The sequence below is a fragment of the Pagrus pagrus genome, assembly GCF_965226575.1.
Source record: "Pagrus pagrus genome assembly, chromosome: 17".
NCBI classification, from domain to species: domain Eukaryota; kingdom Metazoa; phylum Chordata; class Actinopteri; order Spariformes; family Sparidae; genus Pagrus; species Pagrus pagrus.
Window position 1 is genome coordinate 14,182,262 of NC_140201.1, and position 72,089 is coordinate 14,254,350.

A 72,089-nucleotide genomic window follows, 5' to 3' on the forward strand; every position below is an offset into this window, starting at 1 on the left:
TATTTATTCTATAATGTTATCTTATTCACTTTTTAATTCAGCAAAATACAGCAAAATCTAAGTAGAACAGAAGAAAAATGCATTAAGGCTACAAAAATACGAAACTCAAGGAATGGAACCCAGCTCACGTATTCATCGGTGGCCTAACATACACTGAAGCAGCAAGTGTTGTGAGGGTAATGTGTGCAGTAAATCACAAGGTAGAGGAAAAGTGTGTAGGGAATATGACTCGACAACACCTTGGTCCCAAACTGCAGCTCATTCTGTCAAGTGATGCCTAAAGTGTTTTCTTTGCATATCAAAGGAGAAGAGTTCAGCTTTGCCTTCAGGCCGCTGAAATGACACACAGCACGACGTCAGAACATGACTTACTAAGTAGTTCAGCGGGATGCAATAGTGTGTGTGTGTGTCTGTGTGTGTGTGTGTGTATCCAGAATATCCAAAAAGGCCAACTGCTCATCATTTTGAACCAAAGTCATTAAAAAAGAAAAAAAAAAACTTTCTTGATCCCTCAATTTCACTCAAAAAGTCTTTGAATTCAGAAAATCAACTATGAGTGAAGAAATGCAGCGTTTGTGTGTGGTTGTTTTATGTTAGTGTGTGTGTATTTGCCATTGAAACACAAATCGGTCGACAGTCTTTCCTCCAAATGGTTAATTGACCATTGCACTGTGTGTACAGTATGTGTGTCTGTATCAATAAAGCTTTCCTTACTTACGTATGAAGGTATGTCGTTGTTTCTATTAGTGTTTTTGTTCCTGCCCAGACAAATTTGAAGAAATCATTATGGGCTTTCTGAGCTTGTGATGAGCACTTGTCACTGTCTTTTTTGTTTCACAGGCTAAAGCCATAATATGTTAAATAATAAGTGTTACTTGCAGACCAAGACTAGAAATAATGCCTCATGGTTTTATGCCAACCAATCAAGTTGCAGGTTACATCTATGTCTCCCCAGACTCATATAATATGTGTTCAGGACTTTGGACTAATTTAATAAAATGTAATAAATGTAGTTCGCGACAAAATGGTAGTTATTACTATATTGATATGTATGTTTCCTATTAATAATTTCCCCTGAGAAACATGTCGTCTTCATTTAGAGACTGTTTTACAGAAGATAACAGAGGACAGATAGAGACCTTTGACCGCCAAATTCTGAGCCGTGCATCCAAGTGAATGTTTTATTTGCAAAATTTGAAGAAATTCCCTCAAGACGTTCCTTTAAGGGCTCCGAAAGGTTGGTATATTAATATTTGTGCCTAAGCTGGAGGTGTAACTTCACATGGTACAAAAGATGGTTGCATCTTAAGTATAAAGTGATTTTCATTACGTGTGTGCCTTTACAATCTGTTGACGGTGGTATCGTCCTTCTAAACCACTCAGAAAGCGGTGTCCCTGAAGGGGGGTAGTTTCAGATGTGTCCCCAAAGTGTGCCTAAGCGAGTATGTGTGTGTGTGTGTGTGTGTGTGGGCAGGTAAGTGTACATCCAGGTTATCGCCTTGTAGCAATGCCAGCTACAGTGCATCATTACCTGTGCACTTTGATGGGTGTGACATTCACCTCACACTCCACTGTGGTCATTCACCCACTCAAGACACACACACACACACACGCACAGACACACACACAACCACACAGTCCCTCGGGCAGCCTTTCACACTAACCTGGCATCCTTTTCACAGGGCCCAGTGGAGCGTGCTGGTGTGACTCTACTCTCAGGCTCTACTGACGGAGGAAACTGCTGCAGAGACAGAGAGAGGTAGTGGGTGGTGGTGGAGGTAAAGGTTAGGGGTTGCACATGCACAAGCATTGGCAGGATAGTGATTGCCCATTGGCATTTGTGTTCAGTTAAACATACTGTCATTCAGTTTGAGTTTGATTCCAGCCTGCTTATTTTCTGTACTGAAAATATGAAGTTTGAATATTTATAGTACATTGAGCCACTGACTGAGATTTAATACACTTACTATAAAGATTCATTATTGTCCAAAGTGATGCAACACAGGATCATTTCAGTAATTGTGTGAAAATACAGTTTATACAACTGTCAGACTGTGAGAAAAGATTCAGATATTACATCAATTAGAGAAAGTAATTATCTCACGCCACAAGTTTTGACATCTTGGAATCTGAAATAAGCTCATAAACTTTTTTTTCATGTTCATAAAATAACGGTATTTTATTCTCAAGAGAACAAGATTGTTCACATGATGATGAGGTAAGAATAAGCATTTATTTATTCTTTAGTTCGTCCATTTCAGATTGATAGTTCTTTAACTTACACTTCACTTACAGATGATTAATGTTACATGGATCTGCCCAGACAAATAGTACTTGAGTAAAAGTCTCAACATATCTTGTTAAATGTACTTAGGTATCAATAGTACAAGTAAAAAAGAAATTAGACTTATATTTACATTACTGTATGTGTATACTGTATACTATGGGTCAATCAATTATTGGCTTGGCCGTATATCAAATCCCATATTTAGCATTTTTCAGATTATCCCAATTTGTTTTTTAAAAAAAATTGATTGCATTTAAAATGAATACATTTAAAAATGCATGTATTTGACTCTGATGCAGCATGTGGTCTCCAAGATAACTAGAAACTTAAGTTATCAAATAAATGTAGTGAAGAAAAAGTACAATATTTGTAGCATGAAGTAGCAGAAAATGGAAACAGTACAAGTACAACTACTTGAAAATTTGACTTAAGTACTATACTTGAGTAAATGTACTTAGTTACATTCTATCACTGCACACTCGTTATTCATTTTAAATAAAAGTCATCTCATTGATATTTATTTTCTTTTTTCACATATGTATTGAGGTAATCCAAAAGTAACAGAAAGTAATCAAGTGACATCACTTTGATATTGTGATACTTGGATTAGGCTACTGACTAAATTTCTTAAGAGGAAAAATGTAAACTGTATCAGATTACATTTTTAAGATAACCTTCCCAACCCTGGGAATAACCAAATGCTTTTGAACGCTGCTCCATGAAGGATGACCTCAGACTGTGAAATCACAGAGAGCTGTCCTCGAGCAGAGAAGAAGTCAGGGCCACAGAAAAGAAAAACATTAATCTTGCGTTTTGTCCAAAGCACGCGGCGAAAAGAAAGAATGTGAGAAGTACGTACCACACAGTGAGTGGACATTCACAGTGAAGCGTTTGGACTCAGCTGACTGTAATTATTCTCCCGTCGTTGGCCTCTTGCTGTGCATGACTATCGCAGAGGGGTCAGTGGCAGCTGTAATTATTATACCTCAGACCTTTGTTCGCACTACCATTTAAGATCATTATTGTCACTTTCTGTGGGGGATTGTTCCCATCTCCATGGCTATCTGCACTGTAAGGTTACATTACACTTTACACAAGATTACATGTTGCATGTGAGTGGTGACATAAAAAACATGGGGTCAGATTAATTTCTCATTCAGTTTCTAATATATACTGTATATGTATGCATCCTTGAAAATACATATACGAGACAATAATACATTTTAAAAACTGTAATCAACATAATGAATTCAAGTATTTCAGATTGGATCCAGCAATTTACTGTTTTTTTTAAAGATATTTTCTGACATTGTGGTCAAATTCATGTTCTCCTAGCCCTTACATGTTTGCTTCAAGCACGACTAAATGAGCCTCCGTTTTGGTTAACTGGGCTGAAAACATTCCCCATTAAGGTAAACAAGATTGTACTTTCTCCTATCTCCCACATGACTCTGCCCCTAACCAAATTAAGACACTCATTTGCATAAGCGAGATGGATGAGATAGGAGGAAAATACTTTGCTCTCTGGAAAATAAGTGCACTGTTAGACGGAGTGGGAATCTCAGATGAGATGTCGCAGCCTATTAGAACGGCCATGCTTCATCATTTTTTCATGCGACGTATCGCTGTAATAACTTTTAAGTGTTGGGTGCTTATGATAAAAAGCTCTGACTGACAAAAAAGGCAGCGAGTGTGATTGTGAAAGGCGAGTTAGGAGTGTGCATTTTGTTTCATAATGGATTGTTCGTGAACAAACCGGAGCGGTATGCAGCACTTTCTTTCCCTGCATAATCACATTTCCCATGTATTTGAATATTGTAGTAATTACATATGCATGAATAATGCATTTTGCTAATTTTTCTCTTACCTTAATGTAGATTCACGGAGTTCTAATGCACCCACAATACTAAATAACATAAAGTGTTTTATAACAATATCACACATTCATCCAGTTTATACGCAGCATACCTGACACTACAATGTTCACCATGAGGCTCTTCTGCCTCCCCTATGTCCTCAACAAACCCGCTCAGTGAATGGAGCAGCCAGACACCCAGTAAGGTTTGTTTGTGTACTAAAAACAGCACCACAATTTACTGCAATCAGACACTGTGTATAGGCCGGGGCACCTGGGGCGCTCTGTGTGTGCTCCTACCCTGTGGTGAAATTGCTGTCAACACTTTTCCCCTCCTTTCAGCGACCGTGGTACTGTGGTAAGCAGCCTTGCTCTGTCCACTATCCACCCCTCCCCCACTGAGCGGAACACCACGGTACATTCACAACTCCACATTTACTACCTTCGGCTGTCCGACGCACACGGAGAAAATGGTTGTTGTTTTCTGTATATTGTGCGTTTCCTTCTTCACCTCGCTCTCCTCTCATTTCTGTGTTTATCGCTCGCACTTGGTTGGACTTTGCTGCACAAAACCAGGAGTCCAGGAGCAAATTGGTTTTACAGCTTGCTTTGGTTTGCAGGCGAATTATGCCGAGCGTCTCTGTGAATATGAAATACGATTTCTTTGTTACTGTCTGTGCTGCTGCAGAATGAAAAGTGCTGCTTTACTGCAGGCAGCTAACAACATTAATATGATGAAGGAAAACAAATGTTGGGAGATGTCTGGCATGTAAATCAAATTAAATCAGTGTTTTGACCGCAGTAATATTCAGCTTGTTTGCATCATTCTGCACTGTATTCTGAAGAGACAATTAATTTGCTGCTAACTTTGACTAAACAACCTGTACGATCCTGCGGCTTTGACATGTGTGAGTGACTCATTGGCTCAGACCATTAGTGAGATAATGTAGACAGTTGCCGAGGAGAGAGAGAGATAGATGGATAGAGCGAGAGAGAGAGATCCCCACTTTGCATAAACCCCCGGGGAGAGTGTAGAAGTGGTGTTATGAATAATGCATTAACGCTTAATTTATGGCCAAACTTTAAATAGCGCTGAAACACAGGAGATGCTGCTATATGAAAATCCATCTTGTTACATTATTTGCTTAGCAAGTGTGCTTTGAAATGCACGATCTATGGCGATGTAATTAAACAATATCCTGACAGTGATAAACAGATAGAAAATCCCATCTTGTGTGTGTATTGTTTTGACAACTCATAACTGAGAAATGTTTTTTATTCCTGCATTTCATTTAGCTTCTTATACACCAGCCCCTGTTCACCAACACGTGCACGCACACCAATTTGTTGAATACAACATCCAATGCAGACTGCAGAGGAGTTGCTTTGAAGTCAGTAGCTGCGTTTACATGGAGGGTAATATTCCACTAATAATCAGAACAAACGCTCAATCAGAATAAAAATGCCTAATAATGTAAAACACCTCAATCGGAAGAGACCGATCAGATCCAGCCTGAGCTGGATGAATTTTCAATCTGAACACCCCCCCTGGTGTAAACCTTTGATATTCCGATCAATAGGAAAATATTAACCATGTAATCGCTCTTTCCGAAAGTTTCACTATGATTGGAGCAAAAAAAAAAACTTGTCTGTGGCCGATACAACTTATTTGTTGGAAGTGTTAAAGGAGTGTTAAAGATAGAGGCCCGATACAACAAGTCAAACTGGAAATCCACTGACCAAATTAAGGCAGCCTACTGATTTTACAATGCTAAAAGTCAAAACGACAAAAGTGGTCCCAACACAGACAGACTTATGGATGATCTGAAGAAACAACTGGAGAAAACTTGATACGGTGTGGATGTGGGTTTGGTGGATAACTCTTCTGAGGCTTCTGTTCCTTCTCAAAAGGACGGCAGAATTACTGGTAAATTCAGTCTTGACAGTTAAGGTTAGCTAACATTAACTAATGTCACAGTGTTTGCTAAGGTTAGCTTAATAAACGTGAACGTGACAGACAGTACAAATGACTGAATAAACCGAATATTCTCAGAACAGTTAAAAAAAAACCCCTTCTTCTGATGATTGGATGCTTCACAGCGGGCCGCACCACTGCAACTGCTGCAAATGCCTGGGGCATGTAAACACACATATGTACCACATTACTTTTTTTTAGCGTCCATGCAAATAGTTGAATTGGAATCTCTGATCAGAATGATTTAAATCAGATTGAAGAGATATTGTCCATGTAAGTAAAGCTAGTATGTTGCACGTCTGTGGGCTACAATGATAATCTCTCTTTAGGTCATTGAAAGATGGTAATAACAAAATCAATAATCACCATAAGGCTGGCACTTTTAAATCCAACTCATTAGAAAAGGAAGCTAATACATCACAATAAATGGCATATAATGGCAAATTATGATGGGGATGTGTGCATAACATGACACAGTACCATATAGGTGGTGTTATAGCTGTACTTTTAGTACGTAAAATCAATACCAAGTCATTGACCTGCTAATTCCAGTTCATGTTTCACACCACCATCATCTAACTAACTTGTCAGCTTGTGGTAACTTTTCACACTGGAGGCTCTGCAGCACACGGAAACTGAAATGTGATATGCAATGCGTAAAAAAACAGCAACAGGGAGCTGATTGCAGTCTGTGCAGCCTACCTTCACCCATCCACTGCTCCTCTCCTCCATGGTAATGAGGCGATGAATGGCAGCATGTCTACAGGCAGGGGAAGCAGACGCGCCATGCAGCTGTGGACTCCTACGCATGAGACAAGCACGTTTCTCCCCATCTCCTCTGGCTCCCACCTGAGGGCCTGGTACTTAAATGGCAGAGGGGTGGAGGTGGGTAGGATGGATTGGTGGAGGCTCTGATATCCTACGGTGGCGGCAGGAAGGAAGAGGGAAGGAGGAGGAGGAGGTGTGACCCGAGCGAGGGAGATAATGTGTTATTGTCTTGCATTCTTTTGTCTTCGATGTATGCTCTGCGTTCTGTCTTCGGTGCGTCCATAATGCCTGCTTGCATTTTTTTAATGTATGTGCATGTTTGTGTAAAGGAGCACAAGGAAGGTAGATACCCCGCCACCAAACCAGCATTCGGTTCCTTAATAAGACAGCGTGGTCTTATTTGCCTTACACTTCATCCAATTAAAATGATGGATGCTGTCAGAACTTCAATTAAATTCAGAGTCAAGAAGAGCTGCGCCGAGTGGAGAAAAGTTACAGTCCTTTACCTCGCTGTCATTTGTCATCACATCAATTTCGGCAATTTGCTTTAATTGTTTGACATAGTGGCAAAGTGCTTTGTGTTCAACCTTCTGGAGTGATTTACCTGGAATATGATTTTGATCCTCCACTTCAAACCATGAATCTTCACTCCCCACATCATACTTAAGCACTGCATGGAGTACATGGAGATACCTCGTGTGCTCTCGCTTCTCTGCCACGCAGCAGGGATCCTGTGATCGCCTTCTGTATTTGCGTGGTTAGATGGAGAATGAAGGGATCAGTGTATTACTGTAATGCTACTACCAGGCCTTTACCTGCAGGAGAAACAAGGAAAATTGCATTGATTGGGCAGAGAAGGCTCGGAGAGAGACAAAAGAATAATGAGTTAAACATGAATACGTTAACTTTTTTCAAGTAAACTTTCCTACAGTATTTGAAAGGACATCATTGTTATTATCATACCATAATAACATGTCATATCACATTGACATTACATGTGTATGAGCTGACTGTCATATCGGGAGGCCGAGAGGATGATGCTGGTGTTACAGCTGGACAAGATGGCTGCCAAGCCAGAGACCACTGTTGAAGACAACCCGTCCTTATCAAAATAATCATGTAGGTCAACTATGAAAGTAGCTTATTACAACCCATAACCCTAACCAAGTAGTTTTTTGCCTAAAGCTTAGCAAACAGTGAGTGTACGATGAAGTTTCACTGCACCTGTCGCTGGTACGCTGCAGTGTTCATGATGTTTTATGAATGGTGATATGTCATTTTGGGTGTCATTGGCATTCGACCTCTTCATGATGGCTCGAGGGCTGGTCTATAGGCCGAGTGAAGATTTATCAGGAACTACAGAAGTAGACCTAGCAACAAATCTGTGACTAAAAAACCCAATCCAAGAGATCTGCCTGTGTAAAACGATTGACATCCATTCCAGGCATAAAGGTTTTTATAATCAATGTACGTTCAGACAAAACTCACAGAACAGTTATTATTATTGATTCACTGTGCGTCTCATTCTTTCTGACATCAAACTCCAGACGTGCAGTGTATCACGCTGGTTCGGTTTTGAATGGATAGCGTGTTGTATCTCTCAAATGTCTTCCTCCCAAAAGAGAAAGTTTCTCTCAACAATCTTACCGCAGTTGATAGCTCTGCTCCCAGAACATTGTACAGAGATCAAAAGTGTATCAATCAGCATTCTGGCATCGTCTCCTAGTCTTGTTCCTGCAGTGAGAGGATGTCTGTGGAGGTTATACTCGTGTTGCCCTTTCTAACCCCGAGAGGATCTCAGTATTCCATTTGTTTTTGCCAGCTTGATCAATGCAACAGTATCAGCCAGTATGCAAGTCGACGTCTAGAGCACAAACCTTCTTGAGACAAAGGAAAAGTTTTTTGGCAATGAAAACTAGTTAGGTTGAAAACGTTCACGTTTCTGCAAACTGTGGATACATTCAAAATTGTACGTCAGGCAATAATATCGACAGTTTGACAATATGTGCCATATCCAATCTAAAGCCATCTAGCTATGAGTGTAAGTCATGTAACAAGTGAGATGGTTATCAAGCCAGAGACTGCTGTTCAAAATGGCTTACGTTTGTAGGAACGAAACTAGGGGATATTTTTAATGACCGCAGTGTCTCGACAGTGAAACCACTTGACATTTTTAATGAGATGTCGAGATGTTTTTCAGCCTTGTTTATAGTGCCAAAAAGAGGTATTTTAAACCAAAACATGATCTTTTCCTAATCCTGACCAAGTGATGTTTGTACCTAAACTAACCAGGCCTTAAGCACAACCTTCTGACAACATAAAATTGAAAACTGTACCTGAAGAAAGATGCCAAATAAGAAAGGCAAAGTTTCAGTAAATCCAGTGTACATTGCCAACATTTATCCTGGTGATTGGGTTTGTAAAATGTTCCTTTATATTTACTTTGCAGGGAGTATTGACATAAAAACGAGGGATGAGATGCACGTTCTGAAGACAAACACTGCATCAGCACTACAACAGGGAGTGATAAGATGACAAGCAAATCAAAGGAACAGATGGAAAATCTCACCAGTTCAACAATGAATACATTGATAACAGCATCGCATGACAAACCTGTCAATCAGAACAAAAAAGTCTTCTCTTCTTACAAGTCCTCTTTTAGGTAAATATTGCATCAAAAGATACGCCCACCATAAATCAAACATCTCAGGATTCATCATATTTAATACACGGCTCTTTTTTCCGCCCCTCTGTCTCCCAGTGATGCATTAAAAGCACAAGATTCTCTGAGGGGAAACCTGTGATCTCAAAGAAATATTTATTTTCTCATGCTGTGAAGCAGTTCATCTGAGATGCTTCAGAAAATTGCTCCTATTCCCCCTTAGTGAAAAATGTCTAAAAGACTGCATTCAGCTTTGCTGCCTTTGAAAATGTATCCCCTGCGGGCTTTTTGGCCACTCCTAAATCCCTTAGTTACTTTCATTGTTTGTGTTGGTGTTAATATTTCATAAGGACGTTTCAATATTTATTCATCTTTTTCTCCACGTAGATAACCGTCTCGCTAACTCCCTTGTATCATACATTTTAATGCACTGAGTGATCGCGTCCCGCAAGCGGTGTGTGCGAATTTTTCTACCCCTCCCTCCGTAGTACAAGCATCTTCATTAATAAAACATCCTGCATGCCTCTGCCAAGAATCACTAGCGTACAATATGGCTGGCATAAAAGCTCCTATCCATTCAAATGAAAATGACATTCATCTTCTGGCATTGTGATCAAACAATCAAAAATGCAAATGTCATACTGAAAATGTTGTGTTTAGCTTGTTGAGGACGGTGAAAAGATTTGATTTCCGTCTGCCTGACAAATAAGTGCAATGTTCACTGTTCTTTTAGCTCTGTTTTTGGTCTCCACCAAATCCTGAGAGAAATATATGGCTCTTTATCAGCTAAATGCTCCACTATGTTCACCAGTTAGCTGCTAACGTTGTCCGTTAGCGACTAGCTGGGTGCTTTGCAGGTAGCGCACAGTGGCTTATTAGAAATTTTTACTGGAAGGTGACACTGTGGAGAGCTATGAAAGTTGATCATTTTCACACAGAAATGTAAAACAATATAACAATACTGACTATAGCAGCTTAATTACATTCCATCACTGACATTCACAGTCAATCGCAGAATACATTCTCATCAAAATAAAAGCATGTTTTTGGAAAATAATTCATAATTGCTTTTATTTCCACCTGAATCAAAAATAATCAAAAATAAAATTGTGGCCCAAAAAAAACTACCAGAATGTTTTCAGCTTTACACGTGTTTCAGAAAAGATGCAACATGATGAAGTTGCTGGCTGGACCAGAAGTTACCTGAGGGGGAGGCAGTTTGCTCGGGGCACAGCTGGGGGACTCAAACAGGGCAGATACTTATTTGCACGTTTGCACACGCATAAGTCATCTATCTCCTTCTCTTTCTTTCCTCTCTGTCATTCCCCTTCTCTGGTTGTCTTGCTATTTGTGGATCCCACCATCACAGGAATTACTCATGGTTATTACTTTCTGTAAAACACACCTGGCTGCTGGTAAATAAAACCACTATTCCCTGTTGTTGAAACACAACACAACCCAACACACATCTTCATCTTCAATATTTTAGGTCTTCCCTTCATACATGGCTTGTTGGAGCTGAATTTTTCATATGTGCTCAAAAGCCTAGCAGTGTCTTACACAGGTTTGTCTGAGAACAGCCTGACTGCAGCTATAGCGTGTGATAAATCATTGAAAACTTTTAATATGGTAAAATAGTCTAAAAGTGGTCCCCAATGTACATCTGCTGTACATTTTTTCCACAGGACTTAAAAGGTAAGGAGAAATACCTGCCCTTTTTAATGACTGGTTGTCAGCTTCACTTAAGAACCCCTTTGATCAGTATGCTTATTAAATCTTTTCAAGATATCCGGATCATAATGACAGGCATATTGTTAAGAATTAATCCTTTTAATACCTAAGCACTAGTCATGCAGGAAACTTTTGACACGAATGGTAAGTAGAGAACTCAAAGTGAAGCTAATTGTGAATTATCTGCAGCACCTATGGCTTGAATAAAAAAAAAAGCTGCTCTTAGATACTTTAAATATAACAAATTCTTTGAAATATCACCTACATATTATGATAAACTCAAACTGGAAATTTTCTCCGATATCCAAAGATTGTCTAATCTTAATTGCACAAATTGTTACAAGTTGCAATCTCAAAAGTAGAAATGGACGTTCTTGGTTGTCTGAATTTTCTTTTCTCTGTGATTCCTATGTTCCCACTCGCTTAATACTTGAACAAATTACATTATCTGACTTCTAAATTCATTTAGACCGAAAACGCCTCACGATCTTGTTCTTGAACCTGGAAGCATGCTTGAGATCTGGTGGTACCTGATTTTAAGTCACAACATCGTCCATTTTAGATAAAGCCATTGACAACTTTGTGCAACAAAGAAGATGCTAACACATTGTCCAACCTGTACTAAATGTAGCCAGTTGTTACATATACCTTGATTTTTTCTGGAAATGGCCATCTATATCTAATCACGAGTTTACGGTGGCTAAGTGTCATGACAATACCCTGGAAATACCAGGGTAGACTTAGGAAAAATCATATTTAAAGATTTAAGTGCTGCCAAGAAGACCACCCGAGCCTCCATTGATTAAGAATGGTTGATTAATTTTAGCGATGTTGCTTTGATAGAAAGATCATTAGCTGTAATTCATAAGCATGGGCATCCACTGTTGAGGCTGGTATATCCTCCTTGGTTCCAGTTCAAACCCACATTTTCTTGCACAGATATACAGTAATGTGTCACTTTGTCAGAATGTAAAAAGACCTGCACACATATTATCTACTGTCTGTATTGTTGTTTTGCAAGGTGATAAGTGTTAGATGCTGTTATGGTTGAGAATCCTTGTATGTGGTGGTACCTTGTCTATTTGTGCAGCAAGCACTAACTCCTACTGTCATTAGTACCAAATAAACACTGACCTACTCGATTCTTTAAAAACTTTAGCAAACTGTAGTGTGAACATTCAAGGTGAAACAGAGTTTTCTGCAACATGTCAGAGAAGTTTGAAAAATCTCAGGGAAGGACAGACCCTCGGGGGCTGGCAGCAGCAGTGTTACCCTGCTGCCTCCTCCGAATAATCAGCTGGCAAGGGATTATTTCAGTCTGGTATATATTCTTATTCTTATATGTGTTGTTATTATTTTTATTTTATCTGACTTGTATTCTCTCTTGAGATTGCAATCTCTTTCTTGGAGAGTCTGGCCCAACCTGGCAGCACAAATATGTTACATAAACCAATAGAAACCAGCAGACAAAGAGGAGGGAGGAAAGAGGGAAGAGGGGGAAAAGCCTGAAATCAACACTTGCAAAAATCATGTCCTAAAAACCTATAAAGTAACAACTTTACTGCCTTTTTCAGTAATTAAAATGTCTTTGAAGTGGGATTTCAGTGTTTAAAATCATTAATCGTAATTCTCCTCTGTAGTTCATGTAAAACCTTTCACATGTATGCTCTTTGACCAAGATGTGTATGTTGTTTATAAATATTTTACATATATATGTAAAATAAATGAGAATAATGTAAAACAGTATTTTTGTGATCCGTAATGTTGTCATGGTCTTATTTCTAGTTAAAAGTTGACCCGTCTTATTAAAATCTATAATCTATTCTAATCTATTCTAATGTTTGTGTGATATTCAAAGGTTGTCATTTCAGATAAAACGGTCTGCTACAATGTGCCATAAAATAAAGATTATTAAAAATAGCCACCGATCTTTTACTCTACGTGAGTCCGTAATTAACCAAAGTTCAAACAAATCAAACTGAGACCCAGTGGAAAAAAAGGACATTAATATTTCAATTTTTCTCTTATTAATTTAATCACATTTCATATGCTGATTTGAATTGGCCACGCTCCTCTACTCAGAGTTGACTCTAATCCCAATCTAATTACTAATTATACGGTTGGAGGTTGATTGGACCAATCCTCCCAGCCAAGGCCAATTTGACTCCCTCTGATGTCGAGCACCTTTCATGTGCAATGTCTCCCAGGTTTTGAGGACACAGTGTGTGTGTGTGTGTGTGTGTGTGTGTGTGTGTGTATGAATGTGTGTGTTTTAATCAAATCATTATTCAGCACCCTCAGTCAAGAACAAATGAAAACGTTTTCCCACTGCTTTTAGCTGACTAAAATAATCAAACAACAAACTAAAAGATCTGACCTCAGGTCGTTCCTATTGAATCATCTGAACACCAGAAGGTTCTGGTTTAATAATAATACCAGTTTTTACAATTAAAAAAATAATTCAAATAAATCATTTAACAATTATTTTGGATAATTTGAATAAAGTTGACTACTTTATTGCCACTGTTGTGACAGTTATGGATAGAAAATCCATATACCTCTGATAATTAAACAATTTGTAACTGCCTGCAACAGACAAAGACATCAGGCTGTAGCACAGATGGGAAGACCATCAGGTCTTGACATCGCAGACGAATGGAACAAATGATGCATTTCAGTGTGTGTGTGTTTAAAATGGACTGTCTGCAGGTGTGTGTACAATCCTCCTTTTTCCACTGCTGATCATTCTGTCTCTAACATACTCTTTGCACTCGACGAGGACTTGATCATTTGCCGGATATGTTTGACAACACAGACTGTATTTCAGTCTCCCTCAGTCAAGCTGGGCTTCACTTTTGAATCCTTTAACTGCTCTGCGATGATTGAAGTTCACTGAATGGAAACAGAAAAACACTGTTTCACTGTGGTGATGTTTCACTGCAAGGGGCCTGCTTTAGAGCATTATGTTGGGCAATAAAGAAAATACCTGAGATGTTAAATGTGAACAAATTTAAATGAGTTAGACAACTGATGCAATACTGTTTGTTTAATGTTGTACCGGCTTCTCCGAACAAGAACCAGTACACGGCCTCTTCTTCTGATAGTCCACCCTGTTCTATGACAGGTTAAGGGTTCTTGGAACCTCCGCTTGCTGACTGACACTGACTGACTTTTCCCGGTAAACACCCTAACCTCTTCAACTGTCACAGCTGCTATGTCTCTGGGCTAGTAGGGGAGAACGGACCAGTGGCAGGGCAACCCGACGGACACCCGGCCTGTCCGCACTGGCTAGCCCGGAGACCCTCTGGCAGCAAAGAACACCTCTGGAGGATGAGTGAGAGAAGCAGCAGCAGACCAGGAAGGAGGTCGAAGAGGTTGTAATGTTTTTACTGGGGAAACTACAGCTCATAAACTGCTGAATCAGAACCACAGGAAAAAATAGACATTACCAAATCTACTCTATGAGATCACAATTTGAGTAAAGTATTGATAACAGCCGTGGGATCCAGCATAACACGCCAATGGCATCTATCCTTCCTATTAAAAAGACGGACAGTGTGTATCTAATCAGCAACAATCCTTGACGATAGACCATACCTTCTTTTAATGTAATGCTTTCTATTTGTGGTTGTGATTTCTCTTTTGTTAATATGATTTCTGACTTGCTGTTTTCCCTTTTTGCTGTTGTGATTTGCACTCAGGGCCACTGTAGAAACAAGCCAATGCCCTCAACCTCAAACATGCTTTAATATACATAATACCTTACCTTATGCCTAATAAGATTTGAATCCTAAAAATGTCATTCAGTTTATTGCTTTTCTGTTTTTGGTTTTTGAGTTAAAAGTTTAAAATGATCCTGCTTGTTTTTTATTTTCCGTTTGCAGCAGCACAAGCTAAAAACTGTGTTGTGCGATCACAGTGTGTGGTGTGCCAAACTTCAGTCGGGACTCTGTGTAACTCTGGCTCTGGCAAATCTGAGCGTCCATACATCAGGTATCCTCTGTGTTGTGCAGAGTAGGATGGAGGAAAGCAGTGGCTACTTCATTATGCAAGGGACACAAGAATGTACCCAAAAAGTATAACTAACCCATAGCTATTTAACTTATTTAACTATTTAACAAACAAGCAAACACAAATTTGTGTTTGAACCCAAATTGATTTAATTAATTGTATTAATTTATTGATGTGTCTGCAGGTTACACAAGCAATTAATAAAAATGAATCAACTGTGTAATAATTGAACATTGTCAAAATGTAATTTTGGGAATTTATTAGGAAAATGCGTGCATCAGTGCAATAAAGCTTTACCTAAAAACTTTATGAGCACAACTCAAGTTTGTTCATTTGAAGAAGAAAACAAAGTAAAATTAAAATAAAGTGAATTTTGATTCAGTGAGAATATCCTTTGAGTGGTTTGTTTGTGTTGTGTATGTGTTGTGTTGTATTACATATTGTACATCTGCATTATATTAACGATACGATATTTACAATACATAATTTGTCATCTTTCCCATAAAGCTGATACGTGTTGGGTACAGGTTGAGCTATGGCAGCTGTATTGATGGTGCAATTCTTTTGGAAAATAAATTGATCTCCTGTCCGTGTTTCACTCCTGAATCTTTATTCCCGAGCCTGCTGTCTGAACTTCCATTTCAAAATGCCTTCGAATAGAGAATTTCAAAAAGTTTCAAACATAAAAAGTGCGTTCATTTTTCGAGTGCAGAGGAAAATATTGGAAAAATAGGTCGCACAGCTGCACCAGCAGTCCACTCTGTTGGCATAACCTCAAATAAAGGTTTTATGTCATTGTTTGAGTATATAGGGCTCTATGCCTCAGCTTATGTGTGTGTGTGGCTGTACCCACTCATAGCTCATAGCAGCGAGGGCAGTGTGTGTGTATTTGGAAATGTCATCTCAATTAGTTTTTGAGCCCGGAGTCGTGAGAGCTCTGACAGGGCAGTAATGAATGGCATCACACTGGGACTAAAATACACCCAGCAACTGCGAGGAATGACCAGAATATTCTATTTCCTCTTAACAACTTCTCACCAGTGATTGTGTGCAAGACAGAATGATAACTGTGTGGGCGGCTGCTGTGTATGTCACCGGGAAACAGAAAGGAGTGCAGCTGTTGTTGCCATAAAAACGTACATTACATCTTCATCATCTTTTTTTCTCGGCTGCTGTGTGTTTTGAGGTGCAGGGGCGAGCTCGAACGTTCCCCCCGTCCTTCCAATTTCCAGCTGTGTGGTGGCTATTTTGAATTTCTACCTACACGTCTTTTGTTTTGTCATTGCCGCCCCACAGGCAACATTTACCTCACGTTTTAAGGATGCTATAATATCAGCCATCAGACAAAGACTTCAAATTATCCTCATTCCCCCTCGATGATGGTATAGATCGAAGGCGGCTGTAATGGAGGCTTTGCATGCAGACAATTAGGGTCTCGTGTAATTAAAGCGTCTTTTATCTATCACAGTCATTACATGGGCCACATCTGAAGACAGAATGCGGACATTAGGCAAGTCACATTAAAATGTAATTGACTGGTAAATAAAGTAAACAAATAAATTATCTCCACAGCTGGGCAGCTCCAGTCATAAGAATAAGTAAGAGGAAGACCGTTGCCATGGCCTTGGATGCAGATGTATTACTGTTTAAGTTTGATGCTTGTTTTAGATGCAGCAGTTTGCCTACGTATGTCTGAGAGCTTCTTGTTAAAATGACTGCTACCTCTTCTGACTCTGCTTCTCGTTTTTGCTCATTAAGATGAGTAGTTGGGACCATTAACGGACTTTTAAAACCATCTTGTACACTGACTTCTCTTTGACTTCACCCCTCACAGCGGTGACGTCAGTGTGTGAAAGCAAAGCGGTTGCCAGAGGAAACTGTCAGCAGTGACTTTTGACAGCCTGCGTGATGGAGGTTTCCAACAGAGTCATGGTCTTGTTAATGACTGCACCGCACAATGGGCCTGATTTAAATGCACCAATCAACACTTATCTAAATAGCAACCCTGATTATTAAGTAGCACCATATCAGTAACACTGATTAAAGACATTTTTTTTAAATAATTAATTATTCCAATAAACTTGGCACAGGGAGACATTGTGTTTCAAAATACAGTACCTGGTTTAAAGATGATCACATTGTTGCATTGAATTTAATTAAAGTTTGGTTAATTACCTTTTGGCAAAAAAAGTAACATCACACTGGATAAAGGTCATCAAAAGAAAGTTTTGTGAGCACATATATTACATTTTGAAAAACACATCTTAAATCATTCTTGTCAAATCTACAAAAAAAAATAGTATGGATATATTTTCAAATTTGACAAAAATTGTAGACATTTGTCAAATTTTCGGTACGGTATTTGTAGGAGCACATTGTTAAATTAGTCATTTTACTGGCAATCAGGGGAAAAACCTGATTTCAATAAGAGAAATCATGAATATCAAAGCTGATAATCGGTCAACCAAGTAAATATATGTTTATAATTTACATTTACTTGTACTTTTAATACTTAAGTACATTTAATATCAGATCATTTAAGACTTTTACTCAAGTACTATTTGTAGGAGTGTGTCTCTTCACTTTTACCAAAGTAATATTCACGCACGATATCTTTAGTTTTACTCAAGAATGACATTTGGGTACTTTTTTCAACACTGATAATAAGAGAGGAGCAATTGATTGCAGAGAACTGAGAGAAATAACTGAAAGGCTGGGAAATGTCAGCTCTGGATTCAATATATAACATTTGCAATATCTCAGGAACATCTCAGGCAAGCAAACTAAGTGTACTCTTAAGACTCACTTTTATCTTATGGCTTTTTCTTAAGTTATGGTATTTGTTGTAACTTCTTACTTAACTCTTATTATTTGTTTTAATTGTAAAGCACTTTGTTTGAAAGATGCTATATTCATAAAACTATTATTATCTGCATTATATTTGCTAAAGAGGTCTATGAAAAACCGCCGACTTGTGACTTTATTTTATGTTTACTCTCAAACTATATTTATTCACCCTTCAACATGAGATATCCCAGGTCTGGTGCAGCTGATGAAAACAGCACTGTTATCTGTATATTACCCGTTCCTCCTGTGGTTGTGCTCTGCTCCTCCATACAGTGCTGGCCCCGGCAAAACTGATCTGACATCTCCAAATTGCGTGGCGATGAAACCATATCACAGTGTTCAGATTTCAATTCCACTCCTTGGGGAAATATTGTTTCAAGCCATTACTCTTCATCAAGGGGACGTCATAGCCACTCTCCGCAGCTATTGTCCTCCCTGGCCCGTGTCTTCAGCTGTGCCCCTGAGACAAAAGCATACGTGATGTACAAGCTGCTGAACTCCTGTCATGCAGCCACAAAGGACCATAGTGCAATGATCAAAATCCTTAAATGGTGCTTGCATAGAAATTTCGTCATTATTTTTCAGAGTGAAGTGCATCAAACACCATTCACTTGATGAGATGCTCATATGCTGAAATGGTGTAGCTTACAAAGTACTTATTAAGAGGCAGAGTGTCATGAATCACTTGGATACTGTGATCTTCCCCACTGTCTGTGTTGAATATGCTCGGTTTCATCGCGACTGGCACAGCACCAATGATCCATGCCCGTTCCCATTCATCTTCGCCGCTCGCTCTGTGTATGAAACACCACAAATTACAGCCCTGGTGGATCCATGCTGCTCTAATCCTCAGCAAAACTGTGAGGGGTTATATGGGGAACCCTGCCAGTTACCTTGGGGGGCGAATGATCTCCCCGACCTACCCCTACTAACCCCAGTGGTCGCAACGCAATGGGAAAAGATCTGTCTCTGCTTATTATTACTTCTACCTCCCACCAGTGGCACAGAAGATGAATCATACCTGTCAATCCTTTTCCCTGGTGCAGGGAGGCCATGTTTGTTTATATTGATCGGCAGCATATGTGGCACAGCTGTTGCCGGCAGAGGCTGGCGCTGGCAGAGGTTTGTTCACGCTTTCCCTTGGCAACAGTACAGTTGGCAGGCAAGACAGCAAGCAGTACGCACTCGACTAATCAATACAAACAATGAAGCAGCAAATCAAGAATAATGTCGGAGCAGACAGAAATGAGGGAGAGAATAGAGCTTTTGATTATTTGCTGCTTAGAAATAATTTTGTTTTTGGATCTGGTAAAATGTGTTTTCATGTTGCTTAACTATTCTTTGTGTTATTATTCCTCTGCGTGTGCAAACAATGCATGCGTAGAACATGATATTCACATATTTTTGTCATGCAATTGCCTCATCTGGAAGAAAAACTGATTCCCTTTTTTGTCCTTAAGGCAATAATATCTCCAAAAATTACTCATACAATTTATATATATATATATATATATATATATATATATATATCCTGTATCATATGGCCAAAGTTGGACCTTGAGGTTTGATTATCAAACTAAAGAGAAATTAGCCTTGCAAAAAAAAAAAAAAAAAATCAGAATATAGCTGTGTATATATATGAAACATTACATGCTACGGAAACCTTTGGTGCACAAACGTCCTTGGTTAATAGTCTGTGCGAGGGGTTCAACAAACCATAGAAATCCAGACTCATCTGACTGCGTGAAATTGTAAGTGCAAGTGTAGGAAGTAGGGCAAATTACTCAAGGTGCAGCATCTGGCAATGATTAGTGGCCATTAATTGGTGTTAACTGGTGCTACTAGTGTTTACAGAGTTGAAGGATAATTAGCTGGGGGTCAACTCAGGGCTGAAATTAACATGTCAGAACTCTGCAGCTGTCTCATGACAACTAGGCGAGGTAGTGGTGGGGTGCACCAAATTTGTTGGCAGCATAGTGTAGGATTATGTGGATGTGTGTGTGTGTGTGTGTCGTGTGGATTAGTACGGGTATTTCTCTAAGTCTTGTGAGTGTGTTTGGGTGAAAAAGAGAAGGAATGAGTGTTTGTGTGTCTGTCCTGGTGTGGATCACCACATGACTCAGAGTGACAAAAATTAAGCACCTCAACAATAGCTCTCAGCAGGACCCAGACTCGACTTGCCAGAGTAAACAGTGAAAAGAAATACTCCAGCCCAGTCAGCCAGTCTGCAGTGTGTCCGTGGGGGCACCTATTGCAGAGATCCAGCTGCAGCACCTGCATAAACACTAAAACTCAGTGGGGCCAGCCACCGCACACAGCTGGGGACATACGAAAGCACTGTGTCGGGGAGAATGAAGTCGACGCCGCGCTACAATTGGATGTTTTTGTGGGAAGCTGATGCACCATCCAAAAGGGCGGACATTGTCATTTAACAAACTGGGGTTGAGGGAGACGGGAGTAGCAAGGCAACATATCATCCTTGGTGGTGGGAGCATCCGTCACAGCACATGTGGAGCTGCAGGGGAGCACTTTGTTGAAGCTGATGGGGAAGTTGTAGTTCCTTCAGCCACCAGTTGTTAATTCCAAAATCTTTTCTCTAGCAATACAAGGGTACATTTTTTCACTTCATGTTAACGATCAATAATTTCCCTTTCTCTAGGTCAGCCATTCCCAAACTTAAGAATGACGTGGCCTATTTTGAAATCTGAAAATTGTTTTGGGCCCACCCAAACTTTTGATTACATCTCTGATCCCCTCATTGACATGGGATAAGACACAATATAAGCCCAAATGCTAATGTCAATAATCTTGCCCTCTTGCTAGAACTGTGTTTCCTTAAAGCTGATGTAAGCATTGTCATCTTTTTTGCTAACTCCCTGTCTGTTTTGTCGCTAGGAATCCCCTCCCTCCTCTCTGTACGTCACCACATGAAAATGCAGCAGTGATCGCCAGACAGCAGCAAACAGGAGGATCCTGCTCCCTACGCTCTCACCAGCAGACAGACCGCCTTTTTATGGACAGTTCTCTGTCCATTATTGGATAAAGTGGACAGGGGTACAAGAAAATGTATTTTCTCTGAACACTTCATGAGGAGGAGAAAGATGAGTAACTGACCCATTGTTCTATAACAGTGATTACTGTTGGAATAAAGGGCTATTTCACACTTATTTTGGTCAAAAAGAAAAGAACAAAAATCACTTACAGCAGCGTGAAGGTCGGTGGGCGGCACACATATCAATGGGAAACAGACTTCAACACAACACCGGAAAAAAAATAGGTTAGATAAATGAAGAAAGACATGCAAGCAAATTGAAAGAGTAACTGCTCTAGACTAATAGGCAATAACAGATTTACCACTCAAATGGTTGCTCCATGACCTTGTTTTTAAATGAGACTCTTGAAAAAGGGGACATTAATAGGCCTATGCACTTGATGGGTAAGTAGACGGAGGCTAAGCTGCATGTCCAAACAAAATCTGGTATGCTGTTTTAATTCTTATTGAGACATTTGGTTCGGTGAAACAGCTAACACAATACAGGTTCAGTTAGCATTTTCTGTATTTATTGGTTTTGTATTCATTTTAAACTTTGTTTCCTACCTGCTACTTCCAATGCAAACAATTCTTTTCAAGTCATTGCCACCTGCTGCAGTTGACAAAGGGATGTCTGCTGTGATAGCCCTGACACATCCACACCCTCCCCACACACTGGAGGATAACTCCCAGCCATCAGAGTCGCTATGCTCTGATACAGGATAATGACTGGAGCGAAACGGGACTAAATCCATTGTATGATAACTTATCTCTCCAGGTCTGTGGGACTTTTTTTTTTTCTCTTATATGAGGCCTTGCGTTTTATAAACCCCAAATTCATTTCACTCTGTATCTGTGCCGATACAGTTTCCCCGTCAATGAGAGGGAACTCTGGGGCTGGGAGATAGAGAGGAGGAGAGAATTCACCGCACACTGCAGGCATAGCAGGAAAACTGAGATAAGAATATTAAACAGGAGGAAGAATTCTGTCTTCTCCTCCAAAACCAATAATATGACTGAGGATAGAAATGAAAAGGGTACACTCAACTTCAGTCTCGAAGAATTTTATATGACAAATTTTAGAGTGTGTTTTTGTAAGCATGTGTTGTAGGACAGTGAATTATAAAACATTGTTATACATGATGATATTTTTATTTTATCTGGAACCTCTGTTGATGCGTAATCTGAGTAAACTTAAACAAGAATTCAGACTCTAAATGCACAAACACAATTTTTGAAGGGGGCTGTCCTAGGTGAAAGTTTAACATCGTAAGAGAAAACCAAACCTTTCAGACTTGTGATCCTAGATCACACTGTGAGACATGCCCACTGGAGCTTGGCTTCCAATGACAGATCTGCATCAATATTTCTGATCTGCATTCAGAAATGTATGACAAATTCTGACTAAATCTACAAACCAACCGATCTGAATACAGTTGGAAAACGTTGCAGAGCACCCTGGCTGGAGTATTAATTATTAAAGTGTGAGAGCTGCACAGATGGATGAGCTGTTGAAGTGTCACTGCGTACATATGTCTTTTTCTACACTACAGTTCACAAGGAATTCATTTCATAATCTCACATACGTCTGAAGTGCAGCCAGACAGAGACACTTTGTCATAACTATCTGTCATGCAGTAAATCTGAGATCTTTATTATGATACAGTGTGTAGGGGCCTTAAAGCCCCTTTAAAAAATCTACTATCTGCATTTACAACATCTTCAATAGACGCATTAAGCTCTATATTCATGTGAATGCGTTCTGTTGATTGTTGATCACTAGCTTGCTTTGAAACATTAAAAGTAAGACAGGGAAATGTAGAAAGACAATCTTGCTGTTTACAACTGACACACAGTCAGAAAATTAATCAGTCCCCCTGATGATGACTGCAAATTGCCCGAGATTATGTTGACACGTCTTCATTGCTGCATGTAGGAGGAGGCGATGGCAGCAGAGCTGCCATTTAGCCTGCCAATGGCCCCTGGGGATTCTTCTTCTCTAGCATTCTTTTTAATGTCTGGCAATTAGAGGCCGTCTAACTGCCTGAGAGAAGGGGAGATGGAGAGAGAGGAGTGTAAAAGAGTGAGAGTCTAAGATGGAGACAGAGAAGACAGGCACACACATAAATAGATCTCAAAAACTAGATGATCGTGTTAGGAAAACAGCCAAGCCTTAACTCTGTTTCATGCTGTCTCTGTGGTGCGGTCACTTAAAACATCAGCCATTTGTACAGCTGAAATTCTGTTTAATTTAACAACGGGTTCTCAATCATTGGTGAAATCTTTACCTCTAAGCTAACAGGCCCTGAGGGAATTTGTCTTGTCTCCTCTAAAGCGTTATCTATACATTACAGTGATGTGCACAGTCCACACACTGCAACTGTTCATCAGGCAAATCCATCCTGCCTAGTTTTCATTTGCACTAGCAGTTGATGCTAATGCTTTCCATATCTATCAATGTGACAGGCACAGCACGTTGGTTTGTTTCACTCAACGGGAGAAATTAATCACACACATTTAGTATAACAAGAGAACATTTGAGCTCTGCATTAACTACACTCATGCTGCTTCTGATGGCCATATTAAGATAACCTTCTTATTGAGGCTATTTGTTAACAGCTCTGACTAAACTGTCACCGCTTTTGCTGTTGCACATTTAGGACTCACAAGTGTATAAATAGTATAAAAGTATAGCATGTAAATGTTAAAGTGTAGGTTTTAAGTCTACTTATATGTCATTTGAATGTCACGTCTATGAAAGCACTGTACGTGAATATGCCGCACAATTTCCTGGGTGATATTTCTGTAGTTAAAAATAAGATAATCGTCAAATGTCATTCAAATACGTCTCCCATCAAGGAGTTGTAAGTTCTCACTATCAATGAAAGCTTCAAGTAAAGCAGAATGCAGGCACATTATAAGCAGATTACATCTATTAGTTACTGCTGTGCTGCATGCAAATGGCATGCCCATGGGAGAGCAGAAAATCATTTTAAACTTCAATAAGTTACAAGCGGTGGCAAGTCTACCCGTAATCTGCACAATGCCCCAGGCAGCAATGAGGCTGGATGCAATTAGGGGGGAAATAAAATTCTACACAGTAAACAAAGAAAAAATGTAAAAAGACTGATGAAAGAGAAATGAACATCGCAGAGTGAGATTGCCTCGTCTTTGATGAGGTCGGCTGTTGCTTCCTTTAATTGTCGCAGCATTATGCTTCTCTTTTCAACGAGGATAACTATGCAATTTGTTGTAATCTGACAAGGCAAGAATGACTTAAGGCCAACATGTCAAACTAATGTGACTTTTTAATTAATAGAACATGTGTCTCTGTCGCCCCAAAAACATTCACATGTTCACTCACAACATGTTTCAGTTTTAGGGAGATGCAAGGGTGCAGGCATCCTCTGTGTAACATTCAAGTTTGGACAAGGTCTCTGAGATGATCTTTTGTAATGGTGGAAGAAATGTTAAAATAATTTAAGTGAAAGTAATATGCCAAACAATACAAATATTCAATTGCAAGTAAAATTCCTGCCTTCAAAATTTTATTTGCAAGTGTAAGTGACAAAATGTACTATAAGTATCAAAGGTAATAATACTAATTATGCAGTATTGTTGTATTAAATAATATTTTTTTATTATGATAATGATGTATTCATACTCAATCAATGCTCTAATGTTGTTAGAGCTCATTTTCACTTCTTTACACACGGCTGGTTGTTTGATTGAGAACAATACATCACATGTGATCAACAGTCAGATGTGTTCTATGTAAATTTAGATCTGCAAAGTAACCGCTAACTTCACCTTTCAGATAAAGGTAGTGCTGTGAACATCACAGTACTTCCCTCTGACATGTGGTAAAAGCATAAAAGCCTCATGATAATATATTATTGTAATTAGGGCTTTCACGATACGAGATTTTCACGACACAGTTATGTGGCCTGGAGAATTCACGATAATATTAAATATTACTGTGATATCTATAACATTTGAAAAAAAAGTGCTGTCAGTCAAACTCATCTTAAACTTTGTTTATGATGTGTTTTGTTTAGTAGAAACTAAAAATATGAGTGCATGGGGGTGAAGTGTACAGAAGCCCTAAAGGGCCATGCATTCATACATTTTATTTCCTCCGTTTTCCCGCGATAACAAGTTAATTTCATTTGTTTTCTCAAGATCTTGAGTTATTATCTCAAAATAACAACTGCCGTTTTTCCGAGATAACTGGATCATTTTCTCAAGGTCTCGAGATAACGAAACTTTGTTTCATGACACCTATAAATGTAATATTATAATATTCTGCAGCATTGTATGAGTAAATATACTAATTTATGTTTCACCACTGATCGTCTGTGCCTCACAAGGGGAATACCATTTAAAAAACAAACAAAACAAAAAACAAAGCTGCTTAGGGAAATGTCATGCATTGTACAAATGTGAGGTCCATTTCATACAACTTTATATGTCTGCTTCACATCTCACAGGCAAATATTCTTCTCTGTACTCTACTACATTTATCAGACAGTTTTCTGATAAACAGAACAACTAAATAAACTATTTAAAAAATCCTCTTGGCAAGGGCGTCACTTTGTGGGGACATAAGAGCTCAAATGAAGAGACATAATAATATATAAAGTAGTTACAATGAGCTCAACCTATTTTCACATTTTACTTAAGTAACAGATCTGTGTTCTTCTGCCAACACTTATTATTTGTGTAACTATTTGATTCTTTTCACAACACATCTTCATTTCACTGAAAACTTCACCAGGAGCCACAGCTCTGCTATCCAGGCGGGTTGAGTGAATTGAGTGGGTGTGTCCTCGTCACATGCTCCTCCAGTGTTGTTGTCTCAAAGCCCCGCCCCCGCGCTCGTGCTATTGGTGAACTCGACAAATGTCCGTATCTGATTGGAGGATAGGGCTCTCCGTCTCCATTGTTGACGCGTAAACCAGGAAGTCGACGTTGGAGAAGTGGTGTGTTGGCATTCTGGAGAAATTTGGACCAAAGTACAATAAATCTGTCAACTGTGTCGTCCTCGTGTCCTCGTACAGCAGCCAGGCATCGTGTAATGCAGGGACACCTCTACTGAGCGACGTGTCCTCTCGAGAAACAAGAACAGTAAGTGAGTATGTTCGTGGACGTGTTGAATGAAGGCTGCATGGAGGCAATTCCTCCTCCTTTTCTTAAAGCTAACACAGGAGCTCTGTGTTTTAAGTCTGCAAGCACGAACTTTCCTCTCCGTGTTCGGGACTAGAGAGAAAAACACTGTAAATGCATGATACCAGTGAGACGTAGTGGTCCACAGTGCTGATAGGTGGACATCTATCCTGCTGACTTCCAGGACCCCCCAAAAAAGCTGTTTTATAAAAGCTGCACATACTGATACTCAATTCTAGGGGTGAAAGAAGTATTTCCTTTAAGGTATACTATGCAGGATTGTCCTGAAAAAAATAAAAAAGGATAGATTCATGCAAAAATAATCCCTCTGCGTCAACACTGAAGACCCATGAGAAAATGTGTGTGTGTCTGTCTCTGCAGAGACCCTGCCCTCTGCCTTTTCTCCTCTTCTTATTTTGAGTTCAGGATGTTTCCTGTCACTGTTTCTTTCCATCATTCTTCAGAACGCTTTCCGCACACGTTGTGTTTGCAAACAGCAGCCAGCAAATCCTGCACAGTATGCATTTTAAGTAAAAGTGCTACTTTAAGTAGCTTTACATAGTAAAAGTATGAATTTTACTTCATACTTCATGGACAGTATGAAGTAAAATTCATTAGTCAGTAGTGTCATCACAGTGGTTTTGTCCAACCAGTTCAAAATTATTAATAAAAAATGAAAACAGTCAAAAGTAGCAAATCTTCAGGTGTGAAATGTTTTTGCATCAAAAATTACAAAAGAAAAATGTCAAATTGATTGTCAAGTTTGGAAAGGAAATATTTTATTTAGCCCAATAACATTGATGAGAGTGAAGCTAATTTTTAAGTTGAATCATCATCTCTCTAAAATAGTTTAGACAAAAGGAACAGTGTAACATCAGACTACATTACTTATAGCGAGGTGTACCTAATAAACTAAACCAGCATTACTCCATAACGTTTGCATAACTTCTGGATTCAAGTTATAAGGAAACTGTATAATAGATACTTCATTTTCTTTCAATGAACCGTCTGTTTTGGGGTGCTTTAGATACTCACAGTACTTCCTAATATGAAACTTAACAGTGCAGCCTTGTGCAAAACTTCTTAAACTTAATATGCTTTTTTCATTTTGATGACATTAGCGCTTAAATCAACCAAATTGCACCGTGCACCTTGTTTAAGTTTACTATGGTAGTTTTTTTTATTACCAGGGATGGCACCTTGGCTTTCTGATTAGGGGAACAACTATCACTAAAAGCCATCATTAAACAAGTTTCTTGAGGTAATGAATATGACTAGAATGTAATATCAGCCTTGTCATCAATGCGTATAAGCTTCAAAAATGGACAAGTAAGGATTATTTTATCAGCACCAACAGTGCTCCTCACACTAAGTATTAGGGCTGCACAATTAATAGAAATATTATCGAACTGCAAGCTTTTTTGATAAATGTGTGACAAAACAGCATTATAATGAAGCACTGCAGCGCTGCAGAGATGCCCTGACCGACAAATCTTGTTCTCCAGATGTAAGAAAATGTGTGTTTGGTAAAGACCCCAATAAATGTCACATCATCATGATTTTTAAAGATTTTCTCAGCGAAAATGAAAATTGTGATGCAAAAATGATCGTTCCCACCAATCGTGAATCATATTGCAATCGTAATATCTGTCAAAATAATTGCAGAAGATCGTTCTAACACATCGTTCTGCCTTTGTAAATATGCTGAGATGTTTTCTCTAATAGTGCCCTGATAATATTGCCTTGATCATTTTTTTACACCCCGCTCTTGCAAATGCAAAATAAACTGTGACACATCTGTAGAAATTTGTCTGGTGCACTGACAACAGGGGATGACAGAGGCTTTAAATGTGTTCCCAATTCAGGTACAACATTATGATGTTGCTGCACAGTACAACATAGCCGGCAAATCGGAGAGCCTACTGTGTCCAAGTGTAAACATTACATTTGGACAATTTCCTCTCTTCCTTTTGTTCAGCTCTCCCTTCCTTTAATTTGCTGACTCTGGTTTCCAACCGCTGGAGAACAATAACCGCGCACACATCCTCCTTCTCTGCCGGCACCGACAGTGCTTGAAATGTAGCTGAAAACAGTGTTTTTAGTGTAAGGTAAAACTCAGGTCTCCCAAGGCAGCAGTCTCCCACGAGAAGGTATCAGTCAGCACAAGCAGCCCAGCCACGCTCCTTGAACATGCTAATTCAGTCTCTTTCCTCTATTCCCCCGGCTGCACCTCTAGACTCCTCACCACTCCTGTTCTTCTAGGATGCACATAGATGCTTTTTTGCTTTTCGTGTTCGCCTCTCCGTTCTCCCCTGTGCACACCTGCTTGCACATTTCTCTCCCTCTCACACTTAAACGTGCATAAAAAATGATAATCGGTAATAAAAATGATAATTATCATTATGCTCGCAGGACTTGATGGATTTTGAGTATTATTTGTCAGAGTGTGTCGTGCACGTCTTTCAAATCCTTCAGGCAGAGAGCAGGTCAGAAGCTCTTCAGTGTCATTAGAAAGCACAGGCCTGCCCCTCGACTCATACTTGCTTTTTCCACTATTTTAAACAAAAGGCTACAATATTGATTGATGAAGTGTGTTTGTGAGGGAACCTGTCTGGAATTTAGAGTGCTCGCTGAGAAACAAGTATGTTGGACGAATGCAAGAAACACACACAGTGAGTTTGCACTGGCGTAGTTATTTCTGTCGACTGTACATCCAGGATATACACAAGCGTGTTTTGATGTAAATGCACAGCGCTGTAGACTGGCAATTATTCTGTCACACAAGCACAGCCACACACTCGCGTAGTTACACATTGAGCCTAAGGATACTATTTGTATTATTCCAAGCTCTTTCTCTTTATATATTCCTGTGAGCTGTCAGGGTAATCAAAGAGAGCTCATGGTGCGAAGGGAAATGGTGTTGGACTAAATGAGCTGGATAGGAAGTGCACATACTGTGAACATAACACACATGGAAGGTGGTGAGAATTAATTTAATTATGTCTAGCAGATGTATGTGAAAGATAAACCATCTGCCTGATCAAAACCGACTACTCTCCTCGATATGTGATTGTGTATTAACTTGAATCCTTCCTGCAGATTTCACACGTTATCTCAGGCTGCAGTTACAGGAATGGAGCTTCATCCGCGCTTGATTAAAGTAAATGATCAGGTGTAACATTGAGACCCAGCTGTGAAATTCTTCCACTCAGGAGGCTGTTTTTCTCCTCGCTTCTCCTCAGGCATAGGAAGGATAATGGGGAGGAAGGATGCCAGTGCGACCGGACTACCAGTTGATCAGTACCGGAAACAGATCGGTGAGTCGTCATTTATCCATTAATCGATTTGTTAACTAACAGTAAATTAGTCAGTAAACTGATTTTCTTTGGGTTGGGGACAAAACAAGACATTTGAAGATGTCATTTTTTCACCATTTTCTGACATTTTAAAGACCAAACAACTCGTCTATTAACTGCGGAAATATTCTACAGATTAGTGGACAATGAAAATAATTGTTATTTGCAGCCCTAAAACCAAGTAACATTTGGTATTGTCAGTTAGTGCTGACGGATAAATTGTATTTTCATTGCTATGGTGATATGAACCAATTCAGTAAAACATATCACATATAATAAAACATTACAAAAAAATAACAAAATCTGCCTGAAACACAATGAATAAGAAAAATCATTTTACTTACATGCAGCATGCTTTCAAACTTCGTAGGAAAACATTTTACCTATTAAAACCTTTAACATGTATATATACATGGAAATGCGTTCACATTATTTGGCCAATCAGATGAAGCCCCAGCTAGCTGTCACCTACCCTCAGATCAATTGGTGTCAATTTGGTGGCGACTGCAAGTTTAGCTAGCTCACATATACCCACATGTCAGTCCTATCCTAACAAGGAGGACATACTTGATCTGTCTTTTATGCTCTTGAATAACGTAATACCACAAATGAAAAGATGTTGAAAGCCAGCCCAAAGTGCACTTCAAGGAACAAATGTAATGTGATTACAGTAATGTGTTACTTTGTAATACATTACACCCAACACTGATTGCAAGTCGTATCATCAGTGCAATATTGAACAGGGTTTTCCTCATATTGTGGAGGCCCGTTGTCAGTTGATGTAATATTTTGACATTAGTTGGAAACAGATCTAAAGAAATAATCTGATTGCTTTTCTTTGTTTCATAACATTCAATACATTTGCTGGACTCTAGGGGCTTTTCCCATAACTAAAGCATTTTGCGTACTAAATGATTGATGGTTTAATCAAAAATATAATCAGCGTATGAACTGACAATTAAAACAATAAGTTCTGTTAATTGGTTCATGATGCTTTTTGACAGTTGAGATTGGTCTTGGACTTGTTGTGTAACTCCATTTCAACAAAAATCATAAGTCACTGCTTGATGTGGGCAATTTTACTGCAACACAGTAATCAACTCTGTGTTCTTTCATCGAAACAAGCTAATGTCACACTCAATAAATCACAAAGATACTGCAGCGAGCAGTTCTTCGGTAGTTTCACAAACTGCCTAACAGCCCAATTCTTTTGAAGACTTTTATCAATTTTGCCAAAATTAGCATAATCTCTTTGCACAGGCCTGCAAACTTTTCCAATTTGTGCTAGATTGAAGAACTTTAACCAGACTCACTGGATTAGAACCAGAATACAAGCTGTGGAAGTAATTGCACTTAGAGAAGGAGCGTCTGAGATCACAACGCTGACCGACAGTGAATTCCACGCTTAAAAAACTCCCCCTTTGATATCATGTCAGAAGCTGTTTTGTAAAAGTTTAATACCACTCTAATCCTGCGGTATTTTGTTTCCCCATCTCCCCCCTTACATCACAAAGGCCTAACTAAGGCAATATGGTCGGTATCAATCAAAAGTTTGGTCCCCTTCAGCATGCCAGCTGTGGTTGCTTGAAGATCACAGCTTATATCATGTCTTTTTTTTTTTGCTTTTGTTTTCCTCCTGTGGAGCATACCAAAAGGTCGCCAATGGCAAAGCTGAATAATTGTGAGCAGCTATGACTGACGCAAATAGAAAGGGAAGCTCTGCTCTCCTCATAGGCTTAAAATTTGTCCTTCAAATCCCAGGAGTGGCTTAGTGCGCACATGAAATGCGACTGAGTTGTTTATTAGACACAAAAGGCAACCCCTCTAAGATCCAAGGAGGAGTTTTGCACCAAATGGAGAGCGGCTCTAACTGAAAACCTGATAGTGATCTTGATTTTGATATAAGAATATCTAGGAATGTATATACTGTAAGGGCTGAAATAACTGAGAGGAAAGAGAGAATAAGCTCCTTTATAGAGATGACAACAATCACAGCTATTGAGGATGAGCTGAAGAGAGTGACAGACTCCAGGAGATGGAAGTTGTAAATCTAACATGGCACTTTGTAAAGATTTTTCATTGGCACTTTTCGCCGTGATGGACCCTTTTTGGAGTCCGGGCTGTGTGCTCGACCACATCCGAGTGGCTTGCAGTGACATCAGATGGGCTTTGTGATTTACAATAGCTTTCTCTTCGGCTTCTATATCCTTCTTGTCATCCGGTAGTGGTAGATGCCAAGCAAAATCGTAACAACAGTCTGAAAATCCATGATAATAAGTAGCTGGCTTCCAACAAGCATTGCACAGAGAAATAGTAAATCCCTAAGGAGGGTGCTGCTTTTAAATATCATTGACTTGAGTCAGCGCGCCATCAGGTAAAGACACTTCAAGCAGGTAACCTTATCGTGATGGAGATCTAAATCCCTGCCGCGCTGGGCTGTCTAGTCGTGCCACGCCAGCACATATGTATGGAAAAGAGGGTTTGGACTACCAGGTATGTCCATGGTGTCTCCAAAAAGGAGACCTCTGGCCATGGAAAATAAATAGTAGTCCTTTTCCCAGTCATATTTTATCCTTAGATCACCTGCTGTTTTACATTAGGAGAGCAGGAACAATATGTCCCAGAAGACTTAAAACTGGCAAGAGTCCTTGGATTACGATGTGGCGACTTCATACGTTTTCAGGCCATGGAAGATCTTTTAAGGACAATGCGTCCCATCAGCCACAAGACTGTCACTGTTCAGTGATGAGGTTGGACATACATGAGGAAAACCCAAATGACTCAATATTTAATTGAGTCCTGATCCGAGAAAGTCTCTGCAACGATGGCTGGCTGAGCACATTTCTTGCAGCCTATCGCATCCAATTTCTAATCTTATTCTAAAGATTCTGGCGATTTCTTTGATCAGTCGTCCAAAGTGAACATTAATTCACAGGATTCTGACACCCTACCAGCTACCTTAGATGCGTTATCCTTGAAGTTGTTTTCTTGACGAGAGATGCTGAAAAAAATCCTGCCTTTAAAGAAGTGACTGACTTCTTGTTATACCGTACTTTAATTGCTTTAAAAAATGCCAGTAATGGAATGTCTTCATTTAGTTTGTGACTGGTAAATGAGAGTATATAAAAGTTTTTCTTTGATATAGTTCACAAATGCATGTCAGAAGATACAGTAAATTATCTAACACCATCCTGCCATTAGTCCGCCATAGCAAGGCATTCTCTTCACCCTGTTTCTAGTCTGTCTTTTATTAACTATACCTTTATATTTATCAGATAGCTATAGATCATATATAAGTATTTTGCGCTAATACACATCCCCCCTTCTGAAGATAGTGTCATGCCAGCTATGGCATTGTTCTTGTCCCCTTCCTCTCTGTCGATGATCTTTTGTTGGCCCCTGGTGATTCACATCCTCTGATTATTCCACATTTTAAAATATCCTGGTGTTGCTTTCGTGGTAAGTGGACCCGTGAGAGCTAAATTTTCATTCTCTAAAATGAAAAAAAGTCGTCGTTATTCAGACAGCAATAGCAATACTTGTCTTTCTCTGGCACGTGATAGCCTGTTTTTCAATTTCTCTGTCTTGTTTACTCGACATCGCTATAAGGGCTTGGGTCTCATAAAGCAGCATGATGGTTGTATATATTTTCACCGTGGGACAGAAGAATAGGATTATTTAGCCCACAGGTATCCCTTAACCATCTGCTATTGTGTAAACCCGGTAGGTTCAACAAATGAGAGACAGACATAACATAACAAGCTCATCTCCCACTGTCACATCCCCTACCAGAGCTGCAGAAATCTTTCTTTTTTCCTTCCCATTTAGTGTTTTCTTTCTCAGCACATCTCATCAATTCAAAAATGTGTAACACAGGTGCTCTCTCTGCCTCCTTTCAACCCCTCAATTTCAACCATTTTTCCTTCTTTTTGAGAAGAATGGCCATCAGGCAATTTCCGTGAACCACTGTTTAACAGAAAAGGTGGAAAACAGTGAGACGGGGACGTCAGAGAGGAAAATGAAATCTCCAAAGATAGCATGGGGCTGGGTCTTTTGAGAGCTGCAACGAGCCACACATGGAAATTTGAAATCGTAATAGGGTGGCTTATTCATGGAACATCAGCAGTAGACCAGGCTGGTTGTTGAGCTGTACCATCATCTCTGCTGGAGTGCTTTTGTCATGTCAGATGGCCATCAAGGGGCCACTGTTGACACTCTCTTTAAATACCATTATTAAGCCTGTTATAATTGACTGTGCCAAGCTGCCCTTGGGCCATAGTCAAAGGGCAAGTGGTCACTCTGTTCAAGTAATGATTGCTGTCGCAGTTGTCTACTCGGATAAAGACACCTGAAATTGAATGTGCAGAAGGGGAAATTGGAAATTATTGGCTGTAGAAGGCTGATATGAAAGATGAAAAGATTAAATATGAGAAATTAATATGTAGGAAAACATTTCGCTCACATCGGTATGTTGGCTAAAGTAGGCTATATCATCAAAGTATAGTTGTTTTCCTCTTGTCATCATATTATGGAGTTTTATTTTTTACTCTAAATCTTGCATGGATTGCGAGATTTCACCTCCCCTCTCCTCGACTCACATGATGCACAGGACAGGTCATAAATATCTCCCATGTGTCTGGCATCAGGCCTGCAGTTCCACTACCATGCGTCCTGGCAGATTGCAGCGATCCGCACCATGCGGTCACTGACTATTTGGCCACCGTGCCACATAGACACACGGAAGCAAAGCAGAGTACAAGGAACTGTCAGACACGCTGTCAGTGTTTTGCCTGAATTGTCCCAGCGCTCACAGAGAGTACTGGGCAGTGGTCTGTCTGTCTGTCTGTCCAAATCACCCCATCACTCTGCATGTAGTGCATATGCAAGGTGCATGACTGATCATGACTGTACTGCAGTATTTTACACACATTTCTGGCTGGATTTTATGTAGACTAACAGTGTCATTAACTGTAATACAAACATGTGACACTTCACACAATGAAAGGCTCGGTTCTGTAGAACTATCTTGGTCTGAAGCTACATACACCAGGACCACCAGTCTTTTGCCTTGTCTGTGTTAGACCAACACAGCAAGATAAGTTTTTGCACTATGTGGTATAACTGGGTTGGTAATGCTGCTTTGAGGAACAATTTATTTTTGCAGTAGCCAACTTCGGATTTGCGAAAATTAATTGACATATGGAAACGTCGACAGAGATGCAAACATGAAGGCAGCAACTTGGGAACCTGTTAACGCCAAAGCGGGTGTTTTGTAAATGTTTTACTTTTGGTTTTGCTCTTCCTTTATTAGTGAAAGTAACACATATTTTCAGTTTAAATGATGAAGCAGCAGTCTTCCTATGTGATGCGTGACTGAAGTTTAAATGATGTAAACAGCTGTATAAACTTAGTATCATGAGGTTGCTTCTTTTACCCCAGATTAGGGCTGTTAATGATTAATAATTAATCAACGTTAAGCATTTAACCGATTAAAAATGTACAAAGTGGCCAAAATAAATCAGCAACTCTCTTGTTACAAGTTAAAAATACTGGCTTATCAAATACTGGTATATGAAGATGTATTTGATTGAAACGCAATTAATTTGTTATTTAAGAAATAAAATAAAAATCTACACCTATACAAATTTATAGTATTACATTTTTGCCATTTATTCTCAATATCTCAATCTCAATATAGCCTCAATATGGGCTGGATTTTGTTAGGCAGCAATTTAAAGTCACTATTTTGTGTTATTTAGTTTATCGTTCAAGTAACTAGGTGTTAGTGTTAAGGTGTCTGTTCTTTTAACTCCTAATGTTGCCTGATCTGATTTCACATCGATGTGATCTTGCCCTCTTACTGAAGTTACATAGTGCAGAAACACGTGATAGCGGGGCGGAGTGGCACCATTCATCCTGTTACAAGACACTGTACCATCACAATGATTTGGAAGCTGTTACTTTAAGGTAAAAATGTAACATAACGTTGCCTTAAATGATCGCCCGATAATAGATTGCTAAGGCAGCCGACTGTCAGTTGAAGAAATTGCTTAAAATTGGTATCCCTGACCCCAGATAGATGCATCACTCTGTGCAAGAATCGTGACTTGGCACAAGAGAAGTGATGGTTGATAGTGTCAGAGAGACTTTCCTGCCTGTCAAGCCCGTCAAGAATGTTAGCTATGCGAAAAGGGCTACTTCAATCTTTGTACGGTTTAAGCCAGTAATGCAGGACTTTTTTCTAACACTTGCTGTTGATGAAAAAAAATCAGGTTTCTTTAGGTGGCTGGTATCTATGAGTGAATTTATAATGGGATGTGGATCCTACATTAGGGTTAAGCAGTTTGAATTTAGAGTGATACAGGGCTATTGCGTTTGATATTGGATTAGGCTTGGTTGAATTAAAGGGGATTGTCGGGCTTTGGCGGAGGTATGCGCTCTACTGTACTTATCATGGTTGTTCCTTTCACTTAACTTCCCTTCGTGTACCTTCCCTAAGCGCTTACATTTTATTTTTTAACAAAGATGTAGTCTGCAACTGAACATGCAAATTTTCCTAAAATTTAAAATGTGACTAAATATTTCCTGTTGCAAACACAACACGGACTGCAAACAAGAATCAGATGGGTATGACAACAGTAAGTATTTCATAAGGGCAGCTGAATGTCATCGTTCTGTTTCCAACATCTGTTCCACTCTCGCTGAAAGAAAGCACAAAAGCATTCAGGCAAAAGTCGGTAGTTAACAGAGAAACTAGTTGATCTGTAACAGTGATACTCTTGACTTCATCATCTGTCTCTTCTGCCTGAAGCAGTCGTCCTATACTGCATTTTGTCTACTTACTGCTTCATGTTATTAATGTGAATCTGATTTTAAGATATTGTATCATCCACAGTGTCTCTTCACTTTGCACCACTTTGGCGTATTTCCCCTTCTGCAGTTAAATCTTGACGTAAACTTCATTATTACTGATATTTCAGGTGTCTGGTAAAGATGGCGCTGCTTTAGTGAGTATACACTACACGGGATTAAACACGATTTTTTGTTTACCTTCTTACTACTGATGTTTCTTTCCATTCAGACAGCCTGCCATACTCTTAGATGTCTACCCCTCTTCTCGCCTCACTTTAATGGACAATTTGTGTGGCACACAAATCACATACCTTTCCGCCCCTCCTCCCCTTGAGTGCTCAATCACATGTGGTTAATTTTAGCTAATACCCCCTACCAGCCTCGTTATGCTTAGCAGAACAATAGCTCAAGGAGAAAAAAAGAAACTAATTTCTCCCCAGTCTTAATCAGAAACCATTTATAGGTAAATGCAACGACAAGCGAGCAAGGTAAAACCGCGACACACACATCTAAGGGAATGTACAGTCAGCGGTGTGGGGGGAGAGAGGGCCACTTTCACCTCTCTCTTGTCATCTTGACATGAAATCAGTGATGACTTCAATGAAAGGCACACTCAGGGAAGCCTCTCAGCAGGCACTCTAGGCCGCCTTACAAGGGCTAATGTTCCTCTGAGACACGACATTGTCGTCGCTGTACAGGAGGACAGTGATGCCTTTTCAGTGTGTCAGGCAGAAGCAGGGAGGGATGGGAGGACAGCGTGGAGCCCAGCGAAGGTAGATAATTGGCAACAGAAAGCATCTACAGTGCCGGTGCAGCAAAGGGGAGCAGCGATGACAAATAGGAGTGCTCATAAGCCCAGTGCAATATCATCTGTGTGTATGTGTGCGCTCCAGACCTACGCAAACAAACCACAGGAGAAGGACAACATGAGGCCTTTAGATATGTACCGCTGTAGTACGACTACATTACAATATCTTACACAGCCTGAAGTGATTCTCTGGCATTTCTCCTCAATAGCAACTATTCATTCTCCTACTTAGTGTAATTATTCTGGTTTTGCTCCAATTAAGTATTGATTCTTACCAGATGGCTGTGGGTATATTGGGTTGTGAAGTTGAGCATCATGAGTGAGAAAAAAACAGCACAGGTGTGTTTTGGAAGCACTTTGTGAGAGATTTTGTAAATGCTGGAAAATAAAATTCAGCCTTTTGAAATTTAAACCCCAGCTTGCTTAACTTCTGATATTGTTCTGTCTTTGAGTATCCTTGGCCACGCTGCTGCAGAAAAGCTGCCTTAAGGACACAGGTAGCCAGACAAAGCGGGTAGAATCAAGACAGAAAGTACAGCCTGCTCGGTGGTGGGCTTCAACTTAACATTTTTAAGCAATTTATTTTTATTTTTTTTCATTTTTGCTTACTACAATTTATTCCCTTAAGGTAAACTAGTTTGCATTTCAGTTTTCACTTCTATTAGAGTTGCAGCGATATACTGGTTTCAACTTAAACCTGTGGTATCAAAATTGATGGTTATTGCTTATCCATTGCATTGAAATCTACCATATTTGTGTAAAAAAAACAGGGTTAGGGTTAGAGATGGCGTCTGCGTAACATGTCTGTTGTGACATCTTGCGGAAAAAATGTCAAATTATGGATTTAATGTAGCTACGATCTTAAATGATGACTTTTATGCATTTCTGAGTGGCACGAACCTGTGAATATTATTACCAGACTGTGGACACACCTACATTAACTGAGAAACAGGCTTACACCAGGGCTAACAAAGTAGCTTAGCTCAGGACGTTAAACATGTCGTATATGTTCATGTCTGTTTTCACAATAACAATCCAATTAGTTTAGCTTTAAGGAACATACAGCCTGGTCTTACACGCATGTTACTATGTGAATATTTCTCTGTACATTTTTACACATTTCACATTCTGTCCGGCTCTTTATGCCTCCGTGCTGGCGATAGCCATGGTCACTGTGACCTCATGGCGTCCCATCCTCGTGTTTTTGGGTTGTCCGTCCATCTGCCTGCAGACACAATATCTCAAGAAGACCTTGAGGGAATTTCTTCATATTTGGCACAAGTATCCACTTGGATTCGGGGATGAACTAATTAGATTAAAGGTCAACTTCACTGTGGCATCATAATATTCTACGAAAAATGTTCTGGCTATCATTCGACACAATCATTCAGGAGCAGCCACTTGACTGGTGCGTGGAGGCATACAACCACTAGACGGTAATTTTAGTTTCCCTTTGATATGGAATATTTAGCTTGTGATGTGGCTTTCTGTAGTCTGACATTATCACAGCCAGCCATTTGTTGTCTGAAAGTCCCTGCACAATTTGCCATGAATGGCGAGCAACCTGAGATGCCCTCCAATCAAATTTCTCCCTCTCCACTTTCTGACAAGTGGAGGAGACATCCAGTGGCCTTCCTAATGAATTCCCACTAGTTCACTGTCTGCTACTGGCAACACGCTCCCCATTTTATATGAGCCCTCCACCAGGTCAGAGGGAGGTGAAGGAGGAGTCTGATACTAGGAAGGATGGAGAAAAACAAGTAGATGGAGGCAAATGGGGAGAAAAAGTCAAAGCCGTAATGATCAGCTCCTCTCGCAGCCACGGCTGCCCCTGAAGAACCTCTGCTGCCGAAGAGAAATACCTACTTACAGTAGTGGTCTGCAGCTCTGTCTGTTTGTTTTCAGGATTACAACACCTCCTTACTCCTCCATTCTCACAAGCTCTTTTTCCCTATTTTTCCTCCCACAACCTTTCCAGATGGATGTGGACATTTTTTGTCCTCTCCTTCCTCCTTCTCTTCTTCCTCTTTTGATGTAAATGAGGCTTAATTGGCTGGGTGTAAACACTCAGAGCGGCCTTCACACGTCACGAACTTCGAGAAAGTCTCGAAGCTGACCCGGGGGCTTTTGTCTCACACACGCATATTCCTCTATCTTTATGAGGACCATCCATTTATTCCCCAGCCAATAATTAAACATCTGACCTTCATGCCTGACCTCAGCTATCAACTTTGACCCTGACCTACATCTCTAAATTTACATCTTTAATGACTCGCTAATATGTCCATAAACCGAGGGTATAAATTGGTTCTCACGAATACAGAAGTACAAGGCCACGCACACAGACACACACACTGTTCAGCAAGCTGTTGCCTCTCCACCCTATTGTTAGAAAAGTTCCTTTTCCTGCAGTGTGTTGTTTCTAATTAGACCAAGACAGCCGGCTCTGCCTCATGTGAAGCACGCTCGTGAGCACACTCACACAAACACACACATGCTTTGACAGGTGGCCGGTGTGCCCACAGGACTCACCCTCGAGAGCGGAGCCCATGGGAAGTCAAACAAGCACAGGTGAGCTGTGTGCAGCTCAGGCCAGAAAGTATTCCTAGTATTTTTGACGCATGTAGAAATGGTGATATTTCCACGCTTGATTAAGTCCTTTTTTTTCTCACTGGTTTCATTTTTTTTACATTACTTATGAGTTTCATTATTCTGCATGTTATTTGGTTGATTATTTTGAGTAAATATGGGACTGCTATTGTAGGCTGAGCTGCAGCAGAACTTACAGGAATAGTTTGAAAACGCTGGTCCACTTTGTTGCAGGGAGTTAGATAAGAAGATCAATACTTCTCATGTCTGTCAATGTTGAGCTACAGCCAGAGGATGGCTAGCTTAGCTTAGAATACAGACTGGAAACAGGGAAACAGCTTGCCTGGCTGTGTCTCAGTTTGTGTAAAATTGAAAATAAATGCAGTTTCCTGCAGGTCTAGGTGAGTGACTATTTCTTGGCGAGGTAGTCTCTGCACGCCTGGCGACAATAAATGAAACCTGTCTGAGTTTGATTTGAATGCCCCCATTGTTTTTTCTCTTGCAGGTAAGCAGGACTACAAAAAGACAAAGTCGGTGTTAAAGGCCACGCGGCTGAAAGCTGAAGCAAAGAAGAATTCCACTGGATTCAGGGTGAGACTGTCCTGGACTCCCCGTCTCTTCTGTATCTTTCCGCTTGCCTGTCTTGTCTTGGCCCATCTGTGATTCTGCTCGTTTGTCTGCCTGCCAACCATCTTCTTTCCATTTGTCTGTCTGTCTGCCTGCCTATTCGAGAGCGTGTCTCACTAGATCACTTTTCATATCCCAGACTCTCTTAGCTCTCTTACGACTTACTGTTGGCCTTTCGGGAACGCAACAATATCTATCTACGTGAAGCGATGTGATGTGGCCCCCCGCCTGTCCTTTGAAGATCCATCCAAGTGTCGAAGAGCATCGTTTGGAGAAGGAAGGAACGGGTAGTCCTCATACTCTAAAAAGAAGATATAACACGTCTTTTTAACACATAATGAATTCCTGGAAGGATTGAAATTCAAGGTTTGCGAATTCTTTTAATGGTTGAGGAGCAATGGAGAGGGACAAGGACAGACCGGGAGGAAGACGTGGGGAGCAAGCAGAGAGAGAAAAAGAAAATAAAGTGATAAGATGGAGTTGGCAGCGAAAGTAAAGGGAGGTGAGGGTGTTGCGAGGATGGAAAAGTGCATTTCTCTCCGTTGCTTTGTCACACTGCAGCGATTAGGAGCCGTTCTGCAGGCAAAGATGGATGACACTACATTTATCACTCTGGCAAATGTGGCATCGCTGTTTACGCTTTGCCTCAGTCAGTTGGCTTACCAATAAACAGTTTTACTATTCCAAGGTTTCTCCATATCACAGAGGCAAGCCCTTGCCAATGAAATAGCTCGTGAATCGACCGGCATAGGTTTTTAAATCCTCTTTTGAAACTGCAAATACCATCAGATGAAATCAGGTTCTCAGTGATTCTCATAGCTGTTAAAAAATGTAAATCGGCTGTAAGAAATCTTTAATGTCTTTTTGCGTGTTTGTTTTTCGTCGTGGCGTAGAAAATTGGTTGTGTTTACAGTGCGTCAAATGCCAAAAGGCTTCACTTCCTCATTAAGCTTCAGTTGGCGCGCAGTACACAGAGATGAACAAATCACAGTGAGGATTAAACACTGGGTGAAATGGTCAGGTTTTAAAATATGCATCTCTTAGACACGCAAGGCCTCATTAAGCACGTCTTTAATCCAATTAGATTAGTCCATATCTTGAAATATTGATATTGCTTATGAATAATTCAGGTTTTTCACGCCCAAGACGAGGGGAATTTTCAGAGGTCGGATTAAAAATACCTCTGGGACGAGCATATTAAACTGACTGAGACCCTTTGGCCCCCCGAGTTCGATTGAAATTCAGCCCAAATGTAATGGATATTTGGTCACGCTTGCTTTCCCATCGAGTTCTCTTAGCGTTGTATGAAGTTGTGATTTTTACGCAGCTCTGTGATGACAGTAGAAAGCCTTCCTATCTGTCTCTGAACCTTCAGCTGACTCTTCTCTTCTCTTCTCTTCTCTTCTCTTCTCTTCTCTTCTTCCTCTCCTCTTCCTCTCTTAACATGTCCCTGGTTGAGATGCTGCTCTCAGATGCAGCTGGCATCTCAGAAGGGCCAGCAGACATGCGGGCACAGAGAATCTGGCAGCTGCCAGGGCAGGCTGTCTTGGGGCTGTCCTAGTAGCAGGGCAGTCTGGGTAAGTTGGCAGAGGAAAGGATGGAGAGACTCGGAGAGAGAGGGAGAACTTCTGTTCCCACAACAGTGATCAGTTGTCGGGCTGCACGAAAGTTGACCTCAGAAGTGGCAGGAACCAGCTACTTGTTGTATCCACGCGTGCTTTTACACTCACATTGAGTCATGGAGTAGCTTCTTGCCGCCTGAATGCATGCAGGACATGTTTCCTTTCCAGCTGCTTCAAAGTCTGGATGGCATGGAGTCACGGCAGCAGAGATGAAGAGACTGGCAGGAAGTGGGCTGCAGTCTCTCCTCAGTTTGCCCACAGAAGAAGAAGAAGAAGAGGTGCCTTCGAAGAAGCTCCAGCACACTAGCTCTCAGCACAGGAAATAAGCCTGCTGCCTTGTCTAATTGGCACACTAGCCTTCTGTTCAGTTCTGCACTGTTTTCCCTCGGTCTTATTTAGCCGCTGAGCCTGGAAAATTGGGAAAAGATTGCTTATGGAATTGGCAGAGGATGGAGGCTACAGATAATGAGTCTGGGTATCTTCCAGCTGTCGTTTGTGGATGTATGTAGTGTTTACATTTTTCATTGTCGTCGTTGCATTGAGCTAGAGACATGTTTTGACATCTTTTTGTGATTCCACGCAATTTCTTCTATTCAGTTTTTGGTAGCGATATCTTATTATGTTGATACAAATATCCCTTCAGTAATAAAGCTCTGACTGTAGCAGACCTAAGAGATGTTTTATCTGGGCTGGCCATTTGGTTTATGAGGCTCATTTACACTTTCAAGTAGGTTAGGAGCGTTGACAGATAGCACATGGGAATGTGTAGCTTTTATGGCCTCTTATGACATTTAATTAAAGACTCGATGCATTGTGATCAGTACTGGTATGACTTTTTTCTATTCCTGGAGATGTTCAGTCCCAAAAAAGTAATGTAAAAAATGTAAAAGGCAGATTTAGGTTTGTGAAAGGTCTATTTGTGTGACTTAAGACCGTCAAATTTTTTTTTATTTGGTCGTACTTTCTGTATGATATGATGCAAAAGATCAGTGCTGAATCGATTCTTATAGTCAATTATTTGATTGGTCAATTGAAAGACACATTAAATCATCATTAAAAGTATTTTTTATGCAAATATAGCAAACATTTGCAACCATTTAATATCTGCAGGGTTGCAGGGGCTTGGAGTCAATCCAAGCTAACATTGAGCGATTGGCGGGGTACGCCAGTCTCATGCCCAGATCGTCAAATACCAATCAAAATCAAACACCAAATTGGGTCTTTGGCGTTGGACCCGAACCATTAATCCAGCATTGGTTTTTGACAATCTTGGAATGAAACTCAACAATCAACTAGATTTCTCTGGAATGACTTTAAAGTTACATTGTGTTGCTTCAGCTTGAACGTCTTTCTGCTTTTGACCACTGACTTCTGTCTGTGGGAAAATTAAGCGTTTTCTAATGGAGACATCATTAGGCAATTTATCTGGACAAAGAAAAAAATAAGAGTCATTGAAAATAATTACTTGCAGATCTTGAAGGATATAAATGGTTGAGTTTGAGAGGTATAAAGGATACGAGAGGCGTCTGCTGCTGATTCCTGGACAAGTATAATGATAACAAGGTAGAAAGTCACCTTTTACAATCTATGCAAATTTAAAAGAAGATTTTATTCAAACAGTCATGAAATATAGCCTAATGACTGGTTATTTGTCGCTGTGTCTTTCACAGATGAGACTTGCTTACCAAACCGCAGCCCAAATGCACCAACAGTTGTTAGTAGCTGATGTCTGCCACCCATACACAGCCACAAACACACCGCATGTGTCTTGCTTAGCACGTAGGCACACACAGACTGACGTGTACACACACACACACACACACACACACACACACGCACAAACAAACCCAGGAGGAGAATAAAAGGACCAGATGAGGAGACGTCTGCTGAGCTGTGGCTTGTCGCCAGGGTGACAGGGACCCAGCTCCCAGCATGCCGAGTGTGCTGCAGCTGCCGCCGGTGCTGAGAGAGCCACATGATGAAGATGATGATGTGCTTGGGCCCCATCCAGGGGTCTCCATCAGAATGTGGGCAAAGAGGCTGTGTGTGTGTGTGTGTGTGTGGGCGTACACAAATGTGTTTGCGAGACAAGGCAAGAGTCAACGCAGTGGGCCACTCTCCTCGAAAACAATGATCTCAATCAAGTGCAGGTGCTTCGTAAAACTCCAGTGTTTTCATCAAAACCCCTCCAGCTTGTTTTCATAGACAAGTCACTGTAACCAGCTGTTCTATTTCTCTCTGAAACCTGAAGCAAAGAAAGGGGGGAAAAAAAACACTAAAAGCCTGGATTTCTTTTGTTTCAGCAGCAATTCCACGAAATGCTTACCTTCGTCAGAAGCATGAAATTTTTTTCCTCTGCGATGTTGTCGGCAGAATTACAAACGCTTTTCTCTGTCATGTTTTTCAAAGCTACCAGAGAACACAGGAAAAAGCAGAAAACAATCAAGCCACCGTGATTTGATAACAGTTCTCTTTTCTCAGAGGCCCAGGCAAAATAGAAAAGTAAATCAAGCGGTGGGAGCCTGGCGGTTAATATATGAAACTAAAGTGCATGAAATTTAAAAGTTTTCCAATTAAGCAAGGACTTAAAGCTGTTTGGAGGCTGCCGGGATGTAGATAAATGTGGGCTGAGGCTAATGAAGACCAATGCCGCTGATGACTAGGCACTACAACGTGTACACAGATAGCTGTGGATGCTGTGACGCCTTTTAATTGTCAATCCCCCCCCACCACCCCTCTTCCACCCCCACCCCCTCCGTCAGAGAGGAATTATTATTAGCCCCCCCACCACTCCTCGTTTGTGCCGAGCCTTATCTCTCACTTGTTTTCTCTCTCGTTCTCACTCTTGTTTTTCATTTCTGTCTTTTTCTCTCTTCAGTTTGGCCAGTGGGTTGAATTTACATTCCTCTTTGTGTGTGCATGCTACGTATTGCAATTACTGAACTGATGTTTTCTCAAATTGTCATTCATATTTTTTTTCCGCATCTGTTTTTTAATATCTGTCAAGGTACTCTCTGTTTACTCTTTCGCTTTCCTGTTTGTCGTTTCCTTTCGGTGTAACCTTGAACCGCCTCAGCGTGTCACTCATGAATATATATGTAGCATAACGGGACATTTAAGGCTGATTAAATTGAAATGCTTCACATAGTTTTTCCACCAAGTGCCTTAAAGAATCCACAAATAGATGAATGAGATTATAGATATCCGCAAAAATTGGAATCGCGTGTTATGAAGGAGTTTGTGTCGGATGAAAGTCGCATGTTTTTTGAATCCACTTCAGTCGTGTCACCTTTGTTGTTGTGGCCCAGTTTGGATGTAAAAAACGAATTTCCATGTTCAAATCAAATATTTCTTTTTGAATAACCCCCCAATCAGACTGCGCTCGGCTCTCTTTTAAAGCTCTCCAAGCCCTCCAAGTGTTGATTAGAAAGTTTGCTGCTAATGAGTTCTCTTGATAAAGAATAACTGGCATTGTTCAATACTCTGAGTGGCCCTAATGAAACTCCAGCTGATGAAGATTGTAATCGAGTGAGCACCACATAATGAACGAGCGCTCCAAATTCCCATTTTCAAGTTGAATGCCACTCCTCTGGAAAGCCTCAATTTGTTTGACAATTAACCAATAGACAATCTAAAAAAGAAAAAAAAAAAAGAAAAATAGGTCATTTTGTTGAAGAAAGTTTAACTTCTCAGGAGAAATGGCAGCAGAACTGTGGAGACTGATTGCAGATAGATTACAGTACTGTGGTCACTCAGCGGTTGCTTTCTGAAATGGTAGACTACATTTTTTTACACGTTGTTTTTTTTTTTGGATGGTGGTCTCTGAAGAGCCATTGTGAAGGTCAGTTTGGTCGCCATCTTGGCTAATCCCAAAGCTGGGGCAAAGAAGGTGGAGCCACTGATGTATGTTTGTAAAGATAGGTCAACTGGATTAACAGATGACAGCTCCTCTGGAGGGAAGCCAGAATATCTTGATCGCCCCCTGGTGGCTGGGGACATATAGGTCGTAAACCGCGCCCCTTCCGTATTAGCATATCATCACCTGACAAGGTGCCAAAATGAACGTTTCCACTGTGTTGTGTTTTCTATAGCTAATCTCATTACATCGAAAACAAATCTCGACTGTCAGTGGTCGCTTGTTTTTTTCATGTTAAATGTACAATATGTAAAATTCTCTGTCTGTGAAGTGGCTGCATAAGTATTATAATATTAGGATTTGATTAAAGGAGGCTTGATTGGTCTTAATGCAGCAATTAAAGAATTAAAGTACAGAATAGTGCTAATAAAAATAAGTGACCGTAAACAGATGCAAAAGAACGACGTACCCTCAAGAACAAGCAGTGTCAAAAGTTTTATTTGAACAGTTTACATCTTTGAATGAAAACAGGTTTTTACATAAATGGCTGATATGAAAGTGTGATGATTGACGGTCCTATAATTACATTAGTCTTTTAAAGCACATTCACGGATTGCTGTTTAAATATTTTAGATTGTTTTTACTTTTCAAAACAAGCCAATAAACAGTATATACTTACATGCAAAGTCAGGCTGGTATGAAGTCCATTAGGAATGCAGCGAATTTAGATGAAAAGAAAGACATTAGGGACTTGGCAAATATAGACATAACAGCTCTGATAAATAAGCACAATAATTACACAGCCTTGCAAACACATTCAAACGAAGTAGAGCTGCTCCTGTGCGTGAAGACAGACAAGGGATCAGACAGATGTATAAATAGTTCTTTATTCTTTTATTAAAACCTCTTTTTTCTTCTCAGGATGCGTTCCTGGTCATTGCTGCGATCCTCTTCTTTGTCCTCTGTGTCTACGCCTTCTTCTACCTCAACCTGAGCACCGAGATCAACCTGGATGTGGATGTGGATTAAAAATAAGAGACGAGAACGACAGTGTGTCTCCACACGTATCGCACAAGATCGAGAAGCGGATTCAGAATGAGGACTTGGATTCAGATGGCTTTGTCTTAATGGACATATATATAGAACCAAAACACACAGAACTGTGGCAGTGGTGGCACAGTGGTGATAAACCGCCTCTTCAGGAGAAATTATGTTATGTTTCAGGCTGTTTTCGACATTTGCATTGTTTTATAACTACACATTAAAATTAGACAGTTAAGTTCTTCTGTCCCTTTATTTTTTCTACATGGGATGAAACTGTAATCATTATTATACTGACGCTTAAACGTAGTACAAGGAACATTTAATTGGTTATGAAACAGCCTCAATTTAATGCTGATGCCTCCGTATGACCTATGTGAACAAATGAGATCATCCCCAAAATCAAAACGCTGGAGTGCTGAGGATGAATTGAGGAGTCTGGCAGCCTGAGGGAAGAAGCTGCTCTGTAGTCTGGCGGTAGGCAGCGGATACCTCTGTTATTGCCAGACAGGCGTAGGACAACTGCCTTATGATACATGATTTTCTGTTGGCCTTGACCAAGCTATATCTTGCTGTTGGCTTATTATTGTGCAGAAATCACATTCATAGGGAATGTTTATATCTTCAGGTTTAGCTTGAATGTGTTATTGGTAACATTCAGTCACTAAATGTAGCATCCTAGCTGCCCACCTCCACTGCATTCTCGTCACAACGCCGCTGTTGTTCAAATCCTCTGCCCCCTCAATTGGTTGCCAGTTTGTCGCACTAGCTAATGTTGCTAGCAACGTTAACGTCGCTAATGCTGCCTAGCAAATGTTAATATGCTAACGCCAGCTTGCAAACGTAAACACTAGCTAACGTTAACATTACTAATTCTAGCTAGCTATCCTGGGTGCACAGTGTAGAAATCAGCCCTTTTTTCACAAACTGGCAACTACAAAGACTGCTGATAGCTGACAAAACAGAGATACCTCGTGGTACCAACAGCGTTATACTATTGGCTGACAAACCTTGTTAAAAGCTAGAGATAAACAAAACAATAATTTTGGACCCGACAAACATTTTGAATTATTATTCTGCACCTTTCCACAAGCTTAATAGATTTTTTTTTAATGATTAGTCTACATGAAGATGTTATCAATATGACCTTAAACAAAATGACTATTACCAAGCAACCGAGTCTGTTGTAGGATTACATGTAACCTCGGTCTATAAACTTTGCTGAAACAAAGTTAACATCGTTTCACCAACTTCATACAGTTATTAAGCCACAAATAGATACATCACCTTGAGTCTTTCTTTTCACTCGCCTTTAAAGCAAATGCACTTAACTAGATGAAGATCCTGCCAGGATTGGTCTTATAGCTTTTGTCTACAGCGGTCACAGAATCAACAAGACAAGATAGTTCCTTGTAGCTGCTTTAAAAGTTTACATTTCTTATTTCTCTGAGCATAAATCTGAGAGCGTAGCTTTGATTCCCATTCCCATAAACAAGTCAGTGACCTCTTGTAAAACATCCTGGCAAATAAAATCTACATTCAGTGAAGCAAATGAGCCTCTTTTTACACAAGCCTCCCAAATTACAGTCGAGACTGAGCTCCGTTAATCATATTCTGCCGAGTCACGTCCCACTGTTGTCTCCACTAATAGAAAAATGTAAATCTCCCGCTGAACCTCTCGTCACATCGAGACAAACACTCGCCTCACATTCCAGTGCACAAACCTCTCCTCCCGGATATCTGGAGATCACAAAGTGTGAGATTAGAATCCACAAAGCCCCCGTCCTGATTGAACATGTGTGCAGAATACAGAACAACACATTGTACCTGCCGCACATACAGCGCAGGGACAGACATCCACAGGATTAGCATTACAAATATGATCCTGTGCTTTCATTTGAATGGAAATTACAGAGATGAATGATGACTGAATATATGTGAGCCTGTATGTTTCTCATAAGGAGCACATTGATAATTCTTTCTTCTTGTAAAATGTATGTATTGTTGTGATGTGACACTCGAGAAAGGAATATGAAGGATTGTCGAAGCCTTTTAATCCCGCAGCATAAAGCTTCGTGCACTAGCAGTGCTAGTTTTGAGGACTGACCTTCCATTAACCATTACAGTCCAAGTGCTTCCACTGTGTGAGATTCTGTGTTAGCAGAGGAGTGCAGGCAGGGCTTTGTTGCTTTTAGTCCATTTATGTTCTTTTTTTCATCTAATACTTTTTATTGTATGTTTTTCGCAGCACGCCTCAATTCTAACAATAGCAATAGCAATACTTTTTTCTAAAAAGCAACTGATGCATGTTTTGGATATGACTTTTTTATATAAATGCAAATACCAAACACAGAAGCGTGTGTTGTGACAAGGGCTGCACGATTAATCGAAATATGATCAAAATCGCAAAATGGCTAAGAGCAAAATGCAGTAAAACTCAGTCTCATGTCTTTCCTTGGCTGTGATTTGTGACATGTTTTTACGAAATCTGAGATTTTGAGGTTTCAGTTTCTAGCTCTTTTCCCCCTCTTTTCTCCCATGACCCCCCGACCTCTAGTCAAAAGACTACATATGCAAGAAACCATTATGATAAGCGTGCACCCATACCCCCACCCAGTGGCTTTTATCTGGCCTTGGTGCATCCAGGCCCCCTCCTCCACCACCGAGTGAGTCACTCGCATGTGTAACAATAGATAGCCTGGCCTAAAAGACCTTCACACATGACACCTGTTATCTAAAAGGTTGCCATTACCAACTAGAAGAGCTCTGACATCAGCACAATGAAAAAGGATCTGGCAGCACGAGCTATTTAGTCAGACCCATGGCAAGATGAGATGCAAGCTTTATTTCACAATACTGTGATGGTTCGTGCTGTTATTGAATTGGCTTTTTACAGTTTGCTTTGTCATTATGATTCACTTACTGGATGTGTGATGTCTTATGAATTATTATTTTGTATTTCTTTTGTTCAATTGCTTTTAAAATCATGTATCTTTATACGGAATATATAATTGTGCGTTGAAGATTAAAAAGACCTTTTGATGAATTTATTTGAATGAATGTTTTCAGATCTGATGTGTTTAGCTTCTGGCTTTCATGACATAAGAAAAAAAAAATAGCATGTTGTATAAATGTCTTGGTTTTCAACTCTTAAATGTAAGAAATTTAGTTGATAACCTCCAAAAGTTTACAAAAATGATCAATGAACAGAATGCAAAAAAATACCAGAGTTGATTTTGATTTAGCATGCTAACCAGCTAGCCCAGGTAAACACTAACACTCCCCCAGGCTCCCAGTCCAAACTGCTAGCTAACTAATAACTAATACAACGAATAACTGCGGACAGAAAAGGTGCCATGAGCATGAAGACGGCTGCAGCTCACAATTATTTTCATTTTCAGTTAATTTGACAATCATTTTCAATCAATTCATGTTTTTTTCCCCCAGGTTTCTTCTTTTGTCCAACCAACTGTCCAAAACCCAGACTCATAATTTACAATAATAAATGACAAAGAAAAGCAGCAAATGAATTGATTGAATTTAATAAGCTGGAAACAGCAAATGTTCAACATTTGTCCTTGAAAAGTGACTGAAGCGATGACTAGATTATCAAACTAGTTGGCAGTTCATTTTCTTCGATTGTTTGATAACTGACTGATGAATAATTAATTAATCTTGGCAGCTCCATCAGCAGCATCACTTCTCCTCACATGCATTTCAAATGTTAATCCATTTATGTTGTAAGGTTATTACTGTACCTGCAAACGTGAATTAATGTAGAGCAGGGTAGCATTAAAAACACAATGGCAGCTGATCAGGCAGTACATACACCTTGACATTATCTTAACTACCAGTAATGTTTTATCCTTTTTTATCCCTGGAGGTTTATATTTAGCTGTTAAATGCAGGTGTAGTCGTTACGGAGTCTTAAAAGTTAATGAATAAAAAAATGCTAGTGTCGATTTACTTTTATGGGGTGTAAGCTCGCCATTATTTAGTGTGGATCGCCTCAATGCCAGGCTATAAACAACAGTGCTCCATCAGTAATGGGTTATTAAATTGTATTGGCTACAGTAATGTCTTCATTGGCCTACATGTCACGTCATGTCCTTCCCCTTAATAAGAGCCACGCTGCTTGTGTGTGTCAACAAGTAACCTGGAGCATGTTGACGCAGGATTCCCTCAGTGAGATTTTACAGCAGGCTGGAGATAGTCATTGTTAATCCGCAACAATAGCTGCGGTTACGTGGACAATACTTCTTCAACCGCACTGAAAACATTCTGATCGGAGATTCCAGCATAAATGCTTTCATGGACGCTAAATAAACTGATTGGATAAGACACCTCCAGCATTTCATCAGAATATTATTATTATTTTTTTATTTTTGGAATGCACACATATAATAAGCGATTACACACACAGTTCTTGTAAATTTTGCATATGCTATTGATAAAGCAACAATAATTTGAATAAAACTTACCAGTGAGAGCCTCTCAGAGGAATGTCTTTTGGGAGAAACTGACAACAGACGAACTGATTATAAAAGTAAATATTGTATGTATTGTTGTAAATAATACTACCTCAATGGGATTTATGCTTATCTTACATACATCTGTAGGTTAAAAGGAAAAAAAGTGTTTTTACATTTTACATTCACCATGTTTCTGCCCCTCTGGGAAACAGTTTGACGATTACAAAATTAAATTACATGACAGCATGACTGGAAGCCTGTTTACTCTGCATGAAAACAGTTAAGACCATCAGCTGACCTAATTAAATAAACAACTGGGCAAACTCTTCTTATACAACCCGATTTGAACACAGCATTCCTCTGCTGAGGAAGTTCAAACTTCTCCTTATTGTACAAATATGGTAATTATCATATATATGGCAACACTGGTGACAATTATAACTGTGTTGTATTGTATTCACTTGGAGAAGTAGTTGGTTTGCCTATTTCCTCATCCCTTGCGTCAGACTAGCTCATATCAGTCTCTTCCAGTTGAGGTGGTTACATGAGGCATTTTTACTCTGATTGGGTCATTATTCCACTTATTAGTGGAATATTGGGGTCAATGTAAATACAGATGGTGGCAAAAGGACCCGGGTATGACATCAGTACATGTCACCTGACATATCTCTGCTAATTGACGCCGTTTCCCCGACTTCTGTGCCTTGCAAGTCAAACAGATGAAATTAATCAGGCAGCAGCGCTGTATGAGCGTTTAGCTCGACCTTAGCAGCCGAAGCGCTGAAGCTTTACCTACCATCCTGTGACAAATGAGCTAGACGCCGTGCGCCCAAATCCTGCTCATTAGTCATGTGAGGTATGTCACCAAGAGTAATTACACTTAGACCCAAACTTGCATATGCAACAACACACACGCTTACACACAATATGTAATGTTGCTTCACTTTCCCACGTTTTAGGCGGTAGGAAACGTTCTCATACATGTATGGCATGAATCATGATTATGACCGCTGGTGAACCCGACACTGCACATTTGCAGCACGCTCGGCTCGGCTCGGCTCTCGTGGTATTTGCTTTAGACATAAACAAACACATGCATTTTGTCACGTTTTCTCTCGGCACCATGACGTCATGTGAACAGAAATGCTCACTGACCTCGGTGTTTTCTGTTTAGTTTCTAAGATGGCGTTTACCTCTGTTTTGGTGCCATTTTGTGTGTGTGTGTGTGTGTGTGTATGTGAGCATACAGAGGGCTTGTGCAGCTGCCTTTCTCCTGAGTGTGTTCATCTATGTGTGTATGTATTTTCAGTATTCAGCGCCGCGCCTGTGGCCATGCTCCAGTGGAGCGCTCAGTCTCTCTGACGGACCGGTGAGAAGTGAGGAGGGTCAGTCCCGCCAGGAGCTCATTTAGTCCCTATCTCTATCTCACACACACACACACAGGCACACACACACACACACACTCCACAAGTCTCTCTGACAGGGAGACTCATCGCTCACTCTCTCTCTCTCACACACACACACGTGCACACAAACACACACTGCTGTGCTCCCATTAGGGAGATATAGTGAGAAGACGGGACTGATGATGCATGTCACAAAGTACTACTGCTAGTCTCGCACATAATGTCTCCTCCCTTTTTCTACCTCGCCCACCTTCCCCCCTCTTCTCGTTGATTTGCCACTTTATTGGATTTATTTCACTGTTTCTGCAGCGCTGCTTGAAGATTAAAATATGTAGATTGATATCATGTAAGGGACTTCGGTGCGTACATCCAGAATCAGAGGATCATAATGAATAATTGAGCTACAATTGTGGAAGGATACATATTTCAAAGCTGTAACTCATGACCTTTAATTGCTGTATTATTCTTGACGTTACATGTGATGTAGAATATTGTGCATTTGTGTCTTCGTCCTTCAGATGATCTTCCTCCCTAACGCACGTACCAGAACGCGTGAAAAACAAACATGACCATGTCAACGCCGAACTTGACAGTAATACTTTGGTGTTTAATTCTCTGCCGACCTCTGTTTCCTGTGCGTCTGATATGAATGCATTAGCAGGATTGCGCTGTGCGGTGGATTAGAAACTCCCCTGTGCTTTGTGAGGTGTGTGGTAATGCCAGACTTAGCGGATTCTGCTGCGAATCACATCCTCCCATCGCCGTCTTAATCCCTGATGCGCTGCCTAATGACACAGAGACCGAGGAACTCAGCGGGAGAGCGGGGAAAGGCGGGGAGGGCAGGGAGAAAGTGACAGGAAAGTTGCAAAGACTCAGAAGTAGTTAGAGGTCTGATCTGAGAGACAAAACTAGAAGACATCGCAGATCTGTCTTTAATGGGTTGTATTTTCGGTGATTGGAAGGAAATGTGTGTGCGCACGTTTTGGATTTGTGTGTGCGTGTGTGTGTCACTTGCTGCATCCGTAATCAGTGTGTCATGAGCGGATAGGGCAGGTGCTCAACAGGTGTGCTCTCTGATACCAATCCCTCTCCATTTGCCTGTCTGTCCCTCCATGTTTGCACACGCTCATTGTGTTCTTCATAGAGGAACACCTGGGCTCTGCTGTACCTGGGCTCGTTGCCCAGTCCTCTGTCTGACAACACACTCGCACACAAACACACACACACAGGAACACACTGGAATTCAGCCAGTTCCTGTTACTGGCTAAAGCAGGAAGCAGCAGCTGACATCCTATCCCTCAGTTCCCAGGAGACTCGACACCCTGAGTAAACCATCCAAGTCGGACCCACTTGAGTCTGACTCACCTGAGAGTCCTCTTGTACACATCAGTTAAACAGAAAAGCAGAGCGCTGAGGACTCTCTTAGCGCATTACGCTAATAAGTATCGGGTACTTCTGTTGGATTCTCTAAGGCTGATTGTTTTGGGCATCTATTTGTTTTGCCTTTCAAGTGTGGTTCATCATGCCAACAAAAGCTGCAGTATGCATCAGAGATTTCTGAGCTAAATTTCAGTGAATAAGCCTCAGTGGCAGATGCCAAACTTGGCTATGGCTCGTCTGTTTAGATCAGCAACACAGACAACTATGTTTAAATCATCAAAAAAGATGAGCAACCCTTTGCTCGCAATGTCTTGACTAAGACGAACAAATGTGAGCAAAATGAAGCCTTCGAGGAGACGCAGTGGAGTTGCTGTGTTTCTCACAATGGTCTGCTTGGCCATGCACTAGTGAGCGTGGGATTACCTGAGGGAATAACACAAACAGGTTGTCTCCTGGTTCTCTTGGTTCTCGATGGTTTCTACTGGAATGGATCTCAGCTCCCCCCCCCCTCCTCTGTGAGTCACTCTTCCAGAGAGTAGGCAGGCACTGAGGAGTGCATTCAAGTAGCACAGTGGCTCACTTGATTGTTTCTCAACCATCAGGCTCTTCAGTCGCTGCTCAGTTTAAAAAAAGTTAAGCAGCTTGAGCATTTGAGCGATAGAGGGGTCGCCTTACTTGTTTTGTGATTAAAAAGAAATTAATTTCATTGTTTGCACTTGTTATTTTAAAGGCAGCAAAATGAAATGTATACAGAATATTGACATATTATCAACTTATAAAGTTGATATGGCCTATGTGCTACAAATGGATCTCCAATACGCTCTCTCTTTTAGCTCTGTTTTTGTTCTCCACCCACCCCTGAGAGAATTATCTGGCTCTTTAGCTGCTATATGCTCCGCTACATTCAGCAGCTAGTCACTAACTTTGCCAATTTGTCGTTTGGTGCTGAGCAGGTATCATACAGCGGGTGTATATCAGCTTTTTCACTGGAAACAAGATTGATGAGAGTGGTGAGACTGAACCAAAACAATAAAGTTGAGGGCCATAAAAGCAAAACAACATGCTGAAGGACTCTAAACTCTTTAGACTAGAGTCTAATAACTCATTCTCTTATTTTTTACAACTTATTAAATCAATCAAATGCTTATATAACATTTATTAGGCTGCAAATTACATATTTAAAAAAACGTACAGATCATTTACACTGAAATGCAATTCAGCAGTATGTTTTTTTTACTCTCTACCCCAGCCCTAAAAGCAGATGATGAACAATTAGCCATTGTTCCGTCTTCACGTTTTACAGACAGGAGGTCGACCTGGGCAGGATACCAAACCCCATAGGACCAACACATTAGTTACATTAGCGCCGTAACCCACATCATTAGCGGTGACATTTTAACGGGCTGAAGCAGCAGCGTCTGTGTTTTGGCAACAACGACAATGGCAGATGATACATGGTCCGAAAATATGGTGGCTATCAATCTTTCTGCTCACCTCTCCATCGTGTTCACTTGTTCCCTCTTTGTGGGTGAAACAAACCCGAACAGCTATCACATGACACAGGGCTAACGAGCCAGAACGCAGTCTCAGTATTTCAGGGAACGTGTGCACAGAGAGGCGGAATGTGTCTGCGTCTTTCTGTGAGTGTTGGTCCATTTTGATATGTGATTTTTTTTACCTGAGCGAGGACTCTCAGTGGAGTTATTTCTTTAGGGACTGTGGCAATTTTTGAAAGACAGAGCATCTCATTTTCAAGGTGGCAAGAGGGTGTTTCAAAGATCATGGTTGTGCAACTGTCTTTGATTTAGAAGAGTCAGAGCCACGGGACTCATACCCCAGGGGCAAAAACGAGATCAGGCACACACACACACACGGTCTTTCTTTTCTTCTTTCTGTGTCCCACAAATGCACACACTGCCCTCTCTATCTGCACACCACTGTCCACTCTCCACTTAAGCCAGAGGTCACTACAGGTCAGGGCAGATATCATTCAGTCAGAGGGACTTTAGAGGAAGAAAGACTCCCATTCAGAGAGAACGTTCCTCTTGTTATTGATATTGATACTTGATATTTGACACCAGAATGTCCCCTGTCAGAGGGTAGTAAGACAACATGCAATGGTCAGTGTTCAAAGGTGTTTCCATGGCCGCCAGATGCTGGATTTATTGTGACTTGGGTTTTGCTCTGCCATTACACTTTTATATTCTATCATTTTTGTGCTGCTGTGCTGTTTGTGAGTACCTTTTAAGCAGACCTGTATAATTGATATGTAGGAAGTACTGGGGGGATTGTCAATAGATTTTTGGCAGACATTCAAGATCCCAAGAGGATAACACCTAAAGACTTTAATGGTCCCTTGACTTTCCATTTACCTCCATGAGGTTGATATTCATGTTTTTGACTGAACTGTCTCGATACTATTGGATGGATTGCCATGAGACTTGGTGCAACTGTCCATATTCCCCTTGGGAGGACTTGTTATGACTCTGGTGATCCCTCAGTGTCACGTCTAGCCCCATCATCAAGTCGAACAATCTTTGTCTTTACTGCCAATTCACAAATGTAAGCAAGCTAACACACTAAACTAAGATGGTGAACATGGTAAATATCATGCCTGCTAAAGATCTGCATTGTCATTAGAAGCACTTTGACATGCTGACGTTGAGAGTCAAGTTGAAAAAGTTTTGAAATTGAAGTTTTGTGTGTTCATCAGTGGGCTTTTTGTATTGACTGCATGAATGGACGATAAAGGGTGCAGACTGGAACAGAAAGAACTGGACACAAAGGCTCCCATTTCCAATTTTTACGCCTACCCAAGTGCCCCCAGAACAGAATAACAAGGGGAAGTGGTTGAAATCTCCCCCTATGAAATGAGACAACCCTTCAAGATCCACATCCATTGTCAGTTGTCATCGATGGTGTAAATGTAAAGATTCAGACATTTCCAAAATGTTGTCTTCAGCTGTGGCCATTTGCCAGTAATCTGATGGAGATAGAGAAGCACAGACTCTCACAATTCACTTAAGGAAGTCATCAAATGAAAAAGAAGACTGCTTCACTACCTGACCACAAGCTCTGCTTTATAGGCTAACATTAGCAACCTGTGCTCCTAACCTGCCTGTCCGCACTGATATTAGAGGAGCAGTACCAAGTTAAATTTGGGGCGTCATTTGCCATCAAATGGGGAGAATGCAATATTGAAGGACATCGACATGTGTGACTGTCTTGCACAGATCAGCAATTACAATGTAACATTAGCTAGCTAGCTTATTATTACAGCATCAAGAGTTTATTGTCATCCTTTAGAGATTATAAATTCAGAAATATCACTGGCGGGACACGTGGGGCCCCAATAAAGCTAAACTCTACAAAGCTGCTTCCCTCGTCACGATGTGCCTTGAAGTCAGTGTGTACCAGAAGCTTGAAGTTATCACTGAATCAACATCACCTGACAGGAGGCTGTCTGGGCTGTCTGCACACACAGTGGCGCAGCGAGTGACATGGCAGTTTACACAGGTGTCCACTCACTAAAGGAGAAAAAAAACTTCCCGTGATATTTGCATTTGACTTCTAAATATCCTCCCCTAAAGACACACACAGAATCACACACACACACACACACACACACACAAAAACACACACACCTTTTGAGTGAGTGAAAGAGAAGGAGACAGCGAGCTGACAGGCCTTTGGGCTAAAGTGGCATTTACACAGACAGGCCTAATACCAATACCTTTGTGAAGGACAACTCTTAAACCACAGTGGGTCTGTATCATTAAATATAATACACATCTGAGGGCATTGTGTGTGTGTGTGTTTGTCTTTGCATGTGTGTGTCTGTATGTGACAACTATCTGTACCAGACCTGTTTTTAATGATGGGATTATGGCACACACACCTGTGGCCTTCTCATTATTTACACATACACACACACACACCCCTATGGCTGGCCGTTGAGCTGATCGTGTGCTTTCCTCCACACCTCAGACGATCCGCCCCGCCTGACCTCAGCCCGTCTGCCACCACAGAATCGTTGATCACATTCACATTATGCAGGATCACACACCGGATGTTTGGATGTGACTTTCTCAGCTGTTAAAACTACAGTATGCAAACTGTTTGGTTCGCTCCCAAACAATGTACTCATCTTTATTGTCTCCCTACCAAGAGTGAGGCAGCTGGCTTCTATAACGAGCCCTCAACAGACTCAGACTGTTCCTGAATCCCAATGTGACATTATGTTAGGGGCAAGTAATGTGTTTGTATAAATATTACTTATCCGAGAATCTGATAATAAATGTTTGTATCTGAATGCCTCCGAGGAAAGTTACAGTCCACTGCAAATCAAATTTGCCTTGATTTTCAGACTAAACCCATATTTTTCCCAGCAGCCGATGGTTTCCATTATTTATATGGTATGAAACTCATCTGGCGTGATGAATAAACTGCCTTGAAAAAAGTGGTGAATGCATCTCTTTTTTTGTTGTTGTCAACCCACATAAACAATACAGATCAACTTCAGATGACAAACAAGGAGCGAACATGAATGCCATTAAATGGAAAATGTGAGTTTGACAGCTCTGAGTTAAAGATAGCTTTTGTTTACGTGTCTGTTGTTGTATGATGTTTTTAATGCATCAATATCCAAACAGTACCATTGTCAACTGACAAAAACAACCGGAACAAAACAACAAACATGTATTACTCCAGATTCAGCTGAATACAAATAAGTTACCTTTTTCACAACAGATTAAATTTGCAAATTTGATTTGATTGGATTTCATAAGGCTGCATATTACTGTTTTAAACAGAGAGTCAAAAGTCAATTTACTTACAGATTGGACCTTTGAGAGTTTATCACAAAGTCTTAAGGGTTTCCAACAATTACTTTTAACTCCTTAAACATGTAACCATATGTCAATCATCCTAATATTTGGCACCAAAAGTGCTCATTACAGCTTAGCAGGCTGAAGCATTCAAAATATTTCCCTCCAAACCGACTGACAGCTTGGTTTCACTGTCACCCCTACACTCTCCTTCCCAAAAACAAGCAAAGCTGCGAGAGTTTCATAAATCACTATGTCCAAGCCAGCCAGTGTTTTACGATCAAACATGTCCCATCCCACCTCCCCAACTACAGACATGTATGAGCTAAAGAATGGCCTTCCTCACACCCTGTCCTCATCATTCCATCACCTTGACCAGAGAGAAAGAAAGAGCATAAGGGTCCCCTTTAAATCATTTACAGGCGCTGACTAGGTGTCTAAATAGACTTAGTGTGTGTGTGTATGTGTGTGTGTGTGTGTGTGTGTGTGTGTGCGTATGTGTGTGTGTGTGTGTGTGTGTGTGTGTGTGTGTGTGTGTGTGTGTGTGTGTGTGTGTGTGTGTGTGTGTGCCACCTGTGACTTATTAAGACAGGATCGTGAGTTTTTTTTCTCTTTGTGTCTGTCTGTTCCTGCTTCAGTCAGAGTTTCCCAGGTCATCTCTCCTGCCTCAGCCCTGCCCTGCTGCACATACATACTGTTTACCATCATATTCCCTTTCCTTAGAAGAGCACCCCGCCCCCACAGCCCTCAGTCCTAACACAAACTGCCCCCGTGTACACAAAGGAGCACACACACACACACACACACACCTAGCCCTGACCCAATCTCTCCTCCCTCAACCACAGATAGTGTAAAATATGGGTGAGCCAGATGGATCCCAGGCCTCGACACAAGCCAGTACCAGGGTGAATCAGGGAGCATCCCCTGCATACTTGCCCCCTGACTCACCCGCGAGCCTGGGGTGAGCTCATCCACCTCCCCCTCCGCCGTCTCCCACGCACCCTGTCCTTCCATGCTCGCCCGCTGTCTCACCTTTAAGTGTCTCTCCTTTTTCCCTTTTGTTTTCTGTGTTTTTCAGCCATTTCCCCCGTGAACACAACACACTACAGCCCCTTTTTGTCACGGTTGTATTAGCTTTCACATTTATTCTTGTCATAACATCTTTTATTCATTCATTCATTTTTGATCTATTTCTATTTTTCCCTATGGATGTCTTTTTTTATCATAAATGAAGAGAGAAAAAAACTGCAAACAAATCTAATATCAGAACATATGGAGGTGCATTTTAATCAGCACGCACAGTTAATTTGCAGGTTTGACGCTTCTTCTCTTTTCTTTTTATCAGTACCGTCTCTGTAGTGTCACTCGGCCTGCATAGAATTAATAGCTCACACTTTGTCATAATTTGATCTGAAACATATTTTCTAATTTTGTTCACTTTGTTCTGTGAGTGGCAACAGATTCTGCTCTTGTCCAGTCAATTCATAAACACATCTCGAGTTGTAATGCTCAGTGTCGCAGCTTCAGAAGCTCAGAGAGTTGTTGCATCCTGAAATGACCCCCGCATTACTAATAGCATTACTAAAGGGAACTCTAATAGCTTTTTAGATGTGCGATACATATTGTGCAAAATCACCATCATGTGTTTGGTCTTTAAAATGTATTAATCTTTAAACAAACACAAATGTTCGACACATTTTTTTCAGCGTTGACCTTTTCCAGGCTCTTGCCCGACACTTTGTAGAAAAATAGCTGAGCTGCCAGCTGACCGTGTCATGTCCAATCAGATACACCCCTCTGTTGCTCTGATTGATGGTAACTGGCAATTCTGGCAACAGTAGTGATGGAGAAAACAAAGAGCAGACAGTGGATGTTTTCACGCTTGCCTTTCATGGATGTCTTTCTGGATTCAGCCAGTTTATCGCCATTCAGACATGAGCTGTTACGGAGTTTCACAGGTATTCGTATTCTTTATTTTAAAGGACGCAGGACTTATGACAAGTAAAATAATCGTAGCAATCGTAGTAAGCGTTGCTGCGAGTGAGTTGGTGCTTGTTGTTAAGGAATTCAACTTTTAAAATGGGAAATTAGTGACTTGATTCTTGATTTTTTTGTATTTGTAATTAGCGTTTTATGGTACGGAAGTTTACTGGAAATGTATTAAAGGTGCAATATGTAAGAATTGACCACCCGTTGGATTCATACTCCATACAAATAGGGGGCAGCATATCACCAGAGTAACCCCTAACTATTATTAAATATTATTATCAAACCATATCTGGGTAATTTTACATACATTTTAAGGTAACAATTGAGGTAAATTGGGGCTAATTTCAAGTAATTTTCAAATATGTTGCTTGTTATAACTGCCTACTTACCATGAAATTTGCAGACCTGTGTTACCCCATGACCTACTGTTGAAGCATAAACAGTATGAAGAGCAGATCAAGCTTGGTTGATCATGTTAACTCTGATTTTCAGAGTAGGACGTTGCTATAACAACATCTGGGAACCACACACAGATATAAATGGTTCCTGCAGAGCTCCAGTGGTTTCTTTGCAAAGCTATGATCCAATTCATCCGCTGCCCATTGCTATCGTATTGTGAAAGATCAACTGAACATGAAAAAAAATCTCTGAATTTGCCTCTTTGTTAGAATAATATAAGTGCATACTATAGAGAACCTAAGAGGAGACGGAGAATATAAACTATTTTTAGACTAGTTTCACTTTGGTATAATTTTCAACTGGCATGATCTGCCCTCCGCTGCAAATTTTCTGTGGCACAATTGATGGCCTATTCATCTCATTTAATGTCGTTACTGTGAGAGGCTGAATTGAATTTGTGAAAAGGAATGGATTACGACGCATTCACACATGTTGCACAGACACAAAGCGCACTTAAGAGGACCCCTGGAACTGCGGCTGGGGGAGAAGACAAAATGATTACACCCACTGTTCCCATTATTTCCCCATGACCCGCGCATGAGAGTCTGACACCCAGATTACTTCTTACAAATCGGTTTAATCTGCAGCCGAAGTAACATAGATTTATATTCACAGATGCAGCCAGCACTGCTTAACTAGTAATTGTGTTCCCTTGCACATTGTTGCTCCCTCGGGAACTGGTAGATCAACATTCGTCCTTTCAGGCGTCACATGAAAAAAACTACTCATTATGACTCTGAATCAAATTCACTTTCCTACACTGAAATAGAAATGCACAGCTGCAGTAGGACTAAAAGGCATGATAACTTACACTCTGCGTCGACGTTTAAAATACTGGTGAGGTCGCTTCCCCTGAAATAGACATGAGATATCTGTAGGGTTTTTTTTTTATATATACATTTTATATATTTTTTTCTTGAAATAGATAATAGGGTAATAATAAAGTATTTGTGTTTACACAATGCTGTCGATTCCTGCTGTAGCCCTCCGTACCGGGGGAAGCTCTCACACAGTTACACACTGTACATTGTCTTCTGGCTAACAAGCAAATATTACAGCGAGGGCCATGTGAGAGAAAAACATCACAACAATGGATCATTTTTCTGCTTTCTTTGGCATCCCTGACTGCATATTCTTTGCATGAACTGAGACGTATTGATAACAGTGTTAACATATAGATTGTGAATATTTCAAACAGTTTTGATGCTCATTTTCGCCACAACTCTACACATCAGGGTTTCCACCAGTGTATTGCAAGTCCATCTGCCCACGGGGCCTAAGCATTGTGGAATTAAAAAAAGAGAAGAAGCAATTTTACGTTATTTTTTAAACTAAAATCAACAAACTCCTCCTCATTGTGTAGGTTGTGTGCATAACATTAGCAAGTGCGGAGTCGAGAGAGGTGAAAGAAAAAGAGAGTGCAAGTGTGATGGTGAGTATAAAGTTTACATTAACATTACAGCTGTGAACGTAGCAGAGCAGTATATGTGTTGGGTTAGCCACGGAGTTAGTGACAGCTTAGAGCCAGGCTCTAAAGAGCCGTACATGGTGTGCAAATTTTATTTACTGCATTTATTGTCTTGCAGATATAGTTTATTATCTCTACAACAACAACATTTGCCAATGTATAGTTTATTGTGGAAGAAAATTAGGTGTATTTGACTGAAACATGCAAGGAGCTTCACAAATGACTGACTCTAATCTTGGTGTGAAGCAGTTTGGTTGATGTGAATAAGGCAACAAGCCAAATCAGGCAATGAGATATTCAGTCGTCATGCATCCCATCATCTTTTACTGTCCCCTCACGTCTTGGAGGGAGTCAGCCAAATGGGCCACAGTACTTGTTAAACATATGTTTGAGGCAGAGAGGGAGGCGAGTTGATGCGAAGCTGCACGGCTGCGTAGGAGTCTCAGGTCCTTTATGGATGTGCACGCTGGCTTCTCTGTGAGGGTGACTGTGGCGTGTGTGTTGTTTTTAAATTGTGTGTGATTGTATGATTTGTATTAGCTGCAGACAAGCACTCAGCACTGTGTGGGTCCTTCACCTGTGACTACACCGTCTTTCACAGGTGTCTTTGCATTCGTGCAAGTGATGGTGTTTAAACACTTCTGTGCATGTGTTTGTGTGAGTGTGAGTGTGTGTGTGGCTCTGCACACGTTGCCAGATATAATTACGACTTCCCAGGGCTACTTCCCACTGTCTGGGCTGGCTTTCCCAGCAGGGGTAGATTGGGAGAAAATAAGGGCTTATTCACTGGACTATAAAAAGAGCTGTAAACAATCCCACATAGTAGCTACTGGGAGGAGGCAGAGAGCTGGCACCATGGAGGAGACACTCGGCTGCATTGGCTGGCTGACTGGCTGGTTGGCTCAGAGGTCGGCTACTTGACTGACTATCTGGTTAGTTGGGTTTTTGGGGAATCGCCGAACTGTTTGGCTGTCCAGCGCTCTCTACATGCCTCTGGACAGCTCTGCCGGCACTTTTCTGTTAGCTGTCACTCAGTGGCTAAATTGCATTGTGGGTAATGTAGGTGCTGATTTATAAGGAAGAAGAATGAGCAGAATAAAAGGTGATATCTCTGGTTCTGCGGTATTGATTTTGAATATTTGTTTTTAAACTGTCCATAATGAGTCCAACAGTGCGCCTACATTTCCCACAATGCAATTTAGCCACTGGGTGACATCACTGGAGGCAGTTTATCAGATATACATGCTTCCTATGGAGCCACAAAAGGCTTTATACTACTTTGTAGTAGTACTACCCAAGACCTGTAAACACACTGTAATCTATAACATTGGTGCAGTTACCCTTAAATGCATTTAAGGTAATACATTTAAAGAGACTGCATACTGTGAGCAACTCGATGGACAATGCAGGAAGTTGGAGACTAAGCCTCGCAGATGACACAATTTGTCAATAACATAACTTTGAACTTCTTAGTCGATCAAGGATTGTAGTTTCAGAATGCACTGAAGAGGAAATGTTTCAGAGGATCATCTGTTCCACAGATTGCTATCAGCTGGTGGTTCTGTATTTTGGACTAACATACAGACTGGAGCATTTGCAGGGCCAAGACCTGGTATTCTCTGTCGTCTCTTTCCTAGTGATAGCAGCATCTTTTATTTAAACAGAAACAGCCTGGCCTGCTCAGTATCAACAATGGTTTGATTGCGTACAATCTCCAATCCTCTGAATATTCAACTGTTAAATTATGAAGCTGATGATCCTGACATTTTTGTTGTGTTCACGCCATTGCATGACGTAAACACGTTCGGTAATATTCTTCGGTTAATCAGCGCTACAAAGAGATATGTAATATAGAAAGATAGACAGAAAAAGACAGTAAATACGGCATCCCCTGCCCATCAGCAGCCTGAATTCCCTGCAAGTATATGGGCACATTGAATCAATGCATCAATATGCATGCACAGTATGAATGGGACATTTATATAATGGTTTGTAACCACGTCCGGCACGTAATAATTACGCAAAAGGCATTTGCCTGGTAATGGCACATAATTTCCCCCATCAAGATTCCTCTCAGAGGTGTCCCATTCTGTGGCATATTGATTCAGCTCTAATGAGAGTCTGGGCAGCAAGAAGTTTCACAAAGGTTACCGGCAGCAGTGTTGTGTGTGTACTATCTGTGCATCAGTAATGATGAGAAAATAAAGGTCTGGTTCTTGTGGAATGAAGTAGTATAGTAGTCTATCTATCTATCTATCTATCTATCTATCTATCTATCTATCCATCCATCCATCCATCCATCCATCCATCTATATGGGAATTTGAAAAATGATGATAGGCTCCTTTTTGCACATTGAAGCGGATAAATCGTGCCTTCATAGCAAATCCTGCAATAACACATTTCCATGGCCAGGTCAGGAATAATACTACCAACCTCTCAACTAATGGACCGCTGCTCTACCTGTTCTGCCACAACAACCACACAGACGTCAGTAGAGTGTGACATTGTATTCATTTCTTCAGCTTGTGCACTTCGCTCCACAAGTCCCGGTTCTGAGTAGTCAAAGCCATAACGTTCTACGTATTTGCGCATGTGGTTTACAGCAGAAAGCGCAATGTCTTATTTCGCATTAATGTATAAAACTGCTCCTATTACGATGTCCTGGAAGCTCCTTGTTGGCAGCATACAGCCTATATAGTTCCATGTTTGTGTCTTTTTATGTGAAACATTAAATGTGTTGAAGTTACGTCTTCATGTAGACCACGTTTCATCCACCAGTGACTTTGGAGACATACCTTCACACTAATCACATCGTCTCTCTTTTATCCTCCAACTGAACTAATCATTAAAATTCAAACACAAACTTGTGATTTATTACATGTTTATGTTGTAGCCACATTTTGGACGGTTGAAAAGAGGGCAGAAAGACATCTTAGCTGTCAGACCCAGTTTTAGTAGGTAGTAGAAATCAACATCGGTGGTGGTTCTCATTGGGCACAGTACCAAGAGATAGCCACTGTTTGCAGACAAACTTCTATGACATCCATGTGTCTCTAGGAGGTCAACTTTCCATGAGCTAAGAAAAGACAGCCCTGGTTATCGCTTTTTAACAATGCAATTTTGAAATAATCAAATCTGTTCTTATGGTTTATTTTAGCTAATAAGTAGAATTTTCTCAACCCATAATGAAACGCTTAATCCTTCAGCCCACATGAAGAGCTGTAATTCCAAATTTTGAGACGCACAGCGACAAAATAAAACACACATTCTTACACTTTCATGTCATTGTTACTGTTGGCATTATTAAGTCCATTTCCATCATCAAAGGATGAATTTACTTTGTTTCCATCACTGTGTTAAATGACGTTTAGTTCATCAGACCTTCGAGGTACAGGAATTAAATTTTACTTTTGACACCGACAGCTTAAACCAAAACCAGCAATTAAAACATTGATAACAAACTGATAATACAAATGTGGTTTTAAAACAGCCCAGTCACTGAAGCTATGTCATTAAAAGTCTTGGTTGCATTTGAGTGACAGTGTGTGTCTATTGGATACACACAAACACACACACACACACACACACACACACACACTAGGCAGCGACCCAATGATAAGCAGCTCATTAAAACAACCTGTGTGTTTTTGCCAAGTCCTCTCAGCTTTGGGGACATTATTCTACGGCACACACACCTCTATCTGGGAGCAGGGGGATATCGTTTACCGCTGCACAACTCTGAGGAGCCACTTATGCGTGAAAGGCAGATGTGTTTGTACTGTAAACAAGAGAGGGGAGACGGAGAGTGGTGCAGAGCCATGCCAAGAGATCCTCTGTGTGTGCCAGGGGGGCTGCGATGCTAGACTTCATGAAAAAATATGGACAGGAGTGGCGCTTTGCATCAGAGCACAACAATACATGTTTATGTAACTGTTTGCCAGACGCTGAAAAAACTGTAGCACTTCGACAATGTTCCTGAAGAATGTTTTTCACCTGTCCTGGCCACCAGTGATTTTAAAGCATCACTGTAAACATCTGTAATAATGCTGGAGGGATCCTCTTCTTTCATTTGCTTTCCAAAGCAACTGACTGCAGCTGTGTCCGTGCGATGCATTCATCCACCCAAAACAAAAGATGTCAATCATAAATCACTCCACAGCATCAGTGTGCAAATACAGCTCTGCTAATCGTCATAACGCTCTTGTAAGTTGCGTTACAATGAGATTTCTCTGTGTCCTCCTTCTCCCTCCGTGAGGTTATTTCAGCGTCGTGCTGTTTATCCGGATCTTTGTATAGAGTAGACCTAGTTACTGCTCTCCACAGTTCAAAATGTAGTTAATCACATCTCTCCTCAAGCTATTTCCTTCTTTCTTGGCCTATTTTATTCCAATGTTTCCCACATCCACCCTTTTCCTTTGGATGATTTGTGATGCACATTGCTTCATCAGCAATATGGAGGCAAAGTGGCAGCGCCGGCTCGGTCCATCACTGCAGATTTTTTTTTTCCAGCAGCAGGCACAAGATACACAGCCCACTTAATTTGTGGCAATTTAAAATATTACGTCACTTTTCCAAGCTGGACCAGTTTACTTGTCGTTGGAAAGAATGGATCGTTTTTCTCAGTGAGTGCGTTCACAGAGACTAGGGATATGTTGGCCAGCTCTGGAGGCCTGTGGCACTGCAAGGAACATATAGAGCTCCTTATCAAGAGCGTGAACCACCTGAGACTATGAAGCATAAATACTAACTATCTGTGCTCCACAATCCTGAGAAAAGTGGTTCTCGGCAATGGTCGCTGATAAAGACTGGACTCACTGAAACAATTATAAAAAGCCATTAAAGTTGCAGGGTCGCGCTAACAATATAAAAACAAGAAAATCACAAGATAGTGTTTACTGATGCCACTTTGGGTTATTCTTCTACTGCACATGTGCGTGGTTTCACAACGGCAGCTTCCTCTACGGCTCAATCTAGAGTGCTGCTATGGGATGCTGGGCATTTGTATAAATGCGAGTCTAACGTCTAGCGTTTCAATAACCTCGCCTTTCTTGGAAATCCCGGGCATTAGTGTGACATCCTCCTCTTTCATGCCTGGCAGAAGTCCGTCTGTGGCCGCATCAAATCAGTTCAAACTGTCGTGAATCTCGACCGTGCGCTCGTGTCAGCGCGATTGGCTGACGTGTTTCCTGGTTCGGCTGTGATTAAGCAGATTCAAAATGCTCCACGTGGTTTGTCTCCTCTCTGTCTCCGGTTAAGCTCCAAATGATCTGTGTCCTTCAATTCCCATCATGCAACTTTATTGTGTCTTTGCATTAGACTGCCAAAGTCTTTCTACGTCCTTGCCCCAGGCTTTCTGTAATAATCCTCACGCTATCACTGTGATTTCATCAGGGTTATTTTTTCAAACTGAACAAAGATCTTGCCACAGAGGGCATTTTACAATTCACAAATTGCATAGTGAAGAGTGAACTGATTCTCACCTTTAAAATCTGTTGAGTGCCCCTAGTTTTTTAATTCTGCGTATTGTACACGATGAATACCAAATAATTTTATATATTGTATATTAAAACATTTGAAGACACGCAGAAGATGCACAATCATTTCCTTAGCTTTGTGTTTTATGCAACAGTCAACACTTACACACTCTGCCTCTCAGACAGACACCTGTGGTTTCAGTCTGAGAGGGTCCTTGAGCAGTTCTGCTCACCGTGGGCGCCCGAGCACACAATGAGCAGAGATCTGAGCAATAATCAGCAGGTAGAAGGGCAACATCCACGGCAACTTTGACCAACGTTTGAGGCCGCTTTTTCTAGCTCTGTATATCCTCTTCTTGAATCCGTAACAGTTGGAAGCGGCCTGTTAAAATCTACCGCCAGTTTTAAAACATCAGGGAGATAACATGGCAATGATGTTGTTCCATGTAAAGTCTGCTCTGACATTTTCTGCAATTTGTTTCCCTCCCGTTAAGCTCTTTCGGTGTATATTTCAGAATTACGAGGGTGTTTTACTTTTATTTCACAGGATAAGTTTTGATATAAAGAGAGTGAATAGGTGCACATTAACATCCTGATTTCATGTCGGCCACGTTTGCATTCTGCATATAGGATTTTTTAATAGCATACCAATTTTCTGTTCTCAGAAACAGTTTGAATAGTTGTGCTTGAGATTTGATGAGGCCCTCTCAAACTATTGTACAATATTTGAATAAAGGAGGGTACTTATGCATTCAGTCCAGTGCCGATTTCTTGGCAGGCTTTCTCTTTTGCTTTATTTATTAATATCACAAAAATGATCCTTTTTTTTGTTATTAAGTGTTTGAAATACCCATAAATTTCAATTAATAAGTGCTGCTCAGTGGCCATGAGCTTCACAGCGTGGTCCTGACAGGTAGCTGTTGCCATTATGGATAAATTGGTTTGATATTTGACCCCACGAGTCTGCTTTGTGTGTGTTTGTGTGTTTGTGCCTCAAGCTTTGCAGGAAGGGCTCGGCCACTGAAGCTCACTGAGTTTACCTTTTTTGGAATCGCTTCAGTCGTTAGTTGTTGGATATTAATATCTTGTTTTCTTCACTTTTCTAATTGAATACCCCACTGCTCTCTTCTAAAAGAGGTCTGTGTTCTGTAATAGAGATGGTTAACTTGGCTCAGTAGGTGCAAACTTAATTGATAGTATCATTATAATGTTCCAAAGCTGAATCTGATTATGTTTGTGTGGGATTGTCTGTGTGTGTCTGTCCCTCGAGTCTGTATTCATTTGTGTGTGTGTGTGTGTCTGTGTGTGAGAGAGTGTGTGAGTGAGGGGGAAATATATAAATGTCTGGCAACATGCATTAAGAGACAAGTGTGAATGGTGATTGTGTGTTTGTGCGTGTGTGTGTTCTCAGCTCTGTATACAAGAATGTACGTGTGGGAGTAAGCGCGGTGCGTGCATGTAGTGTTAATGAGGCCGCACACTTGCTTGTGTTTGTGTGTGTGTCTGTATACTAGTGTACGTGTGTGTACACACATCTCATCTGCATGGCGCCATGCCCCATCGCTTCCATTGGGGTGTGTGAGAACAAAGACTTTCCATTTCCAGCGCTGCTGTGCCTGCAGGGAAAAGCCTGATCATAATTAGCTGAATGATGAGCCTCCGCCATGCACCGCACAGCAGGCCTGTGGCTGCCTCTCTGCGGCACCCCTCTCTTTCTCTCTCGCTCTTCTCTCCATTTTCTCCACTTCTTCCTCTTTTTCTATTTCTGGCGTTTTCTTTCTATTCATTATCTCTCGCATGTGCTGTGTATCGCTCACCATCTATCACCACTTTGACTCCCTCCCTTTCTCCCAGCCTTTATCATTCTTACTCTTTATTTAATTCCTTGGATCTGACTCACTCTATTTTTCCTCCCTGTCTTCTTCTTGCCCCCCCCCCCCTCTTTCTCTGCTCCTCTGACACACACGCCTTTTTTTGTTATCTTCCATTTTCTCTGAAGCTGGAAAGAAGTCGGGATGGGACAAGATTGACTTTAAACTGTCTTGTGCAGGAGATCAGACCCAGACGTGGATTTGCATATTCAAGCACCAATATGCCACAGTGTTGAATTAGAAATGTGTGATGATGCTCACAATCATTACTGAATCACCATTCAACAATTAATTATGATAACTTCCCGGGGCGATCTTTTTAGTAGCAATTGGTAAGAGAATATGTGCACAGGTTTTAGTTGATCATTTCAGATCAATGATCTTTAGATGCCTTAAATTCTAGGCTTTTTGCTCATCACCTCCACCAAGGAGGTTATGTTAATGCCCTGACCTTGTTGGTTTGTTGGTTTGTATGCATAATTACAGAAAAAATATCAAACAGATTTTTACAAAACTTGGATGGAGGATGGGTCTCTACCCAGAATAGACCCCATTACCTTTTGGTGCAGATCCAGGAATCTTTTCTCGCTTTCTTTAACTTTGCGAGACAGGGTGTTTTTTTAGCATTCTTTTCATTAATTTCTCACGCATGGATCTTGATAGAAAAAAAGTTGTGTCAAAGTGGCTGTTGAGATGCAGATTCAAATAAAAATCTGCATCTGGTGCATTAAAAATGTTTTATTTGATATTGGGTTAGGTTTGAATGAATTAAGGGGACCTTGGCGGAGGTAGGCGCTCTCCTGAATGCGACTTTAGTTTTTTATTTGATGTCAAACAATTTTCTTTCACAAGTGAATTTTTGGATGCTTAACACTTTACATAACACTGATTATGTGCTCAGGAGTCCATTTCACATTTTTTAAAAACTTTTATGTATTAAATAAATAAATAACAATAAATAATTATGACACCAACTCAGAAAAACAAACCAACAAAAAACAAACTAACCTTCATACCTGCATTTAATTGCATCTTTCTAAGTAATGTCTGTGAAAAAAAAAAAAACCCAACCACTTCATGGTATTTAAAAACATTTCACCGACTCGGATGAACAAAAATAAAAAATTACAACATGCTGCAAAAACAATTCTTCAAGTTTTACCCCACATCAAGAGATAAGACACTTTCAATTTGTTTCTCCACTCCTGCCTTGATCTTATCAGTTAATTCAGTCTGGCAATAATTCCCAACGTTGTAAAATGATTTTTTCTCTCCGTGTTTTTACAACTCAAGCACCTCCGGGGTGAGTGTTGCCGCGTTTGTTGACTGTATCATGACTGAGGGATCAGCGGCTTTTCATTATGTCGGGGATTATTAATGACATCTGTTCCTGAACCAAAGAGACCAGCCCTTCCTCCATGATGGAGGGTACTGGAAGGCAATAAAGGTTCTAGCTAGCTAACAGATGAGAGCGATACTGTGAAATAATCTGCATCTGCTGAGCATCTGCATGGAGACACGAGTGATGTGTTCACTCCGCAAGGTGTTGATGTTTGATGCAATAATCTGCTAAATCATTACCAAGGCATATTTTAAATTCCTTTGTGTGTGTGTGTGTGTGTGTGTGTGTGTGTCACATGGGCCATAAGGGTCTTACAC

The 72,089-nt window shown here is 40.6% G+C and overlaps 1 protein-coding gene across 2 annotated transcripts; it reads left to right on the forward strand.

Moving 5' to 3' along the window:
- Positions 1–26,123: 26,123 nt before the first annotated feature.
- Positions 26,124–50,140, forward strand: triqk (triple QxxK/R motif containing). Of its 2 annotated transcripts, none has more exons than XM_084380404.1 (4): positions 26,124–26,298; positions 29,576–29,650; positions 40,444–40,529; positions 46,965–50,140. In XM_084380404.1, the coding sequence occupies exons 2-4, from the start codon at positions 29,590–29,592 to the stop codon at positions 47,070–47,072; spliced, it is 255 nt and encodes an 84-aa protein (XP_084236530.1). In that variant the 5' UTR covers positions 26,124–26,298; positions 29,576–29,589; the 3' UTR covers positions 47,073–50,140. The 2 variants fall into 2 exon arrangements, with proteins under 2 accessions (XP_084236530.1, XP_084236529.1); XM_084380403.1 differs by having other exon boundaries at positions 26,124–26,294.
- The last annotated feature ends 21,949 nt before the right edge of the window (positions 50,141–72,089 follow it).

Coding starts and splice junctions, on each gene's coding strand:
- triqk (XM_084380404.1), top strand. CDS start 29,590: ATGGGGAGGAAGGATGCCAGTGCGACCGGACTACCAGTTGATCAGTAC. Junction 29,651..40,443: donor TCAGTACCGGAAACAGATCG/GTGAGTCGTCAT, acceptor TTTCTCTTGCAG/GTAAGCAGGACTACAAAAAG. Junction 40,530..46,964: donor AGAATTCCACTGGATTCAGG/GTGAGACTGTCC, acceptor TTTTCTTCTCAG/GATGCGTTCCTGGTCATTGC.